General features: G+C 38.5%; 1 protein-coding gene across 1 annotated transcript; it reads right to left on the reverse strand.

Moving 5' to 3' along the window:
• Nucleotides 1–19697: 19697 nt before the first annotated feature.
• On the reverse strand, nucleotides 19698–42265 carry LOC130045488 (microfibrillar-associated protein 2-like). The gene is made up of 2 exons (XM_056138420.1): nucleotides 42150–42265; nucleotides 19698–20297 (listed from the first exon to the last, which is right to left on the reverse strand). Exons 1-2 carry the CDS (start codon nucleotides 42263–42265, stop codon nucleotides 19763–19765), a joined length of 651 nt encoding a protein of 216 aa, XP_055994395.1. The 3' UTR covers nucleotides 19698–19762.
• Between the last annotated feature and the right edge of the window lie 29824 nt (nucleotides 42266–72089).

Below are 72089 nucleotides of genomic sequence, written 5' to 3' on the forward strand. Positions count from 1 at the left end.
TGTTTAGTGGCAACATTATGGAAATTTCCCCCAATATATATAGTTTATTTTAATTTAAGAACCACAATTTAGAAGGTATTCATAGCTGAGTTTTAGACATAGAGTATTGTAACACCCATCCCCCACCAGTGTCATCTTCCCTCCAACAATGTTACCAGGTCCCCTCTTGTATTCCTTACTCAGCCTACCCTCCTAACAAGTACCTTTCTACATTTGATTCTTAAATTCTGGGTCTCTTGATTTCAGTTGATGATGCTGTCATTTGGATTTTGGCTCTATCATTCCTTTAACACCATCTTTAAAACAGTTCCTTTGCCTGACCCCTATTGCTTCTCATCTGATTCTTTTCTGCCTCCCACCACTCTTTCTTTCCTTCTCTTTATACTCTGGAGCCAAGGTTGATCTGGGCATTCCATTTTACTGAGTGTTGCAATGAATAATGGGTTTCATATGTTTTTTTGAATGGAAGCTTTGTGTCCTGGGAATAGGTTAATGATACATACCCATTCATGATAAATTCCTCAACAAAATAACAGTGGAAAGAACCTTTCTCAAGTTACTAACAGCTATCTATAAAAGTCCCACAGCCAATATTATTATTAACGTTGAAAAACTGAAAGCATTCATGTTAAGACTGGGAACCAAACAAGGATATTCACTGCTCTACTCTTCTTCAACATTGTATTAGAAGCCTTGGAAAAAGCAATTGGGCAAGAAAAGGAAATCAAATGGATACAAATTGGCAAAGAGGAAATCAAATATTTCTACTTTCAGATGACATGATGATGTACATTGAAGACCCCAAAGAATCCACATAAACCAAAAGGTTTTTATTAAAATATGTGTCATGGCAAAAATGCTCCACATCGCTAGTCATCAGGGAGATACAAATCAAAACAATAATGAGATACCATCTCACACCACAGAGACTGGCACACATTTTTTTAAAAAAGCAACCAGTGCTTGTGTCGATGTGGGGGAAAAGGGGTGCTCTTTCACTTTTGGTGGGAATGCTGAGTGCTCTAGTCTTTCTGGAAAGCAATATGGACAGTCCTTCAAAAACTAGAAATTGAGCTTCCATATGACCCTGCAATACCACTTCTGGGAATATATCCTGTGGATGCAAAAAAGCACAGTAGAAATGACATCTATACCTGTATGTTCATTGTAGCACTGTTCACAACAGCCAAAATCTGGAAACAACCTAAGTGCCCTAGAACAGGTGACTGGTTAAAGAAACTTTGGTACATCTACACAATAGAATACTATGCAGCTTTTAGGAGAGATGAACTCATGAAATTTGCTTATAAAAGATAGACATGGAGAGTATTATGCTAAGTGAAATGAGTCAGAAATATAGGGACAGCCATAGAAGGACTGCACTCATTTGTGGAGTATAGAATAACATAATACGAAGCTGACACACAAGGACAGTAGATACAGGGGCCAGGAGGATTGCCCCATAGCTGGAAGCCTGCCTCATGAGCAGAGAGGAGAAGACAAATGGAATAGAGTAAGAAACACTAAGAAAATGATAGCTGGAGGAATCAGTCGGGATGGGAGATGTGTGCCAAAAGTAGATAATGGACCAAACATGATGACCTCTCATTGTCTGTATTGCAAACCATAATGCCCAAAGTATAGAGATAGTATGGGGAATATTGCCTGCCATGGAGGCAGGGGGAGGGTGGGGAAGGGCGGGTATACTGGGGAGATTGGTGGTGGGGAATGTGCACTTTTGGAGGGATGGGTGTTTAATCATTGTGTGATTGTAACCCAAACATGAAAGGTTGTAGCTGTCTCACGGTGATTCAATTATATATATATGTGTGTGTGTGTGTGTGTGTGTGTGTGTGTGTGTGATGACATCAATTAAATCTCAGTTAGAGGGAAGAGACAAATCTTGAGATAGAACAGATATAATGGATCAGACTCTGTATAGAGAAAATATAAATAACAGCATAATTTTTGTAAAAGTCTTTTTATAAAAGCCCTAATTTTGAAAAGCATATAGTCAACATTATTTTATTATTTCTGGGATCCTAATAGATGTAAATGTCTGGCAATAACTTGAAAGCAGTGGGGCGGAAAGACAGTATAGTGACTAGAATACTTGCTTCACAAGCTGCTGATCTGGTCTTAATCCCTAACACTCCTGTGGTCTCTCGTGTCCTGCCAGGATGATCCAGAGTTAAGATCCAGGAAAAGGCCATGTACAGATCTGGGTGTGCTCCAAAAACCAAAGAGATAAAAGTAAATCATGTGAATGCAAGGTGTTTATAAAATTTATTGTTTCTTATATTTTCCAAAGGTTTTTAGGGAAAATCAAACTAATAACATAAAATATGTTATTGTAAATGGAAAATATAAAGGTAAAGGGGCCTTTACCTTTATATAATATTTTGAGCTATAACTTAAAGTTATAGCTCAAAATATTAAAAATAAATTTCTTAAAACTCAAGGGGCCTTTACCTTTATATTTTCCATTTACAATAACATATTTTATGTTATTAGTTTGATTTTCCCTAAAAACCTTTGATTGAATATAATAGGTTAAAAATAGACAAACTTTTATGTTACCTTTTGGATACTTATTTGGATAAACTCAATAAGAAATGCACTGTCACATTTAAATAATTTGAAGATGGTATATTTTCTCTAAACTTTGATATATTTATGTGGAGTATTTCTAAGCAATATTACACTTAAAATTTCTAGGAATTTCTTTTATCTTTTTGTTTTGCTTGGGGATCAGCCATGACAGAGTTCAGGGTCTAAGTCTGGTTACATGTGCAGAGACTACTTCTGATGTTAGGGCACCATGTGGTGCTGGGGAGTAAACCCAAATATCCTGCACAGCACATTTCAGCCCACTGAGATATTTCTGTAGACCCCAAATTTCAAATGTTTTATTTTTTTCCAATTTCAATACTTTAATTTATTAATTTTTGTAAATTGAGTCACTATGAGACACACAATTACAAAGCTGTTCATGCTCAAGTGTCAGCCATCCAGTGTTCCAACACTCTTTTAAAAAAAGTCAATTCCAGTAGCAAATCACCACTCAAAGTAAGTCCTGCAGAGTCCTCATAAAGACTGAATTAGACATTGTGGCTTCTGTAGACATGGAGGTAGACTAACTATCCCTAAGTGAGGAGACAGCCTAATCATTTTACTCAGTAACCCTCTCACAATTCTTGAAAAGTACACCTCACACCACTCTCCACAAGCAACACATCTTTTTTTAGAATGAAGGATTATGTAGCCAAAGACATATAAATATAATGTAGATGAACAAGCAACCAGACACCGGAGCAAGAGAGAATCTGTTAATTTGTTTATGCTAGTCAAATCCCAGTTTTCTGGCTTAAGAGCGCTTGTTGAGTGAGAACTGTCAAATCCTCATGAACCTACAGTCTTTCTGCATCATAATACCCTACCAGAAACAAAATGCAATGACCAGTTTTCTTCATTTTTGTTGTATGTGTTGTATATTGTATATTCCTCAATATGGGTACAAAACTTTGACCTTCATTAAGAATGCATACTGTCCTGTCTGTCGCTGTCCTCCCCTTGTTCATAGATTTGCTTGAGCGGGCCCAGTAACGTCTCCATTGGAAACTTTGTTGTTACTGTGTTTGGCATATCAAATACATCACAGGTAGCTTGCCAGGCTCTGCCGTGCAGGCGAGATACTCTCAGTAGCTTGCTGGGCTCTTCGAGAGGGGCTGGAGTGATAGCACAGCGGTAGGGCGTTTGCCTTGCATGCAGCCAAAATGGCCGACTTGAGAAGAATGCATACTATTTTCTGATCGTCGATCGTCGATTTGCTCGAGCGGGCCCAGTAACATCTCCATTAGAGACTTTGTTGTTACTGTGTCTGGCATATCGAATACTCTCAGTAGCTTGCCGGGCTCTCCCAGAGGGGCGGAGGAATCGAACTCGGGTCGGCCATGTTGGCCGCTTGTAAGGCGAACACCCTACCCGCTGTGCTGTCGCTCCAGCCCTGAAAATAGTCTATTTTTATAGATTACTATATTTCTCTAACTATAAAACAAGACCCTATTTCTACTTTTGAAGTTTGCGCTACAGCTTGTACTGGTTAGAAATGTTTGCCAGATAAAATATTTCCCCCACCATTTTTTGGTGATTTTTTTTTTAACCACAAATTGAGGCTATCTTTTCTGTTGAGTTGTCTCTGTAATTTTTGGATAACAGTTAATTGGCTTAGAAGCCAATTTCTATCTGTTTATTTGTTTTTTTATATTTTTTTATTTGTGGAGATCTATTTCTAAGCTTACTTTACAAGCTTTAAAAACTGCATATGTGTTTGCCAAGTTATTGTGCAAATTAGTATGATCACTAGACACTATTTATAAACATAACTGCCTCTTTTATAAAATAAAAGTTAATGAACTAAAAAAAACAGATACATTCAACATAACTTAAAGTTATAGCTCAAAATATTAAAAATAAATTTCTTAAAACTCAAGCAAAAAGCAACAGATATATTATAGTTTTGTGATTTAACAGGTGCATATGTTAGTAAAGTGAAAGATGTATGCTTCAAAAACTATAATTTCTTATTGATAACATCAATTTTTATAGTCATTAACTTTACTTTTGTTATTAAATTGATGGAGGTAATAAATGTACAACATGTATATCAAAACATCATGTGTCACAAATTTCTATGTGATTTTTGTCAATTACACTTCAGTGAAGTTGGAAAAACACAATTTAAAAAATTGATTTGAGAAAGAAAAAAATAAAACATTTCAATCAAATCAATAATTTTTCTGTGAACAGTAACACGGGAAGTATTTTTTCTTTAAACTTTTTATTTTTTTTTACCCCTTTTTAATTGGTTCATTGTGAGATGCAGTTACAAAGCTTTCATGTTTGAGTTTTGGTCATATAATTATCAAACACCCATCCCTCCACCAGTGTACATTTTCCACCACCAAAATCCCCAATATTGGTGTCCTTGGTGGTGAAAAATAAGTATTGGTGAAGGGAAATGTGTTTGATGATTGCATGACCGAGACTTAAACCTGAAAGCTTTGTGACTTTTCCCACAGTGATTCAATAAATTAAATAAATTAAATTAAATTTAATTTAAAAAATCCCCAGTTTTGAAAAATAATCTAGTTTATCTTTATCTTTCATCTCACTCATGTTCTTTATAAATATGATACTTTAGGGTCATCTTTTTCCATATATATTTATATATATGGATGGACTTTGTGTTCCCCTTCCATGTAAAGCAACACTTGATAATCATAATATAAAGAAGAGATTAAAAACTTGATGTATTGTACTAAATGTTTTCCTGGTGTACAGAATCTTCCTGTAAAATAAATAATTGCATTGTATATCAGTCTTCCCATTGTTGTTAATAATTAAAATATTTCAGAATTTAAAAAGTCCCCAGTACTCCCCCCAATCCCCTGCTGTTCCAACCCTTCCCCTGCCTGTGTGGCAGACAATTTCCCCCATCCTCTCTACTTTGGTTATATTCGATATTTCAACACTAGTCCCACCACCACTCAAACCTGCAGAAAAGGAAACGCTAGATGATTTGTTTTGCATTGCTTGTTATGTGTAGAATATAATGTCTAGGAAATTCTGTGTCAGTCTCTTCCAGGAGCTTTAGTTTATATTCTCTGGGTCATGGCCATTGATGAGATTACATGGCGCAGGTGGCAGTTTGTGGGTGTGACTGCCAAGCTACTGGAAAACTGGTGAGCTGTGGGGAGGAGGCCCAGTCCGATCCAAGTGGGCTTGGTGATCTCAGTCATGAGTTTCCGCTAACCTCCGTGCTACCAGCCCTAACTTGTCTTTTGATCACTTTCAAGATTTATGGATCTCTGAAATAAGGACAATAAATAAGCTTATATAGCTGAGCTGGAGGTGGTTTGTGGGTGTGGCTTCCACATACCTAACTTTCGTCCATTGAATTTCTTGGTAAACTTGGCCCTAAGTTGCTGGGGTCTGGTCAAAGGCACAGCAGCAATTTTGGGGTATCTGGAAGTCTGAAGGCACGATCAAGCTGCTGATGCATTTGCCCCACAGGTACAGGTAGATCTGCCAGCAAATTCTGTTTAAAATGGTTAAAATGCTCATCTTCATTACTGCTACAATTAATGTTAACCATTTTTGTCTATTAGTAAGGTAGAAAATAGTAGTTCTTTAAAGACAATTTTTCTTCATTTTCCAAATAAAAACTATTTTTCTTTTTTTTTTTATGTAGGAGTACTGCTATTTATTCAGCCACTGATTAGGTCGATTGAATTTTGCATGAACTCCACCTTACTTTTTTCCCATTTTTTATAATTTTATTTATTGAATCACCATGAGAGCAGTTACAAAGCTTTTGGGTTTAAGTGTTGGTCATACAACAAAACACCCGTACCTTTGCCAATGCCCATTCGCCACCACAAAAAATCTCAGTATACCCTAATCCCACACCTTCCCCCTACCTGTGGGGCAGATGATTTCCAAATCACTCTCTCTATACTTTGATCACATTCAACATTTTGACACCACATCCGTCATTATTATTTGGGATTTTACCCCAACACTCAGATCTGCTGAAAAGGCAACAGTAGACAATTGGTTTTCTATTGCTGGTCACGAATAATATATGATGTCGCACCGTTGCAGTAGTGGCTGCGCAATTTTGAAATTCCGAAATTTTGACAATTAAATCTGGAGAAATTTCCTGCTAAAACCTGCTAGGTTCTGAGATCTGTTCCTGAGCCTCTGGGATTAAGCAGCTTGATCAGGAGCCAGAGAGGCCGTTCGTGGGTGGCGACTCGCTATCTCTTTGGGGTGGGGAAGAAAGGGTTGGCTCCTCCCCCATCCCATGAGGCCCCACGTGTCTCATCACTGTGGGCCCAAGCCTGACTGTCCAGTGGTCTCTGGCAGATGGCGGCCACCAAGCTGCCAAGGGAGAGCAGGCCAAGGCACAAAACCTATTCCCACCTGGGGTGGCCCGATGCCAGTAACCTACTGCATGGCCTACATGCATTTCTGCCAAAAGTCCCTGAGTTTCGAGATTTGTTTCTGAGACTCTGGGATCATGGCCATTAAGCAGTTCAATCAGGAACCAGAGAGTCCATACCTCCAATTATATAGCTGAGCCAGAGGTGGTTTGTGGGTGTGTCTCCCACATACCTAACTTTTGGCTGTTTACTTTCTTGGTAAACTTTGCCCCAAGGTTTTGGGATCTGGCCAAAGGCACAGCAGCAATTTTGGGGTATCTAGAAGTCTGAAGGGGCCATGAAGCTGCTGATGCACTTGCCTCACAGGTGCAGATTGACCTGCTGGCGGCACCATACCCTCAAAAACTATTTTTCTTATATATGAAGATAAAATACATGTTTTGAAATTAATGATTTTATATAAAGTCAAGATTACTGGGAATATTATAAAGGTATTTAAAATATATAATTTGAATCAATCAGTTTGCCTATAAACAGGAATTAAAACGTTAGAAATATGTAAAGATTCATGATAAAGATATAAAGGATTCCCTAAATACAGTATCACATCATCTGCCAATAGTGAGAGATTGATTTCTTTCTTTTCTATCTGGATGCCTTAATATATTTTTTCTTGCCTAACTGCGATAGAAAATACTTCCAGTACTATATTGAATAGAAGTGGTGAAAATGGACACTCTTGTCTTGTTCCTGATCTTAGAGGGAAGGCTCTTAATTTTGCCCCATTGAGGATAATGGTTGCTCTGGGTTTGTGGGAGATGGCTTTGACTATATTGAGATAAGTTTTTTTTTAATTCCCATTTTGGTGATAGTTTTTTATCATAAACAGGTGCTGAACCTTGTCAAATGTTTTCTCAGTATCTATTGATATGATCATATGGTTTTATCTTTACTTTTATTGAAATGATGGATTATGCTGATTGACTTGCATGCTGAAAGTAGACTATGGACCAAACATGATGGCCAGTTAGTACCTGTATTGCACCCAAAGGAGAGAGAGAGTAAAAGGGAATGTGTCTGCCACAGACTCTGCGTGAGTAGGGATGGAATGGATGTGGGGGGCGTGGGGGGATACTGGAAACATTGGTGGTGGAGAATGGGCTCTGGTGAAGAGATGGGTACTGGATCATTTCTGACTGAAACATAATCAAGAGTTTGGAAGTTTGTAACTGCATCTCACAGTGATTCATTAAAAATAGCAATAATAAAAGAATAAATAAATGGGCTGGAGTAATAGCACAATGGGTAGGGTGTTTGCCTTGCACAGTGCCAACTCAGGTTCGATTCCCAGAATCCCATATGGTCCACCGAGCACCTCCAGGAGTGATTCTTGAGTGCAGATCCAGGAGTAACCTCTGAGCATCGCCAGGTGTGACTCAAAAAGCAAAAAATAAATTAATTAAATAAATTAATTAATTAAATAAAAGAAGATATAAAGGAAGATGAATTAGAGATTATATTAGAACATTTGAGTGAGTAAAATATGGATACTCTTATCAACAAATTGAAAGTAACAGAAACATGCTTTTTAAATTTAATCCTGATATAAATTTAATTTTATGAATTTAATTTTAAAATCACAAGACTGAAGAACTGAGGGGGAACTCAAGTTGTTATAATATTAATATTGTAAATTCATTTTAATTATTTATTAATTAAATTATTATCAATATGTTATTAACAATAAATATGAACTATAAGCTCATTTCTCATTTTATTGAGTTTCTCTCTGGAAGTGTCCTGGGTTTAAGACTTGCTAGATCTCTTTGGAATTATATAAAAAATTTTAAATAGAAAAAAATAAAGACTTTTATACATAAATCCATGACTCTTCAAAGGACAAAAATAATTCTACAAAACTATTTTGAATTTGATTGAAGTAGCTCACTCAAAATAATATTGCTGTCATAATAACTGGCATTGTAATCTTATGTTCCAAAGCAGGCATTTCTTCTAAATCAAGAATTTTTTAAAGGGTCAAATCAAAAGACAATTTGGCATGTGCAAGCCATTACAAGTTTTATAGCAATCATGAGAGTCCACTTTTCCACAGGTAAAAAGGAAAAAGCTTGTATAGAATTAGAAGTACTCACCATCTTTTAGTAGTTTTATTTTTTCCACAAATTCAATTTTTAAAAGATGTTGATGGATTTTTATTTGTTTGTTGTCTATATTAAGTGGTAGTTGTGAATTGTGTGGAATCAAATCAAATATAATGGACTCAAAATATTTTTGGTTCTGTTATAAACAGAAAATAGAAAATAAAAGCCCCCTCCTCTTGATTCTGGAAAGCCCTGACATGATTCAAACACCATTTGAGGCATCATGAAGAGTCCAATCAAAGTAGCACTATAAACTTTGGCCAAGATAGCTCCTAACTAAAAAGCATAAATTATTTTGCATTTCTTATACTTTGGGAGAATAAATGGAAAGATTCTGATCAGAATTCTATGTTGTTTCTTCCTTTAGGTAGTTTTCAACACAAACAATAAAATATTAAAAAGTAAATTTGTTATTCTTTTCTTTCCTTAAATATTAATATTTTTAATTAACAAGTATTAAAAGATAATTGTGTTTCCAATCTCCAGTGGTTGTGAATACAACAGCTATGAAAATTCATGCACAGTTTCTACTGTAGCACTATCCTCCTGTAGTTCATCGATTTTGCTCGAGTAGGCCCAGTAAGATCTCCATTGTGAGACTTGTTGTTATTGTGTTTGGCATATTGTGTTTGGCATATTGGCATGGGTAGCTTGCCAGGCTTTGCCATGCGGGCGATATACTCTTGGTAGCTTGCCGGGCTCTCTGAGAGGGACAGAGGAATCAAACCTGGCTCCGCCGGGCTGGCTGCGTGCAAGGCAAATGCCCTACCGCTGTGCTATTGCTCCAGCCCAGTCACAAAATGATCTCACTCATATAGAATATATAAAGAAAACTAGTAAGGGAATAATTAGAGGTCAAAGGCAACTGAAGAATAAAAGTGGCCCTTATTGGGAAGATTGCCACTGCGGGGGTGGGGACTGGGGTATGATAAAGAATGGGAGGTAGGGGGTAGATGGTAAAAAATTTATGGAAGTGACCACAATGACAATGATAGAGGGAAATGTTCACTCTGGAGCAGGACTAGATGCTGAAAGGAAGTAAAGTTATTTGGATAATACCCTATCAGTAACGATATTATAAATCACTGTGACTAGGTGGGGGGAAGGAAATGAAAAAGAAAAAAAAGTATCTGCCTTTCTATGGAAGAGATATATTTTGATTTATTTGGGGAAAATACCTCACAGTGTACTTTCTTAGTCTTGTATTTTCAGGATAGGACTATAGCCAGAGTGCTGAAGGGATATTCTTGACTCTGAATATATGTGGTTTCAGGTATTCAAACTATCTCTTGAGTGCCTAATTTCTTAGTCTATGGTAAAGTATGTATAAATTTATATGGCATGTTCAAAGAGTTCCTTATACATTTGCAATATTTTCTACTACAGTACCATGAGTGCCATATGAGTGTCCTACTTGTTTTGAAATCATTAAAAAGGCCCTTCCGTTGATCGTCGATTTGCTCGAGCGGGCCCAGTAACGTCTCCATTGGAGACTTTGTTGTTAGTGTGTCTGGCATATCGAATACTCTCGGTACCTTGCCAGGCTCTCCGAGAGGGGCTGAGGAATCGAACTCGGGTCGGCCATGTTGGCCGCGTGTAAGGCGAACGCCCTACCCACTGTGTTATCATTAATAAAATTAATAATGATTATTTAAAACATTACTTCTTATAGAGAAAGTGAGATGGAGTTAAGATGGCGCCTATACCACCCGAACCCCTCTCACTCTCCTGAACCCAGTTCACCATCTCACCTTAGACAACACGCAGCTCAGCATGGCAGATATGGAACTCTATGTGTGATTCCTGCTGGAAATCGTTGGCTATTTTGCAAGATTCAGCCAGAATGGTGTCAGCCAGGAGCAGAGAAACTGCGGGAGCAGCCCCAGAGTCGCTGCCTGCCCTGGCCAGGTCCAGTCACAGTGCCGTTGGACATGGAGCCGTGGGGACAGTGCGTGCAGTGGCTCATCCATTGCAAGGTGCTGTCTACCAACCACTGGGTGACTTGGGACTTGGTGCACGTTTACAACCTGGCACAGACCCACCACGATGGGGTCCTTCTCTGCAAGCTTCTCAACAACTTCCAGGAGCACTCCATCAACCTCAAGGAGATCAACCTGAGGCCACATATGTTCCAGGTGCTGCACAGAGACACAGGCAGGTTTGTGTTTGTAATATTTCAGATTCTTTCAACAAGCCAGCCAACCAAAAGTTTGCATTGGGCAGACTGGGAACACCTGCAAAAGTGATTAGAGGTCACTCCAAAAGCCTCTGTCCCTCTCGGAGAGCCTAGCAAGCTACGGAGAGTACCCTGCCAATAGGGCAGAGCCTGGCAAGCTACCCGTGGCATATTCGATATTCCAAAAACAGTAACAGTAACGGGTATCATTCCCCTGACCCTGGAAGAGCCTCCAATATGGCAGTGTTGGGAAGGACGAGTAAGGAGAGGCTGCAAAAATCTTAGGGCTGGGACGAATGGAGACATTACTGGCACCCGCTCAAGAAAATCAATGAAGAACAACATGATACAGTGATAGAGAAAGTGCTATGGTTGATTTAATAAATCTTATAGCAATGAGAGGTATTTTTCTTGTGTTCATTGGTCACTTAAGTATAATTGTCCAGTTCGAGTTGTTAGGCATTCGAATGAATCAACACTAATGTCCAAGTTTGTGTTGACAAGGACACCAACACCACTGACACTTCTTTTGTTGCATGTTTTGAGAAATAATTCTTCTCCAACATCGAAAATGGCGTGATGTGATTGATGCCTTCTCATCTTGGTCAGACCAATGATGTTATACTTGATCTTCCATGTTTGCACCATCAGGTCCATGATGGATGCTTCTGATGCCAGCATACGTGCATTGAAAGTACAGACAGTCATTTTTATTCCTTTGTTTTGGCAGCATAGTTCGGCCCTGAGATTCTTTTCAGCCTCTCTTTGCTCATCCTTCTTAGTGCTCCTGTATTGGGGGCCCTTGCAGGGTTAGGGGAATGAGACCCATTGTATTTACTGGTTTTGGAATATCAAATACGCCACAGATAGTCTGCCAGGCTCTACGTGCAGGCAGGATACTCTCAGTAGCTTTCTGGGGTCTTTAGGAGGGATAGGTTCCTTTAGGGTGGCCTGTAACCGCCCTTACAGGTGTTCCCATGGTTCTGACAATATTTGAACCCCATCAAATATGCTGCGGTAATAATGAAAAATAGGTATTAATTGAATATATGTGGCTCACTGTCAGCATTTTCTATCTTCGTTGTGTACGCACCAACATACAATTACGATGAAGAAGAAATTGGGAAGTTCTACATGGGGCTGGAGAAGTTCTATAAAGAGGACCACACTTTCTACAAGATCATTGTCGGTGATTTTAATGCCAAGATAGGACCGAGAATGTCAACCAAAGAACTCCACATCAGGACCCACGGCCTAGAATGGAATGAACAGGGTGAGAGACTGTCTGAGTTCATCATGTCGACCAATACCATCCATGGTACCCACAGTTCCAAAAGCCGAATCTAAACGTTGGACATGGGAGTCTCTCTGTGGACAGTTCCCCAATGAAATTGACCACATCATATTCAATTGACAATTTTGCCTGACCAATGTTGCTGTTGTCCCAAAATTCCAAATGGGATCAGACCACCGTCTCCTTCGTGCAAAATTCTACTTCACGGAGCAGGGAGAAAGGGCTGCAAAGTTTAAGAAGAGAACTCCCAGAATGACCACCAACTGGGAACTCTTTAGTACTATTTTGGCAACTTAGTAAGATGCCATCATTGACGACATTAATGAAGAATACGATTGACTGGTTCAACACCTCCATGATTCTGCGAGGAAAGCAGAGAGAGATATAGCCACAAAAAGATGCATGTCTTCGAAGACTCTGGAGCTCATTTGCCAACGTGGCTTGACACAAGCCTCAGGCAACCACAACCTAACATCTGAGCTTGCAAAGCAGTGCAGAGAAGTAATAAAGGAAGACCTCAAATAGAGAAGATCAGCAGTGCTGGCCGGTGCAGCAGAAGCTGGGAAAAGCATTCGCAATGCCTGCCTGTTCTTTACCAATTATAAGACCAAGATGACTGCCCTCAGACATCCTGATGTATCTATCACATCTTCCAGAATGGCAATGGAGAAGATTATTCATGACTTCTACTCAGATCTCTTAAATAGCCACGTCCACCGGCCCACATACCAAATTGCACAGGATGGATATGTCATTTCCATTGTTCTCCCTTCCAAAATCTAACACACCATTTCGTCGTTAAAGAAGTGAACAGCACCTGGTCCAGAGAAGGACAGACACAAACACCTGAAGAGTCTGCCGTCAGTACTCATCAACACACAGGCTTGGCTCTTCACACACTACCTGTCTGAATGTAAGATTCCATCCCAATGAAAATCCATCAGGACTGTTCTACTGTACAAGAAGGGAGACATCAACGACTTTGGCAATTATTGCCCGATCTGCCTGTTGTCTACAAGCTGTTCACTTGAGTAATCCTGAATAGGATTGGCAGAACAATAGATGAAGAACAACCACGCGAGCAAGCTGGGTTCCGAAAAGGATTCAGCATTATCAACCATATCCACATGGTAACCAAGCTCATTGAGGTTTCTCAGGAGTTCAAGATGCTGCTCTAACTTTCATTAATTTAAAGAAGGCCTTTGATTCTGTTGAGACTGAAGCACTCATTGAAGCCCTAGCCAAACAGGGTGTTCAAACTCAATACATCAGATTCATACATGAGCTATATTGCAGATTCACTACCAGGATCTCACCATTCTATAAGGAAGTGATCATCGATGTAAAGAGAGTGGCTTGGCAGGGTGATACCATTTCACTGAAACTCTTCAGTGCCACCATTGAGAACTTCATGCAATGACTGGAATGGGAAGGAATAAGACTGAATATAGACGGTTGGTAACTACAACACCTCTGCTTCACTGATGACATCATCTAATAACACTAAACATTAGCCAAGTGGCATGAATGCTGGCTGACTTTGTCCGTGAGTGTGGAAATGTTGGACTGCAGCTGAATCTCATGAAAACAATGTTTATGGGAAACTGACTCATTCCTAATGTTTCATTCACACTCAATGGAACAAACATCTCTGAATGCAGCAGTTATGTGTACCTAGTTTGAGAACTCAACATGAAGAATCACATGGCACCTGAATGGCACAGGAGGAAAACAGCAGCATGGAATGCATTCAAGAGTGTCAAAGAAGTAGCTTCAGGCACATCTCTTTGACTCCACCATTCTTCCTGTATTAACATACGCCTCAAATACCTGGGGCCTATGAAAACAGGATGACAACATTATTTGGGTCTCCCAAAGAGGAATCGAAAGAGCTATGCCTGGAACATCACATTTCACTTAAGTGAGAGAAGGAATCTGGAGTGCAGAGCTCATTCGATGATCGAGAACCAGGGACAGTGTCTCATTTGCCATGGCGTAGAAAATCAGATGGGCTTGACACATAATGCGATTGGAGAAGAACACTGAACTAGAGCCCTTACCGACTGGATTCCATGGACATCAAAAGATCGCATGGCTGCCAACTTAGGAGATGGTCAGACTTCTTCATCAAGACCCTGAACGAACGGTTTGAGGCTCTTCATGTTCCTGGAGCGAGCAGATGCCACTGGACTACACTAGTATGCGACAAGGACCAATGGAGAAGTTACTGGTGTCTGCTAGAGCAAAGCGATGAGTAACAGGATGTCAAGGAATTAAGTGATCAAGTTATCATTGGTAATATTTGTATCCTCTGAAGTGTCTTTGTAAATTATGGCCATCTTTTTTTCTAACTAAATTATTTGTCTTAACCATACTAACTCCTACTAGGTATTTCTTTTCTTGGATTCAATAGAAAGGTAGAATAACTCTTTTCTATAGGCTACTTCCCTTGATCTAGCCTCATTTCACAAAATTAACCAGTGATAATTATGGAAATTTTTTCTAAGACATCAAATACCCTTTCCTCCAGGAAAAAGGTCACTATTTTTTTATTTTTTATTTTATCACCATGAGATAGTTACAAGCTTTCATGTTTGGGTTACAATCACACAATGATCAAACAACCATCCCTCCACAAGTGCACATTTCCCACCACCAGTATTCTTGTTATTCCCCCCACTTCCCACCCTACCTCTGCATCCATGGCAGACATGATTCTCCATAATCTCTATCTACTTTTTGGCATTATGGTTTGCAATACAGACCCTAAAAGGTTATCATGTTTGGTCCTTTACCAACTTTCTGCACACATCTCCCATCCCGACCGATTCCTCCAGCGATCTTTTTCTTAGTGACCCCTTCTCTTTTCAAGCTGCCTTCTCCCCTTTGTTCATGAGGCAGGCTTCCAGCTATGGAGCAACCTATCTGTCCCATGTATATACCATCCTAAGTTGTCAGCCTAATGTTATGTTGTTTTATACTCCATAAATGAGTGCAATCCTTCTGTCTGTCCATCTCTTTCTGACTCATTTCACTTAGCATGATACTTTCCATATCTATCCATTCAAAAGCAAAGTTTATGACTTCGTCTCTCCTGACAGCTGGATAGTACTTCATTGTGTAAATGTACCAAAGTTTCTTTAACCAGTCATCTGTTCTAGGGCACTTGGGTTGTTTCCAGATTTTGGCTATTGTGAATAGTGCTGCAATTAATATAGAGGTAGAGATGTTATTTCTACTGTGCTTTTTGAATCCACGGGATATATTCACAGAAATGGTATTGCAGGGTTATTTGGAAGCTCAATTTCTAGTTTTTAAAGGACTGTCCATATTGTTTTCCAGAAAGGCTAGACCAGTCAGCATTCCCACCAACAGTGAAAGAGTGTCCCTTTTTCCCCACATCCATGCCAGCACTGCTTGCTTTTGTTCTTTTGCATGTATGCCAGTCTCTGTGGTGTGAGATGGATATCTCATTGTTGTTTTGATTTGCATCTCCCTGAAGGCTAGCTATGTGGAGTATTTTTTCATGTGCCTTTGGGCCATTTGTAGTTTTTTTGAGGAAACTTCTGTTCATTTCTTCCTCCCATTTTTTATGGGGTTGGAGCTTTTTTTCTTGTACAATTCTACTAGTGTCTTGTATATCCTGGATATTAATCCCTTATCAGATGGGTATTGGGTAAATATTATTTCCCATTCTGTAGGCTCTTTCTGTATTTTGGTCATTGTTTCTTTTGAAGTGCAGAAGCTTCTTAGTTTGATGTAGTGCCATTTGTTTATGTTTGTTTCCTCTTGCATGGTCAGTGCTATTTCATCCTTAAAGACGTATTTGGCTTCAATGTCATGGAGAGTTCTGCCTACATTTTTCACTATGTACCTTATGGATTCATTTCTGACATTGAGGTCTTTAATCCACTTTGATATTACTTTTGTGCCTGGCATTGGTCAGAGTTCATTTTTTTTGCAGGTAGCTATCCAGTTTCACCAGCACCACTTGTTGAAGAGACTTTCCTTGTTCCACTTCACATTTCTTGCTTCTTTGTCAAAAATTATGTGGTAATTTGGGGGTCTGTGACAGAATATTCAACTCTGTTCCATTGGTCTGCAGGTATGTTTCTAGCCCACTACCATAGTGTCTTAATTATTACTGCTTTATAATACAATTTGAAGTTGGAAAGGGTTATGCCACCCATCTTCTTTTACCCAAGGATTGCTTTAGCTATTTGTGGGGGTTTATTGTTCCATATGAATTTCAGGAGTGTTTTGTGTATTCTTTTGAAAAATTTCTTGGGTATCCTGAGAGGGACCGAATTGAATTTGTATAGTGTTTTGGGCAGTATTGTCATTTTTATAATGTTAATCCTCCCTACTCATGAGCAGGGGATCTGTCTCCGTTTCCTAGTGTCCTCTTTTATTTCTTGAAGCAGTGTTTTGTAATTTTCCTTGTATAGGTCCTTCACCTCTTTGGTTAAGCTGATTCCAAGGTACTGGATTTTCTGAGGTTACTGTTGTGAACAGGATTTCTTTTAACGTCTCTTTCTTCTCTTTCGTTATTTGTATATAAGGAAGCCATGTACTTTTGGGTGTTGATTTTGTCACCTGCCACTTTACTAAACTGACCTATTGTTTCTAGTAGCTTTTCTGTAGAATCTTTAGGGTTTTTAAGTATAGTATCATATCATCTGCAAATAGTGATAGCTTGACCTCTTCCTTTCCTATCTGTATTCCCTTGATACCTCTCTCTTGTATAACTGCAAAGGCCAGGACTTCCAATACTATATTGAATAGGAGTGGCGAAATTGGGGAACCAAAGGTCACTATTTTAAAGAAACAATATGAATCTGGGCTGGAGCAATAGCACAATGGGTAGGGCTAGGGTGTTTGTCTTGGCCGACCTGGCCGACCCAGATTCGATTCCTCCACTCCTCTCAGAGAGCCCGGCAAGCTACCAAGAGTATCTTACCTGCACGGCAAAACCTGATAAGCTACCCATGACATATTCGATATGCCAAACACGGAAACAAATCTCACAACAGAGACATTAGTGGGCCCACTCGAGCAAATCGATGAACAATGGGAGGACAGTGACAATGACAGTGAATATGAATCTATATTACATTTTCTTAAAACTTTAAAAAATTATAAATTAATAAATTGTATAGAATTTGGAATTTAGACTTAACTGAAGATTACTCTCTATTGTCTTTATACACTGCCAATCAGGGATAGCTCCAGCACCACAGTTGCTTCCTTGATTCATTCCAGGAATAATCCCTGAGTATCAAGTCAGTAGTAATTCCTGTGTATATCCAGGTGTGGCCTCCAGAAACAAAACAAAAAAAATCAAGTACTAATTAATATTTTATATATCAAATTATAACACTATCAAAGCACCTATTTCAATTTTATTAAACACAAGACTTACTGAACTTTGAAATACTTGTCTTTATTTTGATAAATAGAATATATGCACACATATAATAAGTATAGTGTTATATTATTTATAATATTCAATACTATCCAGAACCAGCCACAACCACGCTGAGATCACTCCACACGCATGAAGGTACCTGCAGAGGAACAAAGGCATGCGGGTCTCTGGGCTGAGATCTCTAAGCCTGCTGGGATCGGGGCTGAGCATTCTCCACCCAGATCCTCCATTTCCAGTAGGCAGGGATCACACCCACCAACTACACCCCTGGCGCCGTGTAATCCCATCAATAGCCAAGACCCAGAGACTATAAAACCCAGCTCCCAGAAGCGACATCTTATTATCTCATTCTTACTTTGGAAAACCTGGCAGTCTACTGAATGTAACCTGCCCCCACGGCAGAGTCTAGCAAACTCCGCATGGAGTACCCAATATGCCAAATACTAGTAACAATGATGGGTCTCATTCTCCTAACCCCGAAAGAGCCTGGAATGTGGCACTTTTTAAAATCTCAGGGCTAGGATGAAGGAGACGTTACTGGTGGCTGCTCAAGACAATCGATGAACAACAGGATGATTGTGATCGTGATTCAATACTATGCCAGCAAAAGGGTAAGTGTGATCTTTTATTTCAAATGTAAACTGTAAAACTGAGATCATCATGAATCTTGTTAAACCCATATGAATACCTATAGCAGGACACCCCATGTCCCAGATGCCAGGCTGTACCCGAAACTCACTTAGTCACCATGGGAGCTGTGAACTCAGGCTTAGTATAAGGAATTGCTCTGAAAGAATTGATTAAGCAGTCCTAATCTCTGTCCATGTTTTTTTTTTTTCAGGAACATCACTTTCCTTCGCAGAAAAGAATTTTAGGAGGAAATAAAACACTGAAGTAAAATAGATTTACTTCAGTGATTTATTTCAATGATTTATTTAAATCTTAAAATAGATTTATTTCAACCAACCATAAAACTCATTTCAATACCTTCTACTTCATGTGTTTGCTGGAAACATTCTCACTTTTCAGATATTTCATTCAATTTTTTAAAATAATAATGAGTGACTAAAAATTCAGTTATTTTTGAAATAATCTTTGAGTTCATAGATGAGTGTCCAGCTTCTACTGATAGATATTTCGTGATAGAAAAGAGTAAAGAGAGAGTAAACTATCATACTAACATAGTATGGATGGGGCCAATGAAATGTTTTACTTCTTTTTTTTATGTAGGAGTACTGCTATTTATTCAGCCACTGATTAGCTGATTGAATTGGGCATGAACTCCACCTTACTATTTTTTCCACCATTTTTTATAATTTTATTTATTGGATCACTGTGACAGTAGTTACAAAGCTTTGGGGTTTAAGTCTTGGTCATACAATGAAACACCCGTACCTTCACTTTTTTTTTTTTTTTATAAAAACGGTTTTTAATTTTATGTAAAATCAAGGTGGCCAATGCCCTGGGGACTGTAGAAAATCCAAGCAGACCAGCTGGGTTGAGGGGCATCGCATACCTTGGGGTGGGGGTCTGGGAGGGGACCCCTCCTCGGAGGCACTAAGGGGCAGGGCAGGGCCCCTGCTGCCCCCAGGGAGCCCGGGGGTGGCCACAGGCTGGGGGGGGGGGGCTGAGGCAAGCCCAGGCCCAGCGCTACCTCTTGACAGAATACACGGGAGGAGGGGCGGGTGGGGGGCGGGGAGAAGCACCAGGTCAGGCTGGGCCTGAGGGCCCAGACTTGGGGGTGCCAGCTGCCCCCTAGCAGCCCCCACAGCTCCTGGCACAGGAGGCAGACACCGACTGGCACATGCCACTGAGGGCCATGACTCCGCACTTGGAGAACTTGTCCCGGCAGAGGTCAGCTCGGAGCAGCTCCTCATGGGCGCAGACGGTGCGGACACAGATCTCCCTGTTGACCACATACACCCGGCGGAGGCTGTAGAAGCAGATCTCGTTGACGCACTGCTTGCAGGGCTTGTGAATGGAGTAGAGCCGAGTGCAGGGGTACTGTTCCTCACGGCAGTCTAGAGGCCCAGGCTCTGTGGGCTCCGTCTCTGGATTACCTGGTTCAGGGGTGGGGGCTGAAATGACCTCCTGCTGGACTTGCTGCTGAGACTGGAACTGCCTCTCGGGGGACCGGGAAGTCACCTCTGAAACTTGATAATCATAGTAGTCTGCAATGTCGATCTGTTCTCCGTACTGGTTGTACTGGATGTGGTCCGGGAATGGAGGCACTGGGTCCAGATCGTACTGGCCCTGAGCCAGCAGGCCGGGCAGGAGAAGCAGGCAGAGGCTTTCTCCACCCCCAAAAGCCCCAGTATACCCCCATCCCACATCCTCCCCCTGCCTGTGGGGCAGATGACTTCCACATTACTCTCTCTGTACTTTGATCACACCCAATATTTTGACACCAGACCAACCATATTATTTGGGATTTTACCCCAACACTCAGATCTGCCGAAAAGGCAACAGTTGACAATTTGTTTTCTATTGCTGGTTATAAATAACATATGATGTTGTGTGGCTGCAGTAGTGGATGCACAATTTTGAAATTCAGAAATTTTAACAATTAAATCTGGAGGGATTTCTGCCATAACCTGCTGGATTTCGAGATTTGTTCCTGCGTCTCTTGGATCATGGCCATTAAGCAGCTTGATCGGGAATCAGAAAGACTGTTTGTGGGTGGCAACTCATAGTCTCGTTGGGACGGGGAGGAAAGGGCCAGGTCCACCCCAATCCCGTGAGGTCCCACGTGTCTCATCACTGACCTGACTGTCCAATGACCTCTGGAGGATGGTGGCCACTGAGCTGCCTACGGGGAGCAGGTGGAGGGACAGCACCCTTTCCCCCCTGGAATAGCCCAATGACAGTAACCTACTGCGGGATCCAGACACATCTCTGCCAAATGCCACTGGGTTCAGAGATTTGTTTCTGAGTCTCTGGGATCATGGCCATTAAGCAGCTTGATCAGGAGCCAGTGAGGCTATTCGTGGGTGGCGACTCAAGGTCTCCTTGGGACGGGGAGAAAAGAGCCAGTTCCATCCCCATCCTGTGAGGCCCCGCATGTTTCGTCACTGTGGGCCCAAACCTGACTGTCCAGTGGCCTCTGGAGGATGATGGCCACAGGGCCACCAGGGGGAACAGGCCAAGGCATGCAACCTATTACCACCTAGGGGGCCCCAGAGCCTGCAACACACTGCAGGGACTGGACACAGTTCTGCCAAAAGCCATTGGGTTTCAAGATTTGTTTCTGAGTCTCTGGAATCATGGCCATTAGGAACCAATCAGGAACCAGAGAGGCCATGCCTCCAATTACATAGCTGAGCTGGAGGTGTTTGTCTCCCACATACCTAACTTTTGGCCGTTTTACTTTCTTGGTAAACTTTGCCCCAATGTTTTGGGGTCTGGCCAAAGGCACAGCAGCAAGTTTGGGGTACCTGGAAGTCTGAAGGCATAATCAGGCTTCTGATACACTTGCCTCACAGGTACAGAGTGACCCATTGGCGGCACCATACACCCTACTTTTTTTTTTTAAAGTTTCAGTCTAAAATAAAAATTAACCCAAATCCTATAATAACACCATTGTGAGATATGACAATTTTCACAAATTTTCTTTTCTTGAACTATATTTGTGATAATTCTAGTTATCATTTTTGTTGTAACAAGCAATATAAAATAAATTATTTGGTGTCTCCTATGGGGGAGGCTTTGGGGTGAGGAAAACTGGCAACAATGGTGGAAGAAGGTCAAATAGGTTGTAGGATCAGTGCTGGACCACTGATTGCCCAAAACTACTACCTTTACCTTTACTTTGTAAACCATAGTGTTTAAATAAAATTATAAAAATAACATAAAAGAATAACAAAGAACATCAGTAAACTTGGGAAGTCTGGGGAACTGTATTTAAACTTACCCGGCAGAGGAAAATGTATGTGTTGCTCACATGTACTCCAGAGGTAAGAACTTGCCCAGGCTGTGCTGTGTTGTCTCTTGAGTGCACATCTCTCTCATTTACTTCTTTTATTCACAAATAAAGTTGCTTTACTTTACTATTCATCAACTTCTGAAATTCTCTGCTGTGTGGGGAAGTGAAGGAACTTAAAAACTTGGGTAAGATTTAGGAGTGACTTTCCTTTTCTGCAGAGGACAGTTTCTAATTCTAGCCTGAGTTCCACAGTGCTCCAAGAAATAGAATGGCAGGTACCAATTATGACCGGTCAGCAAAAACTGAAACTCAGGCGTGGTTTGATTGATTTCCTCATGGGGTTGGAGATATGTAAGATCTGTACAGTGCAGATGCTCATATGAGATCAATATCTGTTGAGTTATAGTTCTAAGCATTTTAGGCTATACATTGAGTTTTCTTTCTCCTCCCATAGGAAGCTTAGTTTAATTGAATTTCATCCACTACAGTGCTCTTGAGGAACACCCAATTCCACCAGGGCAGTCCCAAAATGTGGGTTTATCCTTAACCTCGCCTTTGTATTCTTCTTCCGCCATCTGTTTAGTCACGAATATCTACAAATTAGACCTTATAAAGTCAAACCTTCCAAAGGCTCTGGATTTTGTATATTTAAATAAAATATAGATTTTTCTCTTTCCTCTATGTTCTTTGCATATTTTTATTCTATAGCAATGTCCTTTTTACATAGATACAGGAAGACAATTATGTCATGCTTTATTAATATGGGAGTCAATTGACTCCGAATAATATTTACTTCTGGGCATCCATCATATTTACTTGATTTAAGCCTCAGTTTCCCTTAGATTGACTTCAGTTCCTTACAACCCAAAAAGTGCATCCCACTGAGGGACTTAGGTGGACCCTTTGAAAAATTACCCTGGCTTCAACATGGCACAGTCTAAGAGCCATAAGAGGTATAATATGCTAAGAGTAGAGTCATGGAACAAACTGTAAGCTGGTCTAAGAACTGTAAAAATAAGGCAAGATGTACCCTGGAAAAACCACCCTTTACTATGAATGCAGTGAGACTATTAAAACTTAATCTAGGGTATGCACTCTTGCTGTGTTGATACAAAGTCACTAGAATTATTAAGAAATAAATTTAATATGATTGTTAAATGGATTACAAGCAAAGGACATGAAAAAGCAATATGACCTTGTACAGTATTCTGCCTGTGGGTGGATCTCCTAGAAGGAACCTAGAGTGCTGGAGATCCTAGATGATATTCTTTTTTGGGGGTGGATCCCCTAGAATTTCCCTTGAATAAGGAGGCTTATTTTCCATGTTAATCTTCAACCATGCCTACGTGTAACTGCTGCCCCTAAATCCTTCACAATTTCTCTATAATAATCCTGATGGAGTTGAATATATTTCTACTGAGCAGTCTGTGTACTCATATCTGTCATGGATTTTCCCAGGCAATTTCCCGAATAGCTGAGTTGCAGAGAGTAGGAGGGAAGCCATAGTTTCACTTCTTGAGGTTGCCAACACTTTTCCCCTACTTCACATAAGTGATCTGGGGAACCGCATTCCTTTTGGTAGGAGTCACACCTCCCTCCCACCGACATTATTACCCTTTAAGACAATGCTTTTCTCTATTTTGTGTAAAGACAGCTATAACTAATTTTATTGGGGTAATTCTATAGATAATTCTATTTCAGACTCTCAGCAAAAATATAATATTTTGGGACCGGAGTAATAGCACAGAAGATAGGTTGTTTGCCTTACACGCGGCCGACCCAGGTTCAATTCCCAGCATCCCATATGGTGCCCTGAGCACTGCCAGGGGTTAATTCCTGAGTGCATGAGCCAGGAGTAACCCCTGTGCATCACCTGGTATGACCCAAAAAGCACAATATATATATATGTATACATATTTCATATAATTGTCTAACATAGTTGACAACTTTAAAAAATTGGTTTTAGGGACATATCCAGCAGTACCCAGGGACTACTCCTAGCTGTGCATTCAGGGGTTCCACCTGGTGAGACTCAGGGGACCATATGAAGTGTTGGGGATCAAACTCGGATTGTCTGCTTGAAAGGCCTGTACCACACCCACTATACTATTCATCTACTCTGAAAGTTAATTTTTATAATTATTTATATTAAAAATCAAAGGTATAATTTGTAAATATAAAATTACCCCCATACCTTTCTTGGTTTCTTGTAATTCTTTATTTCTGGCCTGGTAATTTACTTATAGTTAAAAATGATTTGTTTTATAGACTATAGTTAAAAGAAAAATAAAATAAATATTTTTCAGTATTTAAGTTGAATGTTTCTGAACTAAGAATTCTATACATAGATATATAATGAGGCGTTTCCAGGGCTATGTTGGTAGCAGTCAAGCTTATATGTAGGTAGGTTAGCTATTTCCTCTCTTGGTAGGATAACATGTTAAAACAATAGTTAAAATAATAAAAGTTTGTCTTTGAAAGGTATAAGACAACTATAAACTTCTGTGATGGACATGATGATACATTTTGAACTAAAGGGGTCCAGTTAGGACAGCCAGACGCGGGTCCTAATAGGAGACTGCACTATTCTCTTCTGGGAGCTGGGTTTTATAGTCTCTGCGTCTTGGCCATTGATGGAACCAACCTGGTGCTGGCGGCAGCTGCTGGGTGTGATGTCTACCTACTGGTAGATGGGGAGTCTGGGTGGAGAAGGCCCAGTCTCAATCCGAGCAGACTTGGAGATCTCAGCCCCAGGAGAAAACTCAAGGGAAAATAAATTTAAATAAGAACTAAAGAATGATTCTATGTATACCAAGTTTTAGAATTGTCATAAATTACTTCTAATTGATAGAAATTTTGGGTGATGAAATAATCCATAAATACTTGTAATTTACCAAAATTGAAAATTCTATATGTATAAGAATTCTGAGAACCTAGAGAGAAACTACTTACTATTTTATCAGAAATTTGGAATTCTTCTTTCTGAATTCAGATATGTCAATAATATTCTTATAAGTACCAATGACAAAATAACCTATATATTTCCCTTACCCTTCTTACTTCCTTGTGCCAGCCAATCTTCTATACCAAAAATGATGATATTGATCACTCTGCAAAGGGTCAGATTAGCCTCTTTTGAGATTGTAAACCAGATTTCTTACAATAAGTCCGTCTTTGTAAGAGAAAGCATGTTCAGTAGAGTCTGAGAACAAATGGGGGGCTTGAAAAGAAATCTTTGCAATGCGATTATTTTAAACTAAGAATAATTAAGACCTAAAAGCTGGGATCAAGCTCTTGTTCTTGTTTCAGTCCTCTGGTATTTATATCAAAGCTTTATCCCTAATTTCCTATTTCACTACCTGGAAGAATGTCCTTATGAGGGAGTAGGAGCAGTATCACTTAGTTAATGTTGATCTGTGAAAATGCTCACCCTATCAGAATATTCTGCATTTTTACTTGCAGACCAAACATAAAATAATTTCTTCCTTGTTATATGAAACTTCCTATTCCTCTTTACTTAATACTATAAATATCTTAACATAAGAAGATTACTCAAGATTGACCTTATTTATTTAGAATTAACTTCCATGTAAATTTGATAAACATTTTATTAATTAATTATTTTCCTTGCTAATTAACTGTAAAAAAAACCAGTTTTAATTGCTTTTCAAACCTAAGAGACCTCTTAGGGCTGGAGAACTATTCAAAAATAAAAGAGAAGTAATTCATAGTTTTATTTAATATATAAATGATGTTATAATAGGACACCAGGAATGATTGGTTCAAATTAAGTTAATTTTCAATGTGAAGCATATACCAAGTACCAAAAGTAATTCATGTTATCTTTAGAAAGGCTCATTCAGTTGAGTATGTTGTTAGTTGTAGGTTTGTGGCAAATGACTTTATACAGAGGAAAGGAATTTTGTCATTTTTTGAGAGCTGTTAATCATTAATAGATGCTCAATATTTTCAAATGCTTTCTCTGCAGATACTTATGATTATATAATTTGCATTTCCCTTGTATTTATATGGTGCATTATATTGTCTTGTATACAATAATCTACTCTTGCAGTCCTAGAATAAATTACATTTGGTCATAGTGTATGATCTTTTGATAGATTGAATTAGATTGAATAACAACTGTTGAGGATATTTGTATATATGTTCATCAGGAATAAAGTTTGTAGTTTTGTTTTATGTATATCTGCTTTTGGCTTCAAGATGCATGCCTCATAGAAACTTGGAAGGAATTTTGTTTCTTCTGCTTTCTGAAGACCTAAAGAAACATTTTTTTATTTGCTTTTGGGGTCATACCCAGCGATGCTCAGGAGTTACTCCTGGCTCTTCACTCAGGAATTATTCCTGGTGGTGCTGAGGAACCATATGGAATGCTGAGGATCGAACCTGGGTGGGCGCGTTCAAGACACTACCCACTGTGCTTTTGCTCTGCCCCCCCAAAAAAAATTTTTGAAATAGGTTTTCCTTAAAGGTTAGAAGACCCTTCTAGTAACTAATCTGGACCTGTGAATTTATTTAGGGAAGATTTTAACTAGCATTTATGTTTCCTTGTTAGTAATTTTCTGCCCAGGAGCTCTGTATCTTCTGAATTCAATCTTGGAAGGTCAAGAGTACAAACATTTAAGGAAAGGAGACTATGTCAAATTAAGGAGCGCTGTATAAAAAAAAATCAGGTGACCAGAATTAAAAGACAATCTAGTGACCAAAAGAATGTATTTGCCCACCACTCATTTGACAAAGGGTTAATATAAAAGATACATAACTCATTTATCACTGTCACTGTCACTGTCCTCTCTTTGCTCATTGACTTGCCCAGTAACATTGTGAGACTTTCTGTTACTGTGTTTGGCATATCGAATAGGTCACGGGTAGCTTGCCACGCTTTGCCGTGGGGGGCGAGATACTCTAGGTATCTTGCCGGGCTCTCCGAGAGGGGCGAGAAAAATGGAACTCCAGTTGACCAGGTCAGCAGTCGCGTGCAAGACAAATGCCCTACCAGCAGTGCTATCGCTCCAGTCCAAGTCATTTATAAAAATCATAAAAAGTGGTAAATAGACACTTCCTCAAAAAGACAAGTACATGAAAATAATGCTCATCACTACTCTCAGGGAAATACAAATGTTACTTTACACCACTTAGATTGCCATAAAAACAGAGAACAAAAATGGGTAAGGGTGGGCAAGAATCCTAATCCTCTGTCAAAGGAGGTAGGTGAGGGATGCTTTAAGGCAAACTTTATTTCTAAGTCATAAACTCTATGCTTTTTGGCTTCACTTTTCTCGCTGCAAAAAGTCCAATTATAGTGATTTATTAATAGTTTCAAGCGTTTCTGCAGGGTACACTAGCATGGCTGCAGCTTGATGACATCATGTGCTTTCATGTTTTAGGTAGGGCCAAGATCTAGGCAATCTGTCTCGAAATTATGTGGGAAACCTGAGAACATTCCAGGATGGAGTTTTCTAATAGCCAGAGATCACGCTGCCACATGTCCTCATATTAATAAACCAATAAAGCAAAGTGAACATCGGCAAAGTCAGCACACAAGAATCTAAAATGGTCTTAAATAAGTCATTTCTGAAATGTTGTGCCTCTGATATTTCTTGTTTTTTATTTATTTTTGGGGGGTCACCCGGCAATTCACAGGGGTCACCGCTGGCTCTGCATTCAGGAATTACACCTGGCAGTGCTCAGGGGACCATATGGGATGCTGGGAATTGAATTCAGGTTAGCCGCTGTGCAAGGCAAATACCCTACCTGCTGTGCTATCACTCCAGCCCCCTTCTTGTTATTGGTTTGTAAAATTTTTTTCATAATTTATGTCAAGCTGTATTCAATATCTTTTCTATATCATATATTAGATTTTTAATGTCATATAACTATAGTTATTATATAATGTATTTCATATATATTAGCATATAATATTTATTTTTAAGCACTGAAAACTAAAATTGGAAAATTTATCTTTATCATTTTATTTTTGCTTTTTGGATTACATCTGGAGATGCACAGAGGTTAACTCCTGGCTCTGCACTCAGGAATTACTCCTGACGATGCTCGGGGGAATATATGATATGCTGGAAATCAAATCCTAGTTGGCCACGTGCAAGGCAAATGCCTTATCTGCTGTGCTATTGCTCCAGCCCCACCTTTGTCATTCTTAAAGCACTTATTTATTATAGAAATACTAAAAGGAGTAGAAGATAAACATGATAAAATTTCTGAACTTGATAAATGACATCAACAAAGAATTATAGTTAACACCAGAGTTAATAATTACAGACAAAATAATTTCTCCTTAAAGTCAGAAACATCAGTTTGTTACTCTTAATATGTTCTCCAAGATTTTCTAGAGTTTTTAATCCCATGCAATTTTTCATGTAATATACAAAGAATACTTAGTGCAAAAAGAGGTAAAACCTGGAATCCCTAATTTCTTTTATGTGATTCATCAACTGGAACCTACCTCAAGATGATAATGTCCCTATCTTCTGCTCATTTTATAATGTCCAAAGGTGTATTGGATCTGTTGGATCATGTACTCCAAGTGGAAGAGTAATTTTCAGGTTCCACTTAATATATTTGTCCTCTATTAATCTAGGCCACAAACAAAACCATCATTTTATTCTAACTCAGGAAAAGGTTCAGCGTAAGTAAACAAATGAGTAATATGCTGACACTTTAATTTATAGCAATTAATTTTAATAGTAAAATATAAAAATGCTCTAAATATGTATTATGAATATAATATATAATACATTCACTAATATCTTATACACTAATATTTTATCACTAATATTTTATCATGAATTTTTGTTTGTGTTTTGGCCATATCCAGCAATGATCACGGGTTACTCCTGGATCTACAATCATAAATTACTCCTGCGGTGCTCCGGGGCCCAAGTTGGAAGACTAGAGATCAAATTTGGGTTGGATGCAGGCAAAGCAAGCATTCTATCTGCTCTACTATTGCTCCAAACCCTCTATTGTATTTTTTATAGTTACATTTAAGTTTGTTCATTTGAAGTAGATTTGTTTCCTTGAACATTAATTACTAAGCGCTCCAGTAACTAAGCGCTTCAGCACCTCCATGATTGTGCGAGGAATGCTAAGAGAGAGATAACCACAAAAACCTGCCTTTCTTCGAACACTCTTGAACTTATTTGCCAACGTGGCTCTGCACATGCCTCAGGCAACCGCAAGCAAACGTCCGAGCTGGCAAAACAATGCAGAGAAACCATCAAGGATGACATCAAAGACAGAAGAACAGTGTGCTGGTAGATGCAGCAGAAGCTGGGAAAAGCATTTGTAATGCCCGCCTGTCCTTGACCAACTACAAGACCAAGATGACTGCCCTCTGACATCCTGATGGCTCTATCACATCTTCCAGAAGAGCAATGGAGAAGATTATTCCTGACTTCTTCTCAGATCTCTTTAATAACCACGTGCACTTGCCCACATACCACAATTCCACACGATGGATATATCGTTCTCAATGTTCTCCCTTCCGAAATTCAACACGCCATCTCATCAGTAAAGAAACAAAGATCACCTGGCCCAGACAAGATCAGACCTGAACACCTAAAGAACTTACCATCAGTACTCATCAATACACTGGCTCGGCTCTTCACACGATACCTGTCTGAATGCAAGGTTCCATCCCAGTGGAAAACCAGCAGGACTGAACTACTGTACAAGAAGGGAGACAGTCACGACATTGGCAACTATTGCCCAATTTGCCTATTTTCTGTCATCTACAAACTGTTCACTCGAGTCATCCTGAATAGGATTGGCAGAACACTAGATGAAGGACAACCATGTGAACAAGCCGGGTTCTGAAAAGGATTCAGTACCATCGACCATATCCACACGATTACTAAGCTCATTGAGGTTTCTCAGGAGTTCAAGATGCCGCTCTGTCTAATGTTCATTGATTTAAAGAAGGCCTTTATTCTGTTGAGACGGAAGCAGTCATAGAAGCCCTAGCCAATCAGGGCGTACAAACTCAATACATCAGGATCCTCCGTGAGCTCTATTACGGATTCACTACCAGGATTTCACCATTTTACAAAGAAGTAATCATCTATGTCAAGAGAGGGGTTTGGCAGGGAGATACCATTTCATCAAAACTCTTCAGTGCCACCCTCGAGAACATCATGCGATGACTGGAATGGGAAGAAATGGGAATGAAGGTAGATGGTCGGCAACTACAACACCTCTGCTTTGCTGATGACATCGTTCTAATAACACCAAACATCAGCCAAGTGGCACAAATGCTGACCGATTTCGACCGTGAGTGTGGAAAGGTCGGACTCCAGCTGAATCTTATGAAGACAATGTTTATGAGAAACAGCCTCGTTCCTGATGCTCCATTCGCTCTCAATGGAACCACCATCTCCGATTGCAACACTTCTATATACCTAGTTCGAGAAATCAACATGATGACTGACCTGGCACCTGAGTTATGCAGGAGGAAGAGAGCGGCATTTAATGCCTTCAAGAATGTTGAAGAAATAACTAAGAGGACAAAGAACCTCCAGCTACGAGCACATCTCTTCGATTACACAGTTCTTCTTGTATTAACATATGTCTCAGAGACCTAGGCCCTACGAAAACAGGATGAGAACGCTATTCGGGTTTCTCAAAGAGGATTCGAAAGAACTATGAGGATTTCTCAAAGCTATTCGAAAGAGCGTAATGGAATATCACGCTTCACTCAAATGAGAGACAGAATCCGGAGTTCTGATCTCCGTCAACGCTCAAGAATCAGGGACGCTATCTCATTTGCCAAGGCATCAAAAATCAGATGGGCTAGACACGTAATGAGGTTTACAGACAACCACTGTACTAGAGCCATTACTGACTAGATTCCACAGGACATCTAAAGATCGCGTGGACGCCCACCTACAAGATGGTCAGACTTCTTCCTCAAGACCCTGAATGATCAGTTTGATGCTCTGCATGTTACTAGAATGAACAGATGCCATTGGGCTACGCTAGCATTCAACAGGGATGAATGGAGACATTACTGGCACCCGCTCGAGTAAATCGAATAATGGGGGATCAAGTGATATATTTTTGTATGTATATGTTTTTTATCATGGCATAATAAATACTATTAATGATATAGTATAATGCAAATTATATATTATTTAATTTAACCTATATTTTTATATATGTCACAAGGCGTTATGAGGTGATGCAAGTGAAGACAAATAACAACACTCTTGCTCAATGTATAATACTGTGATCAAAATATTTATGTAATTCTCTAAACATAAAATTATGACCTTATGGCAATTTATAATCTTAGGTAGAACCCAATTATGTCAAATTAAGGGAGAACAATGTTTCCTTGAAAGATCTTTTAAGTTATTTATATTATTTTAAGTGTGTATACTTCATTATTTCTAAAATAAGTCCAGTTTTTTTTTTTTTTTCAGAATAACAGTGACTAGGTAAAAGCTAATGAGTTTGTGGTGGGCTCAGAGCTAATGTTAATATGAGAATCATCATTAATCTACAACTATGATCAATATGACAAACAATATCCCAAATTATAGTTCTTAGACAAAGTTATATTAATTATATCTATTATCTAAGTATCTTATCTCTGAATTAATTAGGATAAATAAACTCAATGAGAGAAGAACCTTCAAATTCTGTCCTTGGGGCTACAGGAAGAAGAGTTGTTAATTTGCCGTAGTTCCATTTCAAGTTATCACAAAATTGGGCATCTTTTAATTTTTTGTTTGTATTTTGATCACACTAATTTGTGCTCAAGGCTTACTTGGTTCTGTGCTAACTGATCATTCCTAGAAGAATTTGAGGACCATAAGTGGTGTCAAGCATTGAATTTGGCTCAGATGCATGCAAGACAAACATTTTACCCACTGTACTATGTCAAGCCCCAAACCGAGCATTTGAAATAATGTAAACATATTATTTCACTGTTCTGGAGATAAGAAGTCTGAAATCAGGTGAAGTTGGTTTTTTTTACTGGCTTTGAGAGAGCAATTGTATATTTCTTTCTTGGTTTTCAATATCTGCTGGAGATTTTTGATGTTGGCTGACTTAATGCATTTATTTTCATAAACACTGTTTCTGTCATTAAATATGTTTTTCCTTTATGCATATGTCTCTATTTTTGTACATGTAAATAAATCTTGAATTACAACCTATTCAAATTCATAGTTACTTATCTTCATTTTAATCATTATATCTACAAAGATGATATTCCCAGGAATTATTGCAAGATTTTAATAATCATTCTTCCATTGTCCAAATTTGATCTATTTTTAGTCTTTTGGGAATAAAATATTTTGAACAACAACATTCATGAGATAGTTTATGGTTTCAGAATTCAGTAGTTATCGCAGAAATCTGTTGTCTTACAAAACCACAAAATCACAAATCATCCTGTTATTCGTCGATTGCCTCGAGCAGGCCCCAGTAACGTCTCCTTCATCCTAGCCCTGATATTATATTCAAGGCTCTTTAGGAGAATGAGACCCATCATTGTTACTTGGTATTTGGCATATTGGGTACGCCATGGGGAGTTTGCCAGACTCTGCCGTGTGGGCAGGCTACATTCGGTAGCCTGCCAGGTTGTCCAAAGTAGGAATGAGATAATGAGATGTCATAATAAGATGTCTCCAAGAGCTGGTTTTTATAGTCTCTGAGTCTTGACCACTGATGGGATTACATGGCACCAGGGGGCCAGTTGGTGGGTGTGACCCCCGCCTACTGGAATTTGGAGGATCTGGGTGGAGGATGCTCAGCCCCGATCCGAGTAGGCTTGGAGATCTCGGCCCCGGAACCCGCGTGGCTTTGTCCCTCTGCCAGTACCTTCATGTCTGCGGATAGTGGTCTCAGCATGGTGGTGGCTGGTCCTGGAGGTCTTCGGCTGCCAGAGCCCTGGTCAGGGCAGGGAGGAAAGGGAGGAAAGCTCAACCCGCTCCCCTTCAAGGGGCCCCAGGGAGGACAGCCAGGCGCGGGGGCAGGAGACTGTCTTACAAAACCTAAAATTGTATTACTACAGCAAAGGATTTGCAACGATGGACTAAAATTTAGTAACAGCATTGCATCTTATACAAATGTCTGTTAAAAACTACAAGAATTATTCCAGATAAAGACAATAACTGCAAATGTAAACAGGTGGTATTGCTATTGTTATACTATGGTGGTACTTTAATAATCATATCAATACAATTTCTGATACTATTTAACCATTATATATTTTATAATTCTCTTATAATTCTTGATTAAAATCAGCAAAATTGATCCAAAGCAATTTGACTATATGGGAAATTTAGTGATTTTATCTAACACATTACACCTAGGCAGTATTCAGTATCTAAGACTTTGTCACAATTATAGTTTTAAATAAATGTCTGTTCCTTATATTAAGATACATGTTATTATGCTATACTATTGATTGAGTGTGATAAGAAGTAAGGACTACTAATCACTCTGTATATGGTATGTATTCCAGTGGGGTAGAAAGACACACTAAGAATATTACTTACTTGACATATTAGCAAATGTTAGATCAACATCAATGGTGTGTTATGTGCCAAGATATCTTCCTATCTAAACAAAAAATAATTACATTTCCTGAAACAGAAATATTAGAGCATCATAAGGAAAATAGTCTCTCATTCCCCTAGGTCCTTGAAAAAAATGATAAAAATGTAATTATGGAAATTCACCCTAAGTATGAATACTATTTATCGTTTAAGATATTGGCAATAGTTTCCTTTAAAGCTGACCAGGTCTCAGTTGACTCAATATCAGTGTGATACATATAGAAAAATGTTTTCTCTAAACTTTTGGGAAGGGTCTGTCCTTCCTTACCAAAAAGTCCTTAGATTTCTTAAGAAATATTGTGTTTTGCCAATAACTTAGTCCACTTCTTATAAAATAAATAATTCCTAGTATAATGCTACATCATGAAAATGTAGCACTTGCCAGTGAGATATTGAGTGTTTAAGTTGCATAATTGCCCATTTTTAGTTGAGTAATATAATCTTCACCCAGTCATATAATTAAATATGTTGAAACAGAAGCAATTCAAATTATTCATGTCCCCATTGAAGCCAAGCAATTCCAAGCACATAATAAAATGGTATATTTAAAATAAATTTGAAATACAGAAAATAAGACCAAAAACTAAGAGCTCAAACTTTTGTAATTCCTTATTTATAGATGTATCCTTAAATCTGAAAAAAAAATTTGTCTGACACTAAAAAGAATTTTATCTCTTGGTGAATAGCACAGCGGGTAGGGCGTCTGCCTTGCACACAGCCAACATGGCCGACCCGAGTTCGATTCCTCTGCCCCTCTCGGAGAGCCCGGCAAGCTACCGAGAGTATTCGATATGCCAGACACAGTAACAACAAAGTCTCCAATGGAGACGTTACTGGGCCCGCTCGAGCAAATCAATGATCAACGGGAGGGCCTTTTATATAAATTATTGCACTTTAGCACTGTCCTCCCATTGTTCATCGAAATTCACAAAATAGTTGAGAGAATTGAAAGAAATAAATGGATGAATGAATATGATAATTGATAGCTTAATAAAATACCAGAATATATTTCTATTATTTAAAAAATTAAAATTATATATTCATATTAATGTAGGAAGATATAGCTCTGAGACTCAAAAGTGATTTTTCTTTATCTTTATTGAGATAGCATTAACATTAATGACAATTTTGTGTATATATTGTTCTAATATCACACATTACACATTCCCACCTCCTGCTGCAATTGTTCCAAAAGTCCCTCACAACAAAATTCCTCCCATTCGCCAACATTATTGCCGTCTATGTCCCATCTCCTTCCCCATTTGAACTCAGTTTTGTGAAGCAGCTCATCAGTTATGCTTCCTTTGACCATTTATTGCCCCATTGATGTATATCTTCAGAACCCACATAGGAGACATATCACTCAGAATTGGTCTCTGTTCTTGTTACTTATTTTATTCAGCCTGATATCCTCTAAACTCTTCCACATAGGTTCATATTATCTGATTTTCCTTTCTCTTGCAGCTGAGTAGTATTTCATTAGATGAGAATTCACATAATATATTGAAGAAAACATAGGCAGAACTCCTAGGAAATAGACCTCAGTGGCGTCTTCAATGAATCAACTATAAAGGCAAAAATATTAACAATAATAATAAACAAATATCACTACTTCAAATTAAATACTTTTGCATAGTAAAAGAAAAGCAAGCTAAAATTAATGGTCTCCCCACTGGGTGAGAAAAACACTTGCCAAAAATACACCAGGTAAATAGCAAATGTATATTATTGTAAAGTTTTAAAAAGCCTCAACAACAAAAAATCCAACAACTTCATTTAAATGTTGATAAAGGAGATTAATGGTCATTTGTTTAAAGAAGACATACATATGAGAAGACAGTCTCATAATTACTAATTATTAGGCAAATACTAATTAAACAGCATTGAGATATTACCTTCATGATCACGATCACGATCATCCTGTTGTTCGTTGATTGACTCAAGCAGGCACCAGTAATGTCTCCTTCTTCCTACCCTTGAGATTTTAAAAGAGCCATATTCAACTGAAGATATGACCTTAGACCCATAAAAATGGTGAACGTCAAAAAATGTGAAAATATCCACACAATGACTTTACAGGTGTTGGTGAGGATGTGTGCTTGGGTTCTTGTCTGGCATCTATCTGGCATCATGTCAGCCACCTCACATTTGATGGTTGTGTATGCATCAACTTAAGAGGTTTCTGTAGCTCTTTCATGTGACAGTGTCAATAGAGAATCCCTTTAATATTCACCAGGAACACATGCCGTAGGCTAAGTCCTATGCAATGCTGGTTAAAAATCACACAGACTGACTGGTAGGAAAGAGACATATGTGACTGAGGAGTGGTGCAGAATAGGATTCTGATGCAGTTAACCTAATTTCATATTCAGATTTGTTGGGGAATTCATTATACAAGTCCTCTTACATAGTGGACTTTGATGCTGTGGAGCAGCATACTTTCTATTGAAAAAGCACATGTTCAGGCTATTGATCAGAAAGGTAGCACAATGGACTATGCAGGCAGGTGGCCTGGGCTAATCCCCGCCACTGGTGCTACACCGTTACCCGATAATTGGTGTCATTAAAACCCCGAGCACAGGACCAGTAGCTCTAAGCAATGCCAATTGTGCGACTCAAAACGAAACAAATTAAAAAAAACAGGGCTTGATAGTACAGCATGTGAGGGGCATGCCTTGCATTCGCCCCATAAGGTCCCCAAAGCACACCCTAACAATACTATTTCCAAGGTATTTTAAAATTTATATTTTCTAATGTTTTACTGATATTCTGTATTTTATAATGTTATTGATAATGCTTTTTCATGCAAATAATTTCAAAACCACACCAGGGTGCAGCTTCCCTTTCCCAAGAACCCAAGCACACATCCTCACCAACACCTGTCAAGTCATTGTGTGGATATTTTCACATTTTTTGACGTTTACCATTTTTATGGGCCTAAGGCCATATCTTGAATTGAATATGGCTCTTTTAAAATCTCATTAGCTATTACATTAGCTATTTACCTGGTGTATTTTTGGCAAGTGTTTTTCTCACCCAGTGGGGAGACCGTTAATTTTAGCTTGCTTTTCTTTTCCTATGAACCGCAGGGAGCAGCCACTGAGCACAGCACTGCAAGTGGAGTCTGAGCAATGCCTATTGAGCCCATACCTGCAATAAAAGTAAGTCCTGAGTTTCTAGAACAAAATTAAGTTGAATCAACAAGAAAATTGTCAACTTAATAAATTTAATATAGTTAATACAGAGGATAGGTGATAAAGAAAATCCTATTTCTCGATTATCATTTTTATTGGCAACTAAAATAATTTATCTTTTATTATGACTGTGACTTAATAGTATAACATAAGTTCACAAATATATACACTGATGTTGTTTTTGAGAAAAGTGAGATGATTATTCAGTTACAGCCCAAAATCATAAATTTGGACTTTAGGTCTGTTTTGATGACCAATTTATTTGTTTATAATCTAGTGGCACCAGTCCTAGTCTAACAGTGCCACATCTTGATCTTGATGTGTAAGCATGGTTCAATCAAAAGTCAAAATCTGAGAGCAATTTTGGATATTAGGATATTGATGGATTAGTCCTCAGGGAGTTCTTAATTACTTTGAATCTTTGGCCATACAATCATAAAACAAGCTTTAAAGTCCTTCACCTGTGAAATTACATGTTTGACCTAAATTTTCTCAGAACTGGGAAACCTCTAACTTTAAAATCATATTATTTTGTGGTTGGTGAGAAACAGAATTATATAGCTTTTATAGTATTGATGCAGGAATTTCCAATATATCAGAACTCATCAAAGGCAATTCAAATACATTTAAAATATTTCCCATATCAATAAAAATGTGATTGAGGAATGATTGCCATACTATTCTTTATGATAATTAAGAAGTGTGAGAATTGAAATAAAATTAAATTAGGAAAAATTATCTAAGTTTTATCCAAGGTTAAAAGAGTCATACACATATAGTATATAAAATGTATGTATTCAACTGGCTGTGATAGAGTTAAAATTCCCCTGGTATGAGATGGAAAGCATTTCAAGTCATTTGTGAACAGATTGCTTTGGAAATATTTGCAGAACAGTAAATAGGAAACTACAGAAGGGATGATTTTGTTAACAGCATGTCAAGCTGCATCAAACAATCACTGATTAAACAAAGCCTGTTTCCAAAAGTCAGTAGCTTGATCTTCTCTGGGGAACGTATCAAGCCATGTGATGTTGTAAGCAATTGTAATTTAATGTGCCCTTGAAGATAACTTTACAAGCAATGACAAGGTACCCTAATAAATTTGAAAGAATAATAGATATAAAGACTACAAGAGGAAAAGCACCAAATGTGTTTAGAATTTTAATCTTCTAATTCCCTGTTGGACTTCAAGACATGACTTAACTCTCCTGAGCATTAGCTCAATCAATCAATGATTTCAGTTTTGTGAAATGTGAAATCTATATAAACAAACATAAAATTATGGTGTTTTTTATTGCAATGCTTGCATTTTGGGGTCTTAATTTGTAGGTAGGGAATACACAGAAGTCTTTTTTGAGGGCTTACTTACTCCTGGCTAGGAGCTCATAGGTTGCTCTTGGTAGGCCAAATCTGGAACCAGGAACTGAGCCAAGGTGGCTGAACGCAAAGCAATCATTTTCCCCTGCTTTCCTCTCTCTCGGAGGCAAAGTGTTTGAAGTATTTATTTCTTTTTATAAATTGACTGGTTTAGTCACCGTGAAATTACAAACTTATACATGATTAGGTTCCAGGCATCAATCTTACAACACAGATCCCTTCATCAGTTTCCACTTCCCTACACCGCTGTCCCCTTCATCCTATAGTACAGCGCGTAGGGCACTTGCCTTGCCCGTGGCTTACCCAGGTTTGATCACTAGCACCCCATATGGCTCCCCAAGCCTCACCAACCAGTAGTCAAGTCCAGACACCAGTGAGTGTGATTCCAACCTAAATGGAATGTGTGGTTTTCTGCCAGGGCAATGGATTCCTTGCCCTCCTTATTCTTAGAGTTGGTTTAGATGTGAGTTTAGATGTACGGCTATTTTCTGACATTGAACTGGATTACTATACATTTACATACTAAATTTGGATTACTATGAACCTAAATACTGCTTCATTTAAATTTCATAGATTTATTTTTAAACCTTATCTGAATTGTGTGAGTTATAAAATTGCTCATAATGCAGTTGTTTTCATTCAGGCATTTAATGGTCCAACACCAACCTTACCGCCAGTGTGATCTTCCTTCCATCAATGTTCACAGTTACCCATCTTGTGCCTGTAAGGGCAAAACTGATGCCATTACAGGAGGCAGAAATGAGAAAAATCAGGTAGGCCTCAGATTCAGTTCCTGGAACTGAAACAGATTCAGTTTCCTACCAATAAAACAATGTGTAACTAGCCATATTGAACCTACCTGGGAAAGTTACTGGGCACAGCAAGTGGGCTCAATGAATCAATTCTCACAATGCCCCAGATGTTGCTTTTTGCTAACCCTAAAAGAACGAGAAATCTATGTAATCATAAAATTGGTACTAATACTGGAAATTATTGTTTAATTATTGCCTAACCACTATTACCCTAGACATTTGCCAAAACACCTTTCTTTGGTAACTAAGTAAGATTTTTTTCTGAAACAATAAGGAGAGTACTGCTTATGTAATCAAACCCTATATAAACTGCTTGCTGCCTGAAGTCAGGGTCACTATCAAGAGACCACTCTGTGGGTGAGATAGTTCACCCTACTATATTGGAATAAAACTCTTACTGCTTTTGCATTATCGAGTTAGTGTTTCTGTCCATCTCACTGCTTGGGAACCCAGATTCCCGGCATTAAAACGCCCCACCCCCAAGCCTGTCCCCTTAGCAGGAACAAAATAATTTACTTTATATTGCTATTACAACAAAATGACAGATGAAATTATCAAAAATCAGGTTAGCACTGTAACACTGTAGCACTGTCGTCCCCTTGTTCATCAATTTGCTCAAGAGGGCACCAGTAACCTTCTCCATTGTGAGACTTGTTACTGTTTGTGGCATATCAAATACACCAAGGGGAGCTTGCCAGGTTCTGCCATTACGGGCAGGATACTCTCGGTAGCTTGCCGTGCTCTCTGAGAGTAACAGAGAAATGGAACCTTGGACAGCCACGAGCAAGCCATGGTCTGCACCTGAGCTAGCCTATACCCACACCTTTGACAGCAGATGGAGATGGGTAGTATCCTGCACCACAGCTGTCACTCCTGCTCTCTGATGCCATCATGCTTCACATTTTCAGATAACCCTCAAAAGTCCATTCACTGTTTTCAGAAATACTCATCAAATATTCTTTAGTAGGGGTTACTGGGTACCAGATAAAGGTACACTGTAAATTTTCTACTTTCTAATCTAAATCTTATGGGATTCAAACATGCATCCTTCTTCGAGTCTCACGCTTCACTCAAATGAGAGAAACAATTCTGAGTTCTGACCTCTGTCTATGATCAAGAATCAGGGACGCTGTCTCGTTTGCCAAGGCATTGAAAATCAGATGGGCTGGAGACGTAATGAGGTTTGGAGATGACCACTGGACTAGAGCCATTACCGACTGGATTCCACAGGATGTCAAAAGATTACATGGCCGCCAGCCTATGAGATGGTCAGACTTCTTCGTCAAGACCCTGAATGATCGCTTTTAGGCTCTTCGTGTTCCTAGAATGAGCACCTGCCATTGGGCTACATTAGCACGCAACAGGGACAAGTGGAGACGTTGCAGGCGCCCACTCGAGCAAATCGATGAGTAACAGAATGTCAAGTGATATACATATAATTCAGGAAGTACATAAATAGTAATGTAACTAATTACTTTTAAAAATAAGTTGAGAATGTATTTCCCTCATTAGCTGAAATTTATTTTTTTAATAGAATATGACTTCTCTTCATATCTTTCCTAGCACTTGTTTCCCCCCACACACACACTTTGGATAATAGGCATTTTTATTGCTAATTTGATTTATATTTTTTCAGATAATAACAATTGTAAACATTGATCATCTGCAAGTCGTTGTCAGGTAAAATCATCTACTTACTTTTAAATCAGAGTTATTTTTTTTTTCCAGTGGTTGTAGGGAGTTCCATGTAGTGTTCATGAGGATCAGGCTCTATTTCCTGCAATGCAGAAAATTGCATTAGTTGTTTCCATGCTAGGGACAAAATATATGATGTTGCTTGACCTCTGCATATTGAGAACTACCAGTATTACCCTGGCAGTGACCAAGATTTCAAGGTCATATTCTGTAATAATCAATAACCTCCAGGATTATATGCACTAATGTTCAGGTGTCAAAGATCAAAGTTTACATATGTCCCAACACCTATATTCTCATCCTGTACCCAATCTGACTAATTTTTGTTCAGTATAAGCAGTTATTTTTATATTTTTAATACTAACAATATTAACTTATTGGATATCTTGTGGACAAATATATCCCCCCCATGTTTGGTGATTTGTTTCCAATAATCTCTCATCTTTAAAAATAAGAATTTATAGTGTTAATATATTTCTGTAATGATGCAAAAGAATAAGAAGATTCTAAGTGTTCCTAATTAGAGTTTCATATTTCATTTTTAGTCCATGAAAACATAATAAAAAATATATATACATTAAGACACCCCAAGACAGACATTCCACATTAGGGATGGAATTTCCAATGATAAGATTATTTCTAAATTATGGGAGTATTTTAAAGATAGCATAAATCGTCCAAACTGTACTTAATATTTTATTTGCAAATAAACTATGATTCATATTTTGTTTTGTGTTGTGATAGAGATATCCTGTTAGGATTAGTCCATCTTAACACTAATAAAAATAGACTAAAAATTCATTTGTCAGTTTTTGGGCATTTAGTTTATTTCCTTATTTTGGCTATAGTGAAGTGCTTTAAGAACAAAGGAATGCAGATATCTTTTCTTTTTTGTGTTTTGGGGCTCTTAGGGTATATTCCCATTGTAGGATTGTTGAGTCATATAAAGCTTAATTCCTATTTTTTTAAAGGAATGTCCACAATGTTTTCCAATAGGGCTGGACCAGTTGACTTTTTTCACCAGCAAATTAGAATTCTCTTTTCCCCCACATTCTTGTCAATATTGGTTGTTATTGTTAATTTTTTTTTAAATTTTAAAATTTTTATTTTTATAAAGTTGCTCCAAATAATTTATTACATTCAATATTTCAAAACCAGTCCCACCACCATTACACCTTCCCACCATGAATTTTCTCACCACCACTCAAGCCTGCCCCACAAAGAGATGCTAAATAATTTATTTTGTATTGCTTGTTATGAATAGCATGAGATGTTACATGGCAACTTTTGCAGCCATACACTATTGGAATTCTAAAAATTTTAAATAATTGGGGTCTAGAGGCATCTCTGCAATGTGTGCTCTCTTCTGAGATTCATTTGTGAGTCTCTGGATCATGGCTGTTAATGTGCTTAAGTGGCACCCAGAAGCAGTTCTGGGGTATGACTGCCAGGAAACCTGAAGGGCAGGATGATGAGGTCGAAGATCGTACATCTCTGAATCCGTGAAGTCTAGAGATTTCAGTCACTAGTCCTGCATACCTGGGCTTTTCAGAAGATTCATTCACATGAGTGGAGGGCTTGGGACAAGCCTGTGAAGGTTGGTCATGAGAATGGCAGTGATTGAGTTCTGGAGGATTGCAGCTTCCAGGGTTCATTTGGGGCAGGTAGAGGGACACATGCCCCCATTCGAGGTGCCCTAGTGATATCAAACTGGCTCAGGGTTGGGAGACATCTCTGTGGAATGCTGCTTTCTTCCAAGATTCGTTTGTGAGTCTCTGTTTTTGTTGAGCCTCTGTCTTTTTGATGAGTGCCACTCTATATGATCTAAAGTGATATCCTGTTCTTTTGACTCACATTTCCTTGAGGATTAGTGACATATGCATTTTTATGTGTTTCTTGGCTATTTGCATTCTTTTTTTGAGGAATTTTCTGTTCACAGCATCTTCCCATTTTCTGATGGGATTCATGATCACGATCACGATCATCCTGTTGTTCGTCAATTGCCTCGAGCAAGCACCAGTAACGTCTCCTTCTTCCTAGCCATGAGATTTTAAGAGCTATATTCAATGCTCTTTCAGGGTTAGGAGAATGAGACCCATCATTGGTTACTGGTATTTGGCATATTGAGTATGACATGGGAAGTTTGCCAGACTCTGCAGTGTGGGCAGGATACTTACCGTAGCCTGCCAGGTTCTCCAAAGTAAGAACAAGGTAGTAAGATGTTGTGTGGCCGCAAATGCGGCCGAGCGCTTCCAGGAGCTGGGTTTTATAGTCTCTGGGTCTTGGCCATTGATGGGACCAACCTGGCGCTGGCGGCAGCTGGTGGGTGTGACACCTACCTACTGGAAGATGGGGGATCTGGGTGGAGAAGGCCCAATCCTGATTTGAGCAGGCTTGTAGATCTCAGCCTCGGGACCCACATGCGTGGGTTCCTCTGCCGATTCCTTCATGCATGAGGCTTGTTCGGACATGTGGAGAGTGGTCTCAGCATGGCTGTGGCTGATTCTGGAGGTCAGAACCAGACCTCCTTCAGCTTCTGGGGCTCTGCTGGGGTGGTGGGGGTGGAGGGAAACTCAACTCACCCCCCTCCAAGGGGCTCTGGTGAGGACAGCCAGGTGCCGGGGCAGGAGACTCTGATGGGATTGAATGATTATTTTTTTCTGTGAAATTCAACCAATGCTTCATATATCTCAGATATTAACCTCTTTATCAGATGAGTGTTGGGAAAATAATTGTCCTCTGTAGGTTGTCATTGTAAACTATGGTACATTTACACAATAGTGTATTACACAGTTGTTAGGAAAAAAATTAAGTCATTAATTTTACTGATTTGATGAATATGAAGAGTATCATGCTGAGTAAAATGAATCAGAAGGAAAAGGACAGATAGAATTATGACACTTATTTGTGGCTTATATGGAAACAGTAGTAGAATAATTCCCAAGACAACAGAAATATATGCCAGGAGGACTTTTCCTTAATAGAAAGCTTGCTACGATGGTGTAGCGCACATAGTGGCTCAGTGAAGAAACCACTAGAACTATGAGAGAGGGATGTGATCACTCTTGAAAATAACTGGATAATGAAAGTAGGTAAATTGATATGCATAATCTCCATTCAGTAACAATATTTCAAACCACAGTGACTAAAAGAAAAAAAGTATCTTATGTAGAGGGAGGCTTGGGAGCAGGAGAAGTTGAGGATATTGGTGGCAAGAAGTGGATAAGTATGAAGGGATTGGTGTTGAACTATTGTACATCTGAAACTCAATCATGAATAAATTTATAACTTTTTTGCATATCCAATAAACTCAAAAATAGACTAAAACATGCCTAAAGATTAGATTAAAGATTGGACTTCAGGTGCTGGAGTGATAGCACAGTGGATAGGGCATTTGCCTTGCATGCAGCCTACCCGGGTCCAATTCCCAGCATCCCATATGGTCCCTTTAGCGCTGCCAAAATTAATTCCTGAGTGCTTGAGCCAGGACTAACCCCTGTGCATCGCCGGGTTTGACCAAAAAAGAAAAAAAGTTGGATTTCATAATGTCCAAAAGGATTTTTGTTGTTGGCTCAACCCCAAAGATGCTCAGGGCTTACTCCTGACTCTGCTTTCAGGGATTCTCCTTGTGGCCCTGAGAGAGCCCTATGTGGTACCAGGCATCAAACTTGGGGATATACTATCTCTCAAGCCCCAAAACTGCATTATTAAAGTTTCTTCAGGTTACTAAGAAGGTTACTAAGATTTCAATGCTTTAGTAAAGGATCCTTTAAAATGCCGGTAAAAGATTATAAACTAATTAACTGTTAAGAAATTATAAATGCGATATTAAACTTCCTTCAGAATGATTACTAATCATTTTGGTTGACATAAAGATGGTAATGCTCTCATACCAGTATTTTACTGTATTTTGAAGAGCATTGGTCTCGCACTTTCTAATTCCAAGCATACAATTTTATACAAAACAATATGCATAATTTTGATTATGCCTTGTTAAATTTAGGCACTCTTATGGCCTGCTGGAATGCATTCAATTTGAATACATTAATCATTAGCTTCAACAAACTACACAGAAATAAGTATTGTGTCAAAGAAGACCTAGAGAAAATTCAGAAACCCTCACAATAGAGATATAGGTCAGTTTGCCAAAACAATATAATTTGAGGTTTGCTGTTAAAAAATGATTATAAAGTTCTATTTTTTTTTCTTTCTGGGTCACACCCGGCAATGCACCGGGGTTACTCCTGGCTCTGCACTAGGAATTACTCCTGGCGGTGCTCAGGGGACTATATGGGATGCTGAGAATCAAATTCGGGTCAGCCGCGTGCAAGGCAAACGCTCTACCCACTGTGCTATCACTCCAGTCCCAGGTATGATTTCTATTTTCATGGATTTAGTAAATTTATCTGGGCACATCTTTTCGGCTTCACCATTCTTCCTGCACTAACATATGCCTCAGAGACCTGGGCCCTACAAAAACAGGATGACAATGTTATTCGGGTCACCCAAAGAAGAATTGAAAGAGCTATGCTTGGAGTATCATGCTTCACTCAAGTGAGAGAAGGAATCTGGAGTTCCAACTTCTGTTGATGATCTAGGATGAAGGATGCAGTCTCATTTATCAAGGTGTCGAAAATCAGATGGACTGGATACGTAATGCAATTTGGAGATCACCACAGGACTAGAGCCATTATCGACTAGATTCCATGGGAGGTCAAAAGAATGCCTAGATGCCAACCTACAAGGTGGTCGGACTTCTTCGTCAAGACCCTGAATGAATGTTTTGATTCTCTTTGTGTTTGTGGAGCAAGCAGAACTGACACTAGCATGCCACAGGGATGAATGGAGATGTTACTGATGCTTGCTCAAGCAAATCAATGAGCAATGGGATGACAAGATATACAAGTGATACACGTCATCTCAGCAAGTGATCTATCTTGGGAAATGTCCCATGCACAAGAAAAATGCACAATAGATTTTTTGAAGGTGAAATATTGAGTTCTTCCAGCCCCCAATTCAGAGTTCTCATTTTTATTGATTTTTAGTCTTGTTAATCTGTTGAGAGATAGTTGCTGAACCTTCAAAAATGAGTAAAGGGATGTCAAGTGATCAAGTGGTCATGCTGAGTGAAATGACTCAGAAGGAGAGAGACAGGTATAGAATAACTGCATTCATTTTTTGGTATATAAACATAGTATGAGACTAATGTTCATGGTCAGGGAAAGCAGAGGCTAGGAGGACTGGTCAATGGTTGGAATCTACCACAAGTGTTTATGGACAGGAGGGTAGGTAAGATAAAGAAATAATGTTTTATTAAGAGATATTTTCTTTTTGGTTATGTTGCAAACCCTAGTGCTAATAGTACTTTTGGATAATACAAATAAGTAATTTGCAGAAATTACTTAATTTGTCTTTAAATTTCTCTTTATAATTTGTCTATTATATTGTAGTTTCATTCTCTTTAAAATGTAGTTGCTCTTTCTGATGTCATTTTTATTTTAAATGACCCTCAAATATTTTGCAGATTAGTCTAAAAATGTAAAGTTTTAAAAAATATATATCTTCTAGAGGTTGAAAAATAGTACACCTGGAAAGTGTCTTTTTTTGCGCCAGAGTTCAATCTTCTGGACCCCATATGGTCCTTTGAGTACCATCAGGAGTGTCTCTTGAGCACAGAGGACTTTAGCACTAAGACTAATCCCTGAGCTCGGCTGAATATAACCCTGTCCCCTGGAATACCATATACCCAAGATGGTCTATAAAATATGTGAAAGTATGAATCTAGAGCTATATTTCTTTATTAATGCCTAACCTTTAAAAAAGGTTGAGTGCATATGATTATTTCATTGCCCTGCTATATAGAATATTGTGAATAAATTAAGAAAACAATCTTGCTACTGGAAGGAATTTGATACTATACTAAGTTCAAACTGGATTTTAAATTTATTTTTTCACCTTGACAATCTGATTATAAATTGAAGTTTGGTTTAAATTTGTGCAAGATCAATAGAGGAGAGTTTTTAAATGCTTATGAAATTTATTGACTTTTTTGAGAATCAAATATCACCGCAGGTAAAGTGATCATAGTGTTATCCGAGGTAGGTTCTTCTCACTAGTTTCTGGGTCCAGGCAGACATGGGGTGAAGGATGACGGGCTCTGGGAGAAACACCCTCTGGGAGCGGCTGATAGCTGTTCATTTTATTGCCAAATACAAACATGTTTTACAGAGGGTCTCAGTTTATAGGAATGTCCAATCACATAAAGGTTAGCAGTATAGGCCTATCTCCTTTTCACCTTTTTTCTCTGCTTTGTCTTGTTCCAATCCCATTCTAAGGCTAGATACTATGGTAAGGATGATCTGCTAAGCGTATGTGACAGTTTCTGTGTTTTGGGCACATTTGACTAGGGGGTTGAGTATGGCTCAAAGCCAGACACCTGATGATGACACCCTGTTCTTGCCAACTTTGCTCAGATCTGCCTTGCAGGGTCGGATCTTATCTGTTCCAGTGCCCATCACCTGATCCACAAGTTATCAATACTGAGAGATTGTAGACACGAAAGTAAAAAAGAGATATACAGGAGTTAACTGGAGTAGCTCTCAGGAGCCTAAAGCACATCAATGTTGTAGACATATCCTGTATGCATATGTATGAGTCATATTACCTTATACTGTAAGCATAAGACCCAAATATAATAACAGAATGTACAAATGTGCTCATTTTGAAAACAAGCTCAGAGGTGGGTAGGAAGCTGGAAATTGCGGGGGCTGAGGGAAGTTGACAAAGGTGGTAGAATTGGTGTTGTATTTTGAAGTATCTCTTAAGATAGACAGTACTTTACACTACTAATTTCAGAATTAGATCAAGAGCAAAAATCATGCTTCACAGGGTCATAAAATTAGAGTTATAAATAATAAATAATGAAGAATCAAAATAGCCATACCATTATTCTAAGATTCATAACACTAATGTTTTTATAAGAAATTAAAAGGAAGAATTTTGATGACTGAATTCTTGTTTTGTCAAATGTCAATACTTTGAATCACGAAGAAAGAACAAGTCCTAGAGACAGGATTTCGAAGGGTACAGGATGCCAGGCAGTCTGATGATAAAATGAAGGAAACTGGACATCTTACAGCACACAGCAGCGAAGAAAACTGGCCAGTGGGTTCCACAACTCCTGAGGAATTCTCCGGGTCCCATACTGAGCCAATATCACCAGGAAGTCCCAGATGGGGTAGGTGCCATCTCCCCCCCACCCACCTTCTCCTGATGGAAACCTGACAACCATGAGCTTCTACAAGCATGGCTCCGGTATGTGGGTTCCAGGACTATTTTCCGAACTGAGTGGCTGCATCAGTGGCTGCTCAACATTTCCTGATATGCAACATGATCAATGGAAAATAAATGATCTACTGTTTGTCCCTGAAAGACAGGCTTGAATGGTGGTGGGAAAATCTGAGCAAAATATAAATAACAAAATGCATCTGAACTGTGCATTTAACTACGCTGCTATGCCACCCTGGAAGGTAACAATATCATTAATGGGAAAAAGATTAATGATTTGCTTCTCAATTCTGGCACCAGACAAGGATGTCCACTCATGATAAACTTTGAAATTTATTTCCACTAAATCATTGCAGTAAAGTTCAATATCATATTTTTAAGTTTAATGTCATATGTATGGGTTCTTGAATTTTTATAGTTAGTCTTAGTTTCTTTAGTCTGCTAGAGTTTTTTTGTTGTTGTTTTTGTTGTTTGTTTGTTTGGGTCAACAAGTAGTGCTCAGGACTTACAATTCTATTTTAGCCTGTATGATTTTATGTGAAATATAAGCTTTGATATTTATGGAGCACCCCTCTAGGTAATATTTTGATTTTCTCTTGCTCATCTGAGAATATTATTATTATCTTTGGCTTCTATCATTTTAATTAAAATGTGTCTTGGTGGTTTTCTGTTTGGAATTATTTTGATTCAAAGTCTGAGATTATTGGATCTGAATATATAAATTGATCTTTAGATTGTATATATATGTGTATATATGTATATTTTCCCACTGAAAACTGTTCCCCCAATATTTCTTAATTCTACTTCATAGAATCTTAGAGGTGGTGGATCGAGTTTCCCTCCCCACCCCAAGCAGAGTCCCAGCAGCTGAAAACCTCTGAAATCCAGCCATAGCCATGCATAAGACTACTCTCCACATGCTCTGAAGAGCCACACACATGAAGGAAACGGAAGAGGAACCCAAGTATGTGGGACCCGGGGCTGAGCTCTCAAGCCTGCTTTTATCGGGACTGGGCCTCTTCCACCCAGATCTTCCAGAAGCTAGGCGTTACACCCACCAACTGTCCCCAGTGCCCTGTAATCTCATCAAAGGTCAAGACCCAGAGACTATAAAACCAAGATCCCGGAAGACAATAAGATCTCTTATTGTCTAGTTCTCACTCTCAAGAGAACCCAGCAGGCTATGAAGAGTATCCAGCCCGCACAGCAGAGTCTGGCAAGCTCCCGGTGGTGTATTCTATATGCCAAAACCCAGTAACAATGATAGGTCTCATTCCCCTGATCCTGAAAGAGCCTCCAATGTGGCACTTGCTAAAATCTCAGGGCTAGGACGAATGGAGACGTTGCTGGTGCCTGCTCGAGGAAATCCATTAACAACGGGATGACAGTGACAGTGACAGAATCTTAGAAATATTAGAAGTAGTCTCTGATAGTAAACTTCTCTTTTGGTGTACCCTTTCATAGTATTTGTGCTCCTCTTCTGAAAACAGGTATTTAACCCACCAAAAATGTTTTGAGCCTAGGTATGGTTGTTGTGGTCTTTGGTTAGGGAAACATTGTCGTTTCAGGATTGCAAGATATTTTAAATATTCTTTTTAAAAACTAAAGATATTTTAAATATACAAACATTCATACTTCATTGCCTTGTATTTATACAGAGAGTGATGTAATCATCTCTTTCTGGTGGCTATTAGGAGGGTTGTATGAAGATGTACAGATAGAACAGGCGTCAAGGTACTTCTGCATAACCAACACTAATTTATTTACTAGCACTGCATATAGTTCTTCACACCCACCAAAAATAAACCCTGGGCAAGTCAGGAATAAGATCTGAGTATATCCAAGTGAGACGTCACCATCCTCCCTCCCTCCCCCCCCAAAAAAAATAAATAAAATCTGTTGCATCAGATAAAGGATAGGAAAACAGGATATACAAATCATTAAAAAATGTCAACCAGAAAAATGAAAAATCCTACCCAAAAAATGAGGAGCGGAAATGAATAAACAGTTCTTCGAGAAAGACAGGCATATATGGCCAACAGGGAGGTGAATAAGTATTTATTCCATATTATCAGGGAAATGTGAATTTCAATTAAGAATGAAATATCATCTCACATCAGTGAGAATTGCATATTTCAAAAATACTGGTAACAATCTGCAGGTATATGGTGAAAATGGAACTCTCATCTTCTGCTGGTGAGAATGTTTTCTAGTTGAATGTCTATAGAAAAGTGTATGGAAAGTACTCAGTAAACTAAGATTTTAACTACCATATGACCTACACATTTCACTTTGGAATACCTACCCCAGGACACAAAAACATTCATTCACAAAGACATATACACCCATCACTCATTGCAGTACTTATTACAATAGTTAAGATTTGGAATCAATTTAGGTGTCTACTGATCAATGAGTGGATTCTGGCCATGTGGTATATACACAAAATGAAGTGATATGGGGGTGCAAAAGATGAAATCATGCATCCTTCTGCAAACTTGATGCAACTGGAAGATACCATATTATGTGAAGTAATTTAGAAGGACAGACAGGATGTTAATTGCCTGTAATATATAGTAAAGGGAGATGCCTAGAGCACCATTTACTCCAGAATATATCAACGAATACAGAGAATGACAAAAATCGAGAGGTTAAGGTAAATTGGAAGGAAAGTATCCTGGGAGAAGGAGGCAAGGACCTCATGTAAATGTGGTCGAAGGTATATATTCAAACTACAGAGTTAAAAACAGTGATAAAAGGAGATACAAATTATAACAACCAAAGTTTAAAAGGTGCCTGGTGAGGTGTCAGGCTGTGGGGTTGGAATAAACTGGAAAACACTGGTGGTGTGAAGCTGACATTGTTGGGGAGATTGGTCCCACAACACTATGTTTTTAAAACTCACTATGTAAATTTAAAAGCTTTGTAAATCACAGTTTATAATAATTACTTTTACTTTAAAAGTCCATGTTGTATGAGAAAACTATTAGTGCCTGTCTTTAGCATGTTATTCATTCCAGTAATTAATTGCAATTTTATAGCATCCGCTTATGCAGTTCCATGTTCTTTATGACAAGGGGATACAGTTGTCCCTATGGAAGATTTTGTGATACTCAGTCCCAATATACAGTTTATTGACCCTTAGGCCCTCATCAAAGTCTGTGTGTAATTTTAATCAAGAAAACCAGGTAACATTTCCACTAAACATAGACCATAGCCATTTCTAACCAAGAATGTCTTAAACTCACTTGTGTACAACATCATCCCCATGTCTTCTCCTTGATGAAGGGTCTCCTCTCTCTCTCTCTCTCTCTCTCTCTCTCTCTCTCTCTCTCTCTCTCTCTTCTGTCTCTCTGTCTCTGTCCCTTCACCTGTCTCTTTCTCTCTCCATATATATATATATACATATAATACATATCATGTAAACAAACACCCCCTCCATATATATGTATGTATATATATATGGAGGGGGTGTATGTTTATGTATATATATGTATATACATATATAGAGAGAGGGGCTTTATGTTTACATAATATGTATTTTTTTTTCAAGAGCTATCTTTAATTCCTAGCTCTCTGAAAAGAAAATAGTGTCCCTATGAGAAGACTGGGACATTAACTGGTTTTGCTACTTCTGGGGTATATCAACTAAAAAAGAAAAAAGTTAGAAGTTGTAGAAGAGAAAATTTTGTTAACATTAGATGTATGGCTTTTTCAGTTATTAAAAATATTGTAAAAACTTAGCAAAAGTTTAATTTTGTAGAAGAGGCACTAAAATGATGTTTACACACAAAATTCTTTGGAACAGTGTCTTCTGCATTCTATGTAAGAATTTATAATATTATTTTTTCAATGAAGAAGGCATAGTTTAATGTATATAAACCTTTATTTACTCTTCCCTATCTCACTTTCTTTCTTCTTCCTAGTGTCTCCTTTTTAAATTAATTTTACTTAAAGGTGGAACCATGGGATTAGTCATTCATATTATCTGGACCTTTTTCAAAGCATCCAGGTAAACTTCTTAATTACTCTTTATGAGTATGTCAAACTCTATAATTTGCCTAGCCTTTGAAGGCCTAGAGGAATAAGTAGTCATAGCCTTGTGTTCTGACACAGTTATTAATTACTTAATAATTACTTGCTTGGGTGCCCAGGCAGGCACAAATACTAAGATAAGCATCTCACCCATACATATGTGACCATGGCCAGAGAGGAAGAAAGCCTAGAGAAGATGACAGGAACTGGTGGAGAACAGGTGGGAGGCCCAGCGATAGGTCCTGAGCACAGGGATCTCATCCTTGTGCAAGCGACCATGGGCATAGAATAAGGAAAGTGTACAGGGGCAGAGAATGATCCTGAACAGGAGCTGACCATCATTCACTGGACGTGAGTGGCCATTTGAGGAGAGACCCAGGTCCATCTATTTAACTGTGAAATAAACTCTATCTTCTTAAACATCCAAGTTCCCTAATGCGAATGTTTACTATAATTCTCAAGTACCCACCAGAAATGGAAAAAATCCACATTTGTGCGAACAGCATAAAGCCCTTGGGCAGCAAGAGTCACCCCTTGGATACTTGGGCACGTTGCAGGAAGTATAAGTGTGTGACCTTGTGGTTCAAGATACAGGGAATAGTAAGAGCATTGTGGTAATGGAGCATGAGAATGGGCCTGGATAAAGAAGAAACAAGCAGAAGATTGTTCGGTGAGTATGGATGGGGACAAGAAGAGTTCATGATGGTTGGGCATGAAGGTTGCCAGGACCAAGATATAAGATACAAGATATAAGATACAAGGGAAGGGAATTTTATTCTGGTTCTCAGAAGAACCAGATTTTATTCTGGTTCTCATAATGCCTAAAAGGAGAGAGAGAAAGAGAGACAGAGAGAGAGAGATAGAGAAAGAGAAGAAAAGCCCCTGCCATAAAGGCAGGTTGGGGGGTGGGGGGTGGAAGGGTGATGGAAAGGAACCTGGGGATGCTGGTGGAGTGATAGGTGTTGGAACATGTATAACTAAAATCTAATCATGAACAGCTTTGTAAGGGTCTATCTCACAGTGATTCAATAAAAAAATGAAAATTTCTAGCATTTTATTTCACATGTAAATATATTTTGCATAAATCTAAGAAGAAATTATTTCCCACTGTGAAAGTTGACTTCAAAACTTCCTGTGTTACTGAGGCTTTAAGTGAAATATCAACTTACCACACTGGTTCAGGACTGAAAACTGATGCACTGAAGAAAAATGACATAACTTGATGGGAAATGTACCTCAGAGGTATCATCAATGAGATGATTACAGAGATCAAGACAAATAAAACAAAAATAAACAAATGAAACTATATATTTTTAAAGTCTGCTCAGCAAAAGAAACGCAAGCTAAAATAAAAATCCACTCTATTAAATAGGAGAAAACATATACATTATCTTTATACCCTTATATCCCTATACCTATTTCAGTATCCATATTGCAAACCACAATGCCCAAAAGGAGACAGAAAAAGAGAGACAGAGACAGAGAGACAGAAAAAGTGTGTGAGAGAAAGAGAGAGAGAGGAAGAGAAAGAGAGGGAAGAAAAGTGCCTGCAGGCGATGTGTGTATGTGTGTGTGTGGGGGGCTGTTGAGGGAAGGGAAACTGGGGACTCTGGTGCTAGGAAACATACACTGGTGGAATGATGGATGTTGGAACACTGTTTGACTGAAATCTAATCATGAACAACTTTGTAAGTGTCTATCTCATAGTGATTCAATAATAAAATTTTAATATATATATGATTCATCAGATAAAGGGCTAATAGTAAACATATTACAAAGCACTCACAAAGTTCACAGCACTCACAAATTTCGATAATGTGCAGTCATAAAGTTCAATGATTAAAAAGAGATTCCACAATCTCACCCAAAAATTAGGAGAAAAATAGAAGATATACATTTTGCCCATAGGCATAAGAAAAAGTGCTCATAATCATTTATGACTAGAAATTGCAAGTAAAAACTGCAATGAGATATCATGTCACACCGTTGAGAAGGTTGTACATCAAAAAGTCTAGAAACAGTCACTGTTAGGTTGTGAAAAAGGAGTCTTCATTCACTGTTAGTGGGATTGTTGAGTGCTTCAACTTCTATGAAAAATAATATAAAGGTTTCTCAAAAAAGTAAGAAGAAAAATAATGTTACCCTCAACCCCCACCACCATTTTTGGCATCTACACACCAAACAAACAAACAAATATATATGTATATATATATAAATATATATATATGATAGCCAAGATATATAATCAACCCAAATGCCAACTACATATAAATATATCAAGAAATTCAAGAAATTGTGGTATATATACACAATGGAATACTGTGAAATTGTAAGAAAATTTAAAAAGCATGCAATTTGTTGCTACATGGATGAGAACTAGAGGGAATCATGTTGAGTAAAGTTAGCCAGAGAAAAAGGATAGATACATAATTAACTTTCTCATTGATTGAGTTATAAGACATATGGTAAAGAAGCAGCATATACCCAAAGGAAACAGGTCTGGAGAGTTGGTTAACAGAACTGAGCTTAGCTGGATGGATATCGAATGGAAAGGGCCTTTGGGACCTTAGTGGAGCAAATATATAACTCTGTGGTGTTGTGATTTTGAAATGATGTATGTGTAAAACTATTAATAGTGTTGTAAATTACAAAACTTCAATAATTATTTACTGATAAGATAAACAAAAATAGAAAAAGTCGGTATGATTATCCCTGTTTTATTGAGTATGTGAAAAGCAACTGGTTGTCTTAATGGAATTAATCTTAATTTGTTACTAAAATTATTAGTTAAAACAAGGGTAAAGATGGAGATAAAAAATGTATTTCAGTAACTTTTTTTTCATAGAGATATGAGTCTTGTCACTGATTATGTTAAAATATTTTTACTTTGCACCAGAATTGCTATGTAATTTTTTCTTTTATCTTTTTGTGAACTTCCAAATTAATTGTTTCAGGTATAAACTGCAGAAAAATAAGCATACTGATGCTCCTGGGAAAAACTTGCAAATATTTTTACCAAAGATTTGAGTACATACAAAATATACTACAAATAAAGAGTCACTCTCATTTGAGATTATTTTTGGCTGAATATAAGACTAATTCTCTGATGATAATACTGAGAGCTCCCAGTTGTATTAGCTTCCATTTTGTTTAACATTTTCTCTCTCTTCTGTCCGTTTGCTCCATTGATTGTCTTTTATTCTATATAAAGGAATCAGATACAATTCAGTAAATGCAGGATCAATGATCAGGACTCAGAGATTGGTAATATGAAATAATTGGATCAATCAAAAACTGAATTCCAGAAATTCTCAAGAAGTCACAAAGATGAAACTGGATGGAACATAAGTACATAACACCTTCAAATATGGCACCCACCAAAAACATTTGTGAGGCCCCTGAAAGCAAAAGGTAAATTACCTCTGATGTGATAATTTTCAAAATAGATCAGGTTTTTCTATTCATGATCTTCATCTACACTGTTATCTGATCTCAATAAGAAGTAGAGAGGTCTGTATAAATTCCTTTAATTGCTACAATATTGTGAAAATGAAAAACGGAGAAAGGAAATTTGAAATAGTGTCCATAAATGAACTCAAAAGAGTTGAAAACAGATTTTAAAAATAGTAACTTCTTCTGGAAAGTGGTATTGAGAATTTAATAAATGTTTATCTTGGGGGCTAGAGCGATAGCACAGCGGATAGGGTGTTTGCCTTGCACACAGTCAACCTGGGTTCGATTTGCAGCATGCCATATGGTCTGCCGAGCACCACTAGGAGTAATTCCTGAGTGCATGAGCCAGGAATAACCCCTGTGCATTGCCAGGTGTGATGCAAAAAAAAAAAAAAATCTTTATCTTAACTTGTGTTTTCACAAAAAGCTGGACAAAGAGGGTGCCATGTAGGGTAAATACCTTATACTTCAGAAGATCCACTTTGAATGGAATTTATTAACCATATCAGTGTCCATCAGTCTATTACATATCATATTTTAAAAACATACTTCCAAGATCTTTTCCAAAATAAATTGCTTCTGTGATTATTCATGCAAGATTGTTTTCTAGGGCATGAGTCTGCAATCTTTCAGTTTGCTATCTTATTGCTAATGAAATTCTCTCCTTATCACTTTACCTCTTGATTGACTGTCCCCTCAAGAAGCAGTAGACCCTAACCTTTACAGTTATATATAAAAATTTGAACTTTAGAATTTTAAATTTAAATGAAACTACTCAACAAAAGACAAAGAGATTATTGATTTTGAGAGTGAAATTTAAAGACTGAGAATAATCCAGGAGGTTTTATTCTGAGAAATAGTCACTACTTTTAAATTTGAGTTAAATGACATGTTCTGGAAGGACTGAAATAATCCCTTTGTATCAAACAGAATAGTCACGAAAATCAGTGTAATTTATGACAGGGTCTGTTTTTGGTTTTACGGTCTGAAGGGTAAATATGTCAGGTTGTTTTGAATTATAGCGTTATTGCTTTGTATATTTAAGGAATCAAAACACCAGAGTAGTTAAACTTTATTTTAACACTACCTACAAAATTCTTGCTTGGCTACTCTCGTGTAATATTTTTTCTCAGAAGGAAACTTTCCCCAACTTAAACCTGTACTACAAAGCTATATAATAATTCTAAAATAATTAAAATGTCTTGGTACCAGAATAAAGACAAACCTTCAGATTAATAAAATGGAGTTGACTATCTTGAGATAGACCCTCGGTTTTATGATCAGGTAATCTTGACAAATTTTAAAAAAATATGAAGTGGAGCAAGACAAGCTTCTTCAACAAATGGTGTTGAGAAGACTGGTCAGTTCCATGCAACACACACACACATAAACACACACACAAACACACACACAAATACCTCAATCCTCTTTATAATGCACAGAAGTCAAATCAAAATCTATTATTAAGGACTTTGATATGAGAAGTAAACCTCTAAGGTATATGGAAGAAAACAAAGGCAGACCTCTCCATAACATTGGTATCTTCAAGGATCACATGCTACTGACCAAACAAGTAGAAGCTACGATAAACAAATAGGACTACAATAATTTATAAGCTACAGACTCACAAGTGAGCCTCAGAAAAGAGCAGCATATGTCAGAGATGTGTCCCCAGCCAGTGCCAAGGTAATATCATCTGGTTACCTCGAAGTGGGGCAGATGTGTCCTTTCTCCTGCCCCAAAAGAACCCTGGCAACCACAAACCTGCAGAACCCAATCACCACTAAAAAGGATGTCCTTCACAGACTTGCCATGAGCCCGCTCCCCTCTCCGCCCACTCCGCCATGAGAATTAGTCTGCTAAAAATCCCAGGTATGCAAGACTTGTGGCTAAAATCTCCAGGCTTCATGGAGTCAGGGATGGGCTCTTCCTCCCATCTCCCTGTGCTTCCAGGTTCCTGGCAGTCATGCCCACGAACTGCCTCTGGTGCCATTTAAGTGCATTAATGACCATGATCCAGATAATTATAAATGAACCTAAGAAGAGAGCAACAACTGCAGAGATGTCTCCGGATCAGAAAATCACTCTCCAGTTAAAAATTTTAATTCCAGTTCTAGCATTCTATGTAAAATTTTAGAATTCTAGGAGCACACAGCCACTTTTGTGGCTACATGGTAAAGGTAAAGGCCCTCCCGTTGATCATCGATTTGCTCGAGCGGGCCCAGTAACGTCTCCATTGGAGACTTTGTTGTTACTGTGTTTGGCATATCGAATACTCTTGGTAGCTTGCCGGGCTCTCCGAGAGGGGCGGAGGAATCGAACTTGGGTCGGCCATGTTGGCCGCTTGTAAGGCGAACGCCCTACCGCTGTGCTATCGCTCCAGCCCGACGTCTCATATTTAATTCCACTGATATACCAACTGTAGGACACCAAATTTGGTGCGGTATAAGGTAGAAGAGAACTGATCTTGATTTAAAAAGCTATCTATCTATCTATCTATCTATCTATCTATCTATCTATCTATCTGTATTAGCACACAAAGGTTCAAACTCTAGTGATCTTGACTCAAACTTAATGATCTCCTCCTATACAGAGGCTTAATGGCTCCAAGATGAGATACAACAATTTTCACATACTTTCCTCTAAGGAAATCTTTATGGATCATTTTAGTTAATTATTCATACAAGCAATACAAAATGAATTACTTAACATCCTCCTGTAGGGCAGACTTGGGTAGTGTTGGGAAAATTAGAAATAATGTTAATGGGATAGTGGTGGAATTGGTGTTGGAATATTTGTTTTAGTAAATCATTGTGAACCACTTTATGAAAATAAAATTTAAAAATAAAAAAGAAATAGAGAAATTTGGAAGCTTCTGTACATCAAAGGAGACTAGACCAGAATTTAAAGACAGTGCACTAAATGAAAGAAATTGTTTGCCCATCATTCATCTGAGAAGAGGTTATTATCAAAGACAGATAGGCACTGGTAGAATTTCATGAGAAAAAACATCCAATCCTGTAGGATAACACTGTTTTGTCCTTCCTGCATAGCCTCAGGTAGTTTAGGTTTATTAGGTTGCTCCCATCACAGTGCTCCCATTCCTCTGTGTTTATTTGTAACTTCTTTCTTTGTGCTCTGTTGACTTGTAAATATTGTTTTTCTCTTCTCCCTAAGTCCTTTGCATAGTTTTTCAGAGCAATGTCCTTTTTGTATGGACACAAGAAGACATGATTTTGTAATGTGACTCTCAGTGATATTTCCCTCCTAGGCATCTGTTCTAGCACCTAAGCTTCAGCTGCCCTTTCTTCCTACAGCCCTCAAAAGCAGGGTCCTGATAAGGTACTGGATGGAACCAGGGCAAGCGGTAAGCTATATGCTACCCTGGCATCAAAATGGGCCTAGCCAAAGCGCCATAATGCTTAACTATAAGTTAAAAGCTTGGGCATGGACAAATGCTGTCATGACCCAAAATGTAATAACTAGATTTGGACCCTGCTAGGGTTAGGAATGATTAATCTGGCCTGAGCTCTGTAGTCTGAGTCTGTGACAAGATGTTTCCAGGAGAGCTGCCCTACAAGTCTCAATGTTATGTCTTACTGTGTCCCTACAAAAATAGCTAGTATTGATATGTTGATAGTTATTGGACTGAAGAAAAGAGAAAAACACTTTAGGAGGTATTTTGCCCTTGGGCAGTCAGGAAGGACTTTGGAATGCCTTTTAGGTGGTGTTTCCTTTGAATTAGGTAGGCCCTCAGGAAGGGCTTTCTTATGTTAATTTTGCTACCTGACTGGGTGCAGAGTCAGTCCAGAGTGCTGGGGGGTTGGAAGCAAGAGAGCTGGAGAGAGAGAGAGAGAGAGAGAGAGAGAGAGAGAGAGAGAGAGAGAGAGAGAGAGAGAGAGAGAGCAGACTGCTAGATGTAGCTGTAGCAGAGATGAGCAGGAGAGACAGTAAAAAAAGTAACGTTAAGGCCCTCCCGTTGATCATCGATTTGCTCAAGCGGGCCCAGTAACATCTCCATTGGAGACTTTGTTGTTACTGTGATTGGCACATCGAATACATCACGGGGAGCTTGCCAGGCCCTGTTGTGCTGGCGAGATACTCTCGGTAGCTTGCTGGGCTCTCCAAGAGGGGCGGAGGAATTGAACTCGGGTCGGCCATGTTGGCTTCACGCAAGGCAAACGCCCTACCGGGAAAAAGAGGCAGTGTGAGATCAGAATGGGAGGCTCAGAGAGACTGGGGCAGGTGCTTGGCAAGAATGGAATGAAAGGCAACTCACCAATCAACTGGCTTGGCCCTCATTTTGTCCACCATCTGCCTCATGGCCCAGACCACCCCAGCTGGGTGAGTGTCTCGAGGCACCCTGAATGCAGGCAGCTAGGGGAAGAGCTGTTGGGGCCTCCCCCTAGCTAACCTCAAAGATTTTTTACACAATCCCATAAAAAAATGGGGAGAATTCTTCTCTTCCCTAGGGAGAAGATGCAGTATGAATGGTTTTGTGAAAAAAAAAAATACAAGGAGAAGATATGAAGACAAACTTCCTCAAAGAATAATAATAATGGCCAAAAGGCAATTGGAAAAATATGCTGCATCACTAATCATCAGTGATTTGCTCAAGCGGGCCCAGTAACGTCTCCATTGGAGACTTTGTTGTTACTGTGTTTGGCATATCCAATACGTCACGGGGAGCTTGCCAGGCTCTGCCGTGGGGGCGAGATACTCTCAGTAGCTTGCCGGACTCTCCGAGAGGGGCGGAGGAATCGAACTTGGGTCAGCCATGTTGGCTGCGTGCAAGGCAAACGCCCTACCGCTGTGCTATCATCAGTGATATGCAAATAAAAATAACAATGAGATATTTTCTCACACCTCAAAGACTGACACACATCAAAGATAACAATATCCACTGTGTTGGCTTAGATATAAGTGACTGTCACTCACTGCTGGTAAGAATGTTGATTGGCCTAGCACTTTTGATAAACAATATGGACATTGCATTAAAAGATAGGAACTGAGTTTCCATTTGACCTAGTAATTCCTCTAGTCTAAATACAACCCAAGGATCCAAAACTAAATGAAGAAAAGACATGTGTATCCCTATGTTACTCGTAGCACTATCCACAATAGCCAAATTCTGGGTAAAAGCCAAATATCCAAGAATAGATGACTGGTACGTATATATAATGTAATATAACTCAATTAAAAGAAAAGATATAATTAGGTAATTTAATGCTTTTTTGAGAGAGTCAGAGAATACCATGCTGAGTGCAACTTGTCAGAGGGAGGGAGACTGCCACAGAATGATCTTCTCATATGTGGGATATAAAGAAACTTAATGGTGGAATAATGAATGCCCCAAGACAATGAAACAGATAACAGAAGGGGCAGTCAGTAGGGAACATGTTTCTTGCTGGGGCTAGAAGACAGTAGAGGGAGTGGGCAACATATGTAGTGGAGAGAAGTTTTTAACTGAGAGGTAGTAAAATGTGCTAAAAGGTGGCAAAATGTTATGAATGAAACCCTATTAGCTACAGTATTTTAAACCATAGTGCAAAAACTTGGTATAAAAAAAAGAAAAAGTGCTTCTCGTAGAAGATTGGTTGATGGGAGGAAAATGGGGGTGGGAGCACATTGGCAGAAGGGAGTGGACACTGGTCAAGGTATTGGTGTTAAAATATGTATGCCTGAAATTATCTCACAATGTCACTGGGCCCACTTGAGGAAATCGATGAACAATGGGAGGACAGTGACAGTGACTGAAATCCAATCATAAATTATTTTGGTTATTTCACAGTGACTAAATTAAAAAAAATTATAGCAATTAATCATCACAATCTTTTTTTCTGTATCTTTGTTCTGATATCAGCAACATTTATTAGAAGTTTTTGATTTTATTTGTCCTCTGTCATATAATTTTTTTTCTGCATGACTTCACAGAACAGACACATCCAAACTTATTTCACTTGAGAATCTTAAATTTTGGTCCAGCCTGACAAATCAGGGAATTTCCAAAATAAAAGTCATATCCTCAAAATTTGCAACATCACTGTCATCAGCAGCCTTGATATCAAAAGGATACTGGAATATAGCCCTCTTTCCCAGTTTTTTTTTTTTGTTGTTGTTGTTGATTTGGGGTCCTAGAGATATCACAATGAAAGAGATGTTTGTCTTTCACATGGCCTTTTGGGTCTGATCCCAGCATCCCATTATGTTACTGAGTGATTCTTGATAGCAGATCTGAAGTCCTGAGTGTTGCTGGCTGTGTCCCAAAAAGGTAACGCTTTTTTCCTTAAAATTTTTTTTGACATCTTCTCATTAATGGTTTTGAAGTTGTGAGGATTACCAGATAAAGAAAATCCTCAGACAAAAGTGCCCTAAAGAAAGTGAGAGTTTATTTGGGACTGCCACTGTCACTGTCCTCCCATCATACATCGATTTGCTCAAGCAGGCCCAGTAACATCTCCATTGTGAGACTTGTTGTTACTGTGTTTGGCATATCTAATACATCACGGGTAGCTTGCCAGACTTAGCCGTGTGGGTGAGATACTCTTGGTAGCTTGCTAGGCTCTCTGAGAGGGGCGGAGGAATTGAACCCAGTCGGTCGAGTCGGCCGCGTGTAAGGCAAGTGACCTACCCCTGTGCTACTGCTCCAGCCCTATTTATTTGGGACAGATTAGGAAATTTCCCTGATACATCAGGCTCTCTAAGGAAGGAGGGATGCTATTTCTTGGATTTATAATTTCTGAATTAAATATGTATCAGTCCGGATTTTTCAGGGTGGTACTGAGAATCAGGACAATTTTTTAGTAATTTCTCCTCAAAATTCATGTTTCCTTGTGGCCTTTAGATTCCGTGGTTATATATGTTCGATGAAATTACAGCACTCTTGGTCTTCAGCAAGTTTACAAATACTTCAAGATTCCTAGATACTATTTTATAAACTTACTCATTTACTTTGATTTGCACTACTCACCTACTCTGATATTTTGTCCCAGTATTTAAGTACCCGCACTCTTTTACAAGCAAATTGAAATTGAGAGGTAGGCACAGAGGTAGATTTCTTGAAAAACACAAGTACAGGTGGATAGATGGTTTTCTTAGTTACATTCTTAGCCACAGCTCTGACTTAGACTTCCAAGATTTGATGAGACTTTATGTCTGGTGGACTGTCTCAGTCGTAGTAAAAATAAATTCGATACTTAGAATAAAAGGATGGAATTTATTTTATCAAAATGACTCCATATTATTTGTAACTTCCATATTGTAAAGTCTGAGTTGCAAAGTGAAACGTAACTTAAATATCTCTGAGAAGTCTACTAACAAATAAACAGATGGCTAGCTGCTTATTGTTTCAAATTCTCCAATTCTAGTTTTTTTGTTGTTTTAATGTTCTTTGAAACCAATCAAAAACATGTTGCTCAAGCTTGAATCAATTCCCTATTAGATCCTTTAAAATTCCTGCAATCCTTCTACCTATTAGAACACACTTTGGGACTGATGCTTTGTTGTGAATCTGTATTATAAATTTCCGTTTTCCAATAAGAACGTTCCCAGTTGTATTTTGTTTGATTATTTCTAGTTTAACAATATGCCACACCAACACTCTTAACCTAAAACTGGAGAGGTCTCTATTAATTCCTAGTAATAAAATATTCATTTCACAAACTCTCCTAGCAGGGGAAATGATGTTGTGGGAACTAATTAACAACTTCAAATGAATGACTACTGTGTCTGTCTTCTGGCACATACACAAATTAGGTTTGTAATTAATGGTATGGATGAAGTCATGAGAATATGAAAGAAAGTAGAAACAAATTTAGGTAACAAATCCCCTATTGCCTAAGCCAAATATCTGGCAGAAAAATTCTGGTGCCAATTTTACCCTGAGGAGAAACTTTCACTCATTTTTATGTTCTCTGTAAGCATCTCTTCTTTCTTAGAGTCAAGGGAGCAAGTATAGATCAATCCAAGGTGACCTATGGTCGAACTCTAGCTCATTACAAAATCATTATATACCTTAATGTATCAAAATCACTCCCACCAGTGCCATGACATTCTCGTATTTAACATGGCAATCCATGAAAGTAGCCAAATATGATAAATAGCTATTCAACATATCTCCTCCTATTTGGTTAGTTAAGTGGTAAGGAGGAAAAGCAAGGGTCTTAAACTATAAAAGGAAGTAAAGAAATCAGGTTTGGGCAGTCAGTCTTAGACTATGCACTTGTGGCAGTGTTTTAGATACCTTTCTTTCCCTTAAATAAATACTACTTCAAGTCCAGTAAGATGATAATATACTTACCTTCTTAAATAAGCATTTACTTTAAGTAATTAATACTCTCAAAAAATCTTTCTGGAAAGACACAAAAATCAAGGATCGGCTAGGGTGGCCAAGGGACTGTGTATAATGATGCCACAATCTTACCCCAGTTTTACAGAATTACTTGGCTCTTGATTACTTTGTAGATTACCAATCTTCATTCTATTTTCACTCTTTTCCTATTCCATTCCTCTACCTCAATGTCTTAGCACCTCAAATGAATAAATTCTAGTAACTGATAAATAAATGTGTGAGGTCACCTGGAGAAAATGAAGAAAATGAAGAGGCAGAGGACTTTATATACTAGTTCATGAGCTCATGGATATGTTTAAATAAAAATCACTTCTGACCCGCTTTGACCCCATGTTAACTATTTCCTTGGTGCCAAGGTTATTCATAATATTGATGACTTTATATCACTTACAAATCTCAATTCACTTTATGCATTGTTCCTTAACCATTCCCTACCCTTTCCAGACCTATTCCACAGAAAGACCATCCTCACACAATTGCCCCTCACACAGTTCTCTTTTAAATGTTTGTATTTTGAAATGGTCACTCTGGACAAAACCTGGATGTGTTTTGTGCAAAGCAATAGCTCTACTTTTTGTACTATTGCTTGAATCCCACTTGTCAACCAAAATGTCAAATGAATTGTTTCTTTTATAGCTCATTTTTCCTAACTGACAAATTTATGTCATTCAGAGCTGGGGATCTCCTATCTCTCAAATAACTTTGCTGTCTCTTCTTGATAAATTGCCCTCAAAAACAAAATCACCCTTTAAAAATATACACCAAGGGAATATGTTGCCACCAGTGGGTCAACCTGTACCTGTTGGGTGAGTGCATCATCATCCTGATGGTGCCATGAGACTTCCTTATACCCCAAAATTGCAGCTGTGCCTTTGGCCGGACCTTAACAACTTGGGGCCAAGTTTATCAAGAAATTAAATGGCCAAAAGGTGGGTATGTGGAAGCCATACCCACAAACAACCTCCAGTTCAGCTCATACAAACTCATTTATTGGCCTTATTTCAGACCCGTAACTAAATCTCGAAAGAGATCAAAAGCTGCAGTTAATCTCGGACCCACACATGACTGAACAGACCAGGGTAAATTGGAGGGAGCAGGCTGTCCTTCTCCTGTCAAAGCAGAGTTCCCAGCAGCACTTGCTTCAAAATCCAAATTTGCCACTATGTCCCTGGCTGATTTGACCATCTCAGGTAAGTCTCAGGTGCGGATGGACCTCACCAAAATATAATCTGCTGACACTTCGGGTATGCGGGTTTTGTGACTGAAATCTCTAGGCCTTCTTGAAGTTGGGATGGGATACCTCTCCTTACTTCCTAATACTCCTGGAAGCACTGGCAGTCATCCCCATGAACCAATTCTAGCACCACCTTGTAAGCTCTACTACCAACCTTGCTTCGAAGAAAAGTAAATAAATCTCAAAATTGATCAAAAGCCACAGTAAATCTATTGCAAACCATAATGCACAAAAGGAAAAGGAGAGAGAGAGAGAAAGAAGGAAAGTGCCTCCCATAGAGGAGACTGGGGGTGGGGAGGGTGGGAGGTTGGGGAATGGTGGTAGGGAAACGGTACACTGGTGGTGGGTAATGTACACTGGTGGAGGGATGGGTGTTAGATCGTTGTATGACTGAAACACAATTATGAACAGCTTTGTAATGGTCTATCTCACAGATATGTAATTTAAAAAAATAAAAATAAAGTAATGTGGAGTTCATCCTTCAATTTAATAAGCTTAATCAATGAATAAATAGATGTAGTTTTACATTTAAAAAAATAAAAACTATACACCACCTCTCTGGTCAATCCTCCCTCTGGGCCTAATTATCATTCTTGAAAAATTAGATAATAATGGTTCAGTGACTTTAAAAACTAAATGCTTTTAATTAAAATACCTGTTTAAATGATGAAACTTATCTAGAGTAAATATTCATTGAATAAAATTTGTTAAAAGTATACATTATGGACCTGAAGAGAAAGTACAATTGATAGCACACTTGCTTTGCATGCAGTCAATCAAGGTTTAATCCTTGCCACCCCATATGGTCCCCCAATCCCTAAACACAAAGACAGGAATATGCCCTGAGTGAAGCCAGATGTGGTTAAAAAAAATCCAAAAATGTTTCATATATTTTTCATATATTATTTTGAAATTGAATGGCTGGCTTGAAATTAATGAAAAATATATTTAACTTTAGACTAAGTAAATTAATTTATTTCTTAATCATTTTATTAAAATATTAACTTTGGTTAATATTTGAGACCACTCTCTGCACACATGAAGGTACTGGCAGAGGGACAAATCCACGCGGGTTCCGGGGCCGAGATCTCCAAGCCGACTCGGATTGGAATCAAATATCCTCCACGCAGATCCTCCAAATTCCAGTAGGCGGGGGTCACACCCACCACCTGGCCCCCTGGCGCCGTGTAATCCCATCAACGGCCAAGACTCAGAGACTATAAAATCCAGCTCCCGGATGAGAACAGTGCAGTCTTCTGCCCCTGCGCCTGGCTGTTCCTCACCAGGGCCCCTTGGAGGGGAGCGGGTTGAGCTTTCCTCCCCGCCCCAACCAGGGCTTCAGCAACCAAAGACCTCCAGGACCAGCCACCACCATGCTGAGACCACTCTCCGCACACATGAAGGTACTGGCAGAGGGACAAATCCACGCGGGTTCCGGGGCCGAGATCTCCAAGCCGACTCAGATTGGAGTCGAGCATCTTCCACCCAGAGACTATAAAATCTAGCTCCCAGACATCTTATCAGGACATCTTTATATGACATCTTATTATCTCATTCCTACTTTGGACAAACTTGCAGGATATCGAATGTAGCCTGCCCACAGGGCAGAGTCTGGCAAATTCCCTGTGGCATACCAAATATGCCAAATACCAGTAACAATGATGGGTCTCATTCTCCTAAAGAGCCTTGAATATAATCTCAGGGCTAGGATGAAGGAGACATTACTAGGGCCTGCTCGAGGTAATCGACGAATAACAGGATGATGAATGAATGAATGAACTTTGGGGGCCTGGAGAGATAGCACAGCAGATAGGGTGTTTGCCTTGCACACGGCCAACCCGGGTTCGATTCCCAGCATCCCATATGGTCCCTTGAGCACCTCCAGGAGTAACTCCTGAGTGCAGAGCCAGGAGTAACCCCTGTTCATCGCCAGGTGTGACCCCAAAATAAAAAAAAATTAACTTTGTATGTATTTAAGATAATGATGCTCATTAAAATGGAGACTATGACTTTTTGTTCCATTTTAATAAGAGGTAATGTTTTAGGGCCTGTTAACCAAGAGGATACCATTAGTGATGCTAAGTTTATAAAATTCAAACCCAGTACCTCCCAAATGAAAGGAAGTTCCTTCTATCCTTAAGTTATCTCTCAGCCACTATATACATAATGTATTTTAAAAACTCACCAAAATATTTATAACAGTCCCATAAAAAATGAGATGAAGAGACAGTTCTTTAAAGAAGTCATATTGATGGATATGTAAATGAAATGGTGTTCATTTACAGTAAATGAAAAGGTGTTCTTCATCGTTTATCATCAGGAAAATGCAAATCAAAACAATAATGTTAATGATAGTGTAAATCAAACTAACAATACCACTCTCACTAGCGGCATTATTACTACATCAACAATAATAAAACCTAGAACTAGTACCAACGTGGAGGGAAAGGAAACCTTATCTACCTTGGTAGAATGTTGACTGATTGAGTTTCAATAAAAAACAGTATACAAAAGTCAAGAAATTAAGAACTGAGTTTCAATAAGACCCACAATTTCACTTCTTCCCCAACAGCACAAAATCACTATTTCAAAAATACCTTTTGTACTCCTATGTATACTGTAGCACTATTTGCTATAACCAAGATCTGGAGAAAACCCAAGTGTCCAACAACAGATAAAAGGATAAGAAACTGTAATACATAAGCATATATGTTTATAAATACAGTGGAATACTACTTAGATAAGACAAAAGAAGATAAAACTTGCTTCTTAGTAGAATTAGAAGATATCTGAAGTTATTAGTCATAGGAGAGAAAAATGGCAGAAATATTTTCTTTTATAAGGGCTATAAGAAATATTTAGGGAAGGACAATGATCAAATACAAACAGAACTTGAAGTTCTGTTTGCAAAAGGATGGGGTAAACGTATTGGTGATTCCCTCAGACCCAGTTCTGAGGGGCATTTGTGGTGGGCTGGAACAAGAATTTACTGAAAAATGAAATACTTGGGGAAGATAAAACTAATAGTTTATGAGAAAATATACTGGGAAGAGAACACAGTGATAACTTTAGAGAGACACCTACTTAGCATAGGGTCAGGGAGCTTTTATATTTCTGAGGCACAGCCCCACGGGTCTTTAGGTTATGAGGTTGGGCAAAACACACTATACTTTTTACAACCATTAACCTTACTTGGTAAGATCGGGAGTGAATGATCCATGGTGGGAAGAACAGAGCCTTGTACTACTCAAGGGAGACCGAGGAATGGATAACTGCAGAATAGGAGTGTGCAGTTGAAAACACAGAGTACTTCTGGGCAGGTTTAAACTGATAGTTTCCATGACTAAAACCTGGAACAAATAGACTGTGGGATGGATCACTTAAGGAGAAAAATGTGAGCCCACTTAGTAAGGTTTGAGGTAGGTGAATAGGAGGGGACCTCGGAGCATTAATTGGAAGCACAGTCACCTGGTGTTACATGGGGTATTGAACATTGTGCTGTAGGTGACTTATTTGAAGTGCAAAGAAGGGAGGTAATAACCCCAATATGGGAGTCTAATGCTTCCTTCTTTACCAAACTCAGCCACTGAGAGAAATGCCTAGGAAATTTTAATACCGATAAAAATGTCTTCTTTGAGTACCTTCATGGTGTAGATCTTCTGTCTCACCAGCATCTTGTGGTTATCACCAGACTGCACATGAGTTCCACTTGTTCTATCTGGCATAGGAAACTATTCCTGCTACATGATTGCTCAGAGACATGGAACTCAGGCTGGAATTATGAACTTCTCTTTACAAGAAATGAAAATCAGTGACAACATCTATCCATATCTACCCAGGCTTTTATAGACTGTCATCTTCCCTCACAGAAAATTATTTCAGGAAGAGATGAGAAGTGAAGTAAAATGTTTTTATTTAGAGATTATGAGGAAAGAGAGAGTTACATGTTCAAGAAAGAATGAGGGTTTCTCCAGAAAGGATAGAGCTGTGCTGTGAGTACATTTCAAGAGGAGAAGTGGGTAACCCACCCTTACCAGAATGGGGGAGCAACCCAAGAGCCTTTGCATAGTTTAATTAAGTTTTCACTCAAACTGCCCCAAGTGGGATTTTCTACATAGACAAGAATCTGTTTCTAGACTATTGTCAAGGGGAAGAGCTTTTGCTTTTATTTTATCAAGATCTTTTGTTGTACTGGACGTAAAGAGTCCAATGTTGTCTGGGCTGACAGTGATGCTCCTTGGAGAATTCATTGTGAGTCCAATCCCCCAGCTCACCCCATCTGTCTGATTACTTCAATTGTATACATGAATCTTTATCATTAAGGTATTGTTATTAAGTGCACCCCAATTAAAAATTGAGTATAAAAAAGAAAGAAAAAATTATTTAAATAGTAGGGGAATTTGGAAATGAGAGGAGAAAAAATAGGCTATATGCATAGACATTTTTAACTAACAGCTTCCTTTCACTTTCATCTCTTCATATGAACATTTTAATGCTCATATCAGCTCTATATTTCTATTGTTCAATTTACACAATTTCTACATGTTTCAGGGCAGTTTAAAATCTCTTTTCTGGGACTGAGTAGTAAAGCAGTTGGCTGTACATGCAGCTGAATCAGGTTTGATCTATGGCACCCCAAATATACCCCTGAGCCCACCAGAAATGATCCCTGAGTGCAGAACTTTGGAAGGATACATACATTCAGACAATAGCAGTAATAATATCAATATTAACAGTAAATAATAGATTAATAGCACCCAAAAAGAGGACCTAAATAATGACAATGTTAATTTATTGCTTAAAACATTGATTTACACAAGAGTAAAACAATTTTTATCAAATGAAATAGTGGTCTCATGCTAAGTGGAAGGAAAACAACACAACTTGATTGAAATAAAGTTCTTTAAATTATTAGTTATGTAAGTATTTAGAGAAAACCTAGAGGAAATATAATAAAATGTCAAACTGTGATTTTGTGTCTAAAAGGAGTTACAAAATAGTTTACTTCCTATATTATATTTTCAATTAAGCATATTCACAGTTAAATAAGTTTATGTTTACACTGGAGGTACTTATATCAGCTAAAAACTCATATTTTGTATTTGTGTTGTTATGGGCAATTAGGAAAATGGTCTTATCGGCACTAGAAACTAAAACATTGAAGGAAATATTCCTCAGGTTAGATGTAAACATGAGGATAGAAGCAAGAGACTTCTTACTGAAGTTTCATGATGAATCCACCATAAAATAGCTTCATTTATTCATATTCATAAACTTGGCATTTTCTCCCAGAGGATTAATTACTGAGTGACAGAGCACTAGAGTTAAAGGCATACCTTATGTTCCTTTTCTGTATGTGATTATGATCTGAGGCCTTTACTTAATTAGATGACACAGGACACATTGTTGCAATATGAAAAAATACACTGATAAATCAAAATTATCCCCATATATGTGAAGAATATCAGATTTCCAGTTATCATGCAATATTTGAGAACTGCTTTAAGAAAATAACATTCTAGAATTCTGATTTTTTCATACAGCACATAACGTAAATATTTTGGCTCAATGCCAAAAATCTTGAAATGATGAAACTTATTCTCATGCTTAATATACGCATATTTAGACTAGGTGGTATCCGCATTTTAGAAATTCTAAATGCATGAGGAGACAGACAACTCAGAGAAAATTGTGTGTGTGTTTGCTTGTTAGTGTATGTAAGAGAGAATGGAAGAGAGAAGAAGGAGAATGCATTGTGTGGTGTGAATGGAGTGATGGGGGCAGAAGAGAACTTGTGTTGCTTGCCTATACAAAATTGACTGTACAATAGGACTTTCCCCAGACTGTCTCCCTCAGACAGAACTTTGTTATTAGGATGTGACCAAAGAAATAAGCCGTACAATCTTGATAGTTTTATTCATAATTTTAATATAATCTTTTGTTCTTGGAACTGAGGGATCTACCATTTTTGGGGTGTTGTCTCAGATTCTGGGTCTGTGAGAAAACTTAATGCTTTTAGACTATTTTAGGGTTAGTTACTTAGAAACTCTTCCAAACCCCATCTTTGTATTATTAGTTTCTACTTGAACGTGCATTGCCAGTGGTTGGAAAGACATGCAGTGGTACGGCATTTGCTTTGCAAGCAACCGACCTGGGTTTGATTTCCAGAACCCTATATGGTCCTCTGAGCCTTCCAGGAGTGATTCCTGAGTTCTCAGCAGAAAGTAAGGCCTGAGCATAGTGAAGCATGTCCCTTTCTTCACCTCACCCCCCAAATAACTACCCACAGCCTCTCCATATCTATCTATCTGTACTGAACTTTTCCTGGGCTAAGCAAGGAGAGGCACACTTCTACTGTTATATTGTCAGTAAGTACCCTGAATAAAAGAGCTATTTAGAGTAGAAAAGTTTCTCCCATTACATGGAGGAGATGGGGAAAAATAGCATATTGGTGCCCATGTATGGATTCCAACATTGTTTTGTTGGAAGAATAGCGTCAAATATGAAATCCAAACCTACTATGTTAGTGCTGTTAATTGGAAGATAATCTTTTTTATAAACCAAGAATGATGAAAAATGATACCTCAAAGCCAGGAGCCCAGAGAGCTGAAATTTGATGAGATAATGAAAGGATAGAGTGAAGAAGTAGCAGCAATACAGAGAGCTGCCTCATCCCTGACTGATTCCTTATGTTGCTAGACTTAATAGCTGAAATCAGAACAAGTACATTTCACATGAACATACAGGGCATGGTGTGAACACTAAGATCCTACTAACCTTGTGAGTTCACAAAGTATGGGTGCTGTGACTCATGCATTCGTGGCCAAGAACCACCTCTTGTCTCCACCCCAGGTCTCCCCAGAGAGAGACAAAGAGACAAGAAAGGGGAACACAGTCTGACAGTGAAAATGGCCTGTTTGATGCAGAGCTGCCCACATACTTATAGAACATCTGGAGAGGTCAAGGACTGCATGCCCAGGTGATTGATTCTTTATAGAGGTAAAACATTATGGCAGAGGCAATTCTCTGGAGGAAGATTAACTCAAGGAGACCTCTGTCTCCCAGGGACATCTATAATGCTCTTCTCTTTCCCTCTAGTCTTATACATCAAAACATTAAG

This window comes from Sorex fumeus, unplaced genomic scaffold (assembly GCF_029834395.1).
Source record: "Sorex fumeus unplaced genomic scaffold, SorFum_2.1 ptg000128l, whole genome shotgun sequence".
Lineage (NCBI taxonomy): Eukaryota > Metazoa > Chordata > Mammalia > Eulipotyphla > Soricidae > Sorex > Sorex fumeus.

Excerpts from the sequence above, each read along its gene's own strand:
- LOC130045488 (XM_056138420.1), bottom strand. The coding sequence starts at position 42,265 with ATGAACCCTGGAAGCTGCAATCCTCCAGAACTCAATCACTGCCATTCT. Across the intron at positions 20,298-42,149 it reads GAATCTTCTGAAAAGCCCAG|CCTCTGCCTGCTTCTCCTGC; the intron begins GTATGCAGGACT and ends GGGTGGAGAAAG.